We start from the raw sequence: 72,089 nt of genomic DNA on the forward strand, positions 1-72,089 counted from the left end.
GGAGTAGCCCCATCCTCTGAACTTGAAGTTAAGAAGACAAGGGGAGCTGGGGAAGCTAAAAATCCATTTTGGTTGGTTTTGGTGGATTTCTTTTTCTGCTTATTTCCCTTTGCTTTCCCAGCCTCCCTTCAGTTAGCAGGACTCATGACTGAGTTCTAGCCATTCTTTTCTTTTCTTTTTAATCCCATTATCCACTCATCTTTAAACAAAACAAAACATCAGTTCAGTTCAGTCGCTCAGTCGTGTTCGACTCTTTGCGACCCCATGAATCACAGCATACCAGGCCTCCCTGTCTATCACCAACTCCCGGAGTTCACCCAAACTCATGTCCATTGAGTCAGTGATGCCATCCAGCCATCTCATACTCAGTCGTCCCCTTCTCCTCCCACCCCCAATCCCTTCCAGCATCAGAGTCTTTTCCAGTGAGTCAACTCTTCGCGTCAGGTGGCAAAAGTATTGGAGTTTCAGCTTTAGCATTAGTCCTTCCAATGAACACCCAGGATTGATCTCCTCTAGAATGGACTGGTTGGATCTCCTTGCAGTCCAAGGGACTCTCAAGAGTCTTCTCCAGCACCACAGTTCAAAAGCATCAATTCTTTGGTGATCAGCCTTCTTCACAGTCCAACTCTCACATCCATACATGACCACGGGAAAAACCATAGCCTTGACTAGATGGACCTTTGTTGGCAAAGTAATATCTCTGCTTTTTAATGTACTATCCAGGTTGGTCATAACTTTCCTTCCAAGGAGCAAGCGTCTTTTAATTTCATGGCTGCAATCAGCATCCGCAGTGATTTTGAAGCCCAAAATATTAAAGTCTGACACTGTTTCCACTGTTTCCCCATCTATTTCCCATGAAGTGATGGGACCAGATGCCATGATCTTCGTTTTCTGAATGTTGAGCTTCAAGCCAACCTTTTCACTCTCCTCTTTCACTTTCATCAAGAAGCTTTTGAGTTCCTCTTCACTTTCTGCCATAAGGGTTGTGTCATCTGCATATCTGAGGTTATTGATATTTCTCCCGGCAATCTTGATTCCAGCTTGTGCTTCTTCCAGCCCAGCGTTCCTCATGATGTACTCTGCATGTAAGTTAAATAATCAGGGTGACAATATACAACCTTAACGTACTCCTTTTCCTATTTGGAACCAGTCTGTTGTTCCATGTCCAGTTCTAACTGTTGTTTCCTGACCTTCATACAGATTTCTCAAGAGGCAGGTCAGGTGGTCTGGTATTCCCATCTCTTTCAGAATTTTCCACAGTTTATTGTGATCCACACAACAAAACATATGAAAGTAAATTCTAGATACCTTATCACTTCACCCTCAGATAAGGACTTTTGGAAAACATTACCACAGGGACTTCCCTGGTGGTCCAGTGGCTAAGACTCAGCTCCCAGTGCAGGGGGCCCAGGTTCAACCCCTGGTCAGGGAGCTATATCCCACGTGCTACAGCTGAGACCCAGAGCAGCCAAATAAATAAAGAAAATTTAAAAAAAGAAGAAGAAGAAAGAAAACATTACCACAGTACCATTATCACACCCAACAAAATTATGATAATCTCTTAAAATCATCTGATACCCAATCCATGTTCATGTTTCCCCAACTGTGTTAGGATTGCGGGCAGGAGGAAAAGGGGTTGATAGAGGATGAGATGGTTGGATGGCATCACTGACTCAGTGGACATGAGTTTGAGCAAGCTCGGGGAGACGGTGAAGGACAGGGAAGCCTGGAGAGCTACAGTCCACGGGGTTGAAAAGAATAAGACACAACTTAGTGACTGAACAATAGCTGTGTTAAAATGTCTTTTTGCAATTGGTTTGTCCAAGTTGGAATCCAATTATATTCCTTTTGCGTACAGTTTATGTGTTTTAATATCTTTTAAATTTATTTTCATCTATAATAATAGCCTTTTTTGGACTTCCCTGGAGGTACAGTGGATAAGAATTTGGCTGCCAATACAGGGGACATGGGTTTGATCCCTGGTCCAGAAAGATTCCCCATGCCTCAGGAAAACTAAGCCCACGCTCTAGAGCCTGTACGCTGCAACAAGAGAAGTCACCACAATGAGAAGCCTGAGAACCGCAACTAGAGAGTAGCCCACACTCGCTGCAAGTACAGAAAGCCCGAGGGTAGCAATGAACACCCAGTGCAGCCAAAAAAAGAGAAACAAAGTCATTTATCCAACAGAATTTCTGACATTCTGGCCTTTGAAGATCATATCCTTCCGGTGCTTTTTAATACATTCTTCCATCTTTTGTAGTTTTGGTAGGAAGATATAGAATTGTTGTCCAATTTGGAGTCAGTTGGGGGGTAAGGATGCTGTATAGTAGTGCTATGTATTTTCTATGGCACATCACATCTGGGTGCTATACTTTTGATGATGTTACAATGGATCAGGAGGCTAACTATACATCATAAATCCCCCTTACATTTTACTGCATAGTTTTAGCAGCAATGATGACCTTGGCTCAAATATAATATTTCAATAGGGGTTGGAAAAATATTTGGTTTTCTAGTCAAGTCATGTTTCTTGATTTTATTCACCATTATTCATCTATAAAGGTAAACTTTTACCCATCAACTCTTTGATTACTCTGAAATATATTCTATCCAGTAAAGACAGGATGAATGTTTGATTCTTTTATTTTACCTGTTTTCAAAATAATAACTCATTCCCTTCCAAACTTAAACAAACAAAACCCCACAATATATTTTTCTTAAGTATCATTTTAAAAGGATTGAAAGGATATATGATATTTCAATAAATTACAATCATTATTCATTGTGATACTCCAACCGTCTCATCTATGGCCACAGACAGCCCCTTCAAGTGGATCCTACATCTTTTCCATAGGATCTGGGGTCCTGAGAGCTTCCTTGTTTTCTGGCACAAGATGTCCCAGGGCTTATCATGTCCACATCCTGCCCTAGCCCTGGAGTCAGTCATTTTTCCAAGGTGCCCTGGTTCCTATTGGTGCTGAAGGGAACACAATCATTTCAAAAGCCTTTCTCCTCTGGAAGTGAAGCAGACAAGGAGTTCCCACAGTCGCTGGTCAGATCTTTTCTGGTGCAGCCAGGAGAGACAGATGCTGCAAAGAAACCTCACTGCTTTCAAGATTTTGGCCTCTGGCTGGCCCTGCCGGAAAGGACCATGGAGAAAAGCCCAGAAAAACCAAGCCCAGCTGTCTTCGCATCCTTCCCGCTGAGCAACTGGCCAAGAACTGACAGGTGTGAGGCGGGGGTTTTCCTGGAGCCCTGCTTCCTCTCCACACTGAGCTGAGCTGATATCTCTAACAAGGAATGCCAGGCTTCCTCATGAAGCACCCAATGGTGTTATTCCTAAGTGTGTAATTGTGTCTGTGTGGAAGAGGAGAGGTGGACGTTTCTAAGTGCTTTTGCTAAGGCCTTTTCAAGCAATTTAAAATTCACATTCACCCTAGGAGCTAAGTACCATTTCTCCTCCCATTGTACAGATAAGGAAAATGAGGCTCAAAGAGGTTAAGTCATGTGGTTAAGGTCATCACATAATAAGTAAGTGGATGGGCTACAGTGTGACCCAGGTCTCTTAGGCTTCATAAAAATTAAGCCCCTTAACACATGGGGAGGGAGATGCTTTAACAATATCAAAAACACTAGCAGGAGCAACTGAAATTGCTACCTGCCACTCCAATAGCCATTTTCCCTTTCTTTCTTCTTATCTGAACTCTACTTTTATTCTGGAAAACAATGTACACAATTGAAAGACTACATTTCCCAGCACCCCTTGCAGTTAGAGGCAGCCAATGAGACGTAGGCAGAAGTTGTTGACTGGGACTTCTGGGTACCGGCTTGTAAGGGAACAGACAGTTGTTGCCCTTCCCTTTCCTAGCTTCCTGCTTACGTTGTGGCCAAGGTGACTGGAGCTCCACTGTCATTTAAAACAGTATTGAGAATGGAAGCCTGTCCCTGAGGGTAAGGGAACAGAAAGATAAAAGAAACCCGGGACCCCGATGATGAGGAATTGCAGTACTAAGTGGGACTGCCTATAACCAAGATTCTCTACTTGATCAAATTCTAATCTGATTTCCCTGGACTCTCTTCTCAATTAGACCCTGATTTTTGAGCTTTTGTGTTCATCTCTGCATTGTCCAGTTTTAGCAGGAATCCTGCAAAACTACTTTAGCCAGAAACCCCTCCACCCCCAGTCAATATTTGAACACTTGATATCAGATCAGCTTCCTTATCCTCCATCATCCTCCAGGTGATGTCTGATTGCTGTGGCCTTGCTTCTTCAGCAGGAATACAATTGGCCACTTTAGGCAGCTCCTTCACCCCTGACGTTCGCTTTCAGTAGTTTTCCATGCATTTACCCCCTACCCTGCTCCTTGGCTATAAATCTTTACTTGTCTTTGTTGTATTCAGACTTTAGCCTGATCTCAGCCCCTTGCTAAAAACCCCATTGTATTGGATCCCTTCCAATAGTGTCTTCCCTTATTGTCTTGAACAATTTTCATGAATCATTTGTTCTTTGACACTTATCTTTGGACTTCATTTATGGGAGAGAAAAACCGAACTCTGTCTTGTTTAAGCCATGTATTTGGGTGTTTTGTTCGGGGCAGATGAGCTTAATCCAAATAGATACAAGCAACAACGTCAGATGCAGAAGCACTGCAGAATTCTGGATCTTCAGTGATGTTCTGCTTCACAGGCTACCAGATTTCCTGAGAAAACTTTTCTTTTATATGACAACTATTTTGCAAAGTTCCCTTTATCATCTTGAAATAAAAATCAATCACATGTAATATATCCAAATCAATGTAATGTCCCAATTCTAATGTTATATTCAGTTCAGTTCAGTTCAGTCGCTCAGTCGTGTCCGACTCTCCGTGACCCCATGAATCACAGCACGCCAGGCCTCCCTGTCCATCACCAACTCCCGAGTTCACTCAAACTCATGTCCACAGAGTCGGTGATGCCATCCAGCCATCTCATTCTCCGTCGTCCCCTTCTCCTCCCACCCCCAACCTTTCCCAGCATCAGAGTCTTTTCCAGTGAGTCAACTCGCCGCATGAGGTGGCCAAAGTATTGCAGTTTCAGCTTTAGCATCAGTCCTTCCAATGAACATCCAGGATTGATCTCCTTTAGAATGGACTGGTTGGATCTCCTTGCAGTATAAGGGACTCTCAAGAGTCTTCTCCAACACCACAGTTCAAAAGCATCGATTCTTCAGCGATCAGCTTTATATTAGAAGAAAGAAAAATAATTTGTAAAAATATGTATTTCAATATATAAAAGCTTGGATGCAATTACACCTGCAGATACAATGAAGTAGCTAGATGCCCATTTTTTGGTTGTTTTGTCTAGTTGCTCTAGACAAAAAGCTCTAAAGACACTGATGCTGGGAAAGACTGAAGGCAGGAGAAGGGGACGACTGAGGACGAGATGGTTGGATGACATCACTAACTCAATGGACATGAGTTTGAGCAAGCTCCAGAAGATGGTGAAGGACAGGGAGGAGTGGTGTGCTGCAGTCCATGGGGTCACAAAGAGTCGGACACGACTGAGCAACAGCCGCTCTGTCGTGTCCGACTCTTTGTGACCCTGTTGAGTGTAGCCTGCCTGGCTCCTCTGTCCATGGGATTTCCCAAGCAAGAATATTGGAGTGGGTTACTATGGCCTTCTTCAGGGAATCTTCCTGACTCATGGATGGAACTGGGAGCTCCTGTGTCTCCTGCATTGTAGGCGGCTTCTTTACCTGCTTAACTATTAGGGAAGCCCTGGTTAGATGCCCATACCTATATATAAAAGCACTGTGCATATGGCAGGCTAACAGGGGTGTTTTCTTTCTTAGTGACTCAAATACAGGAGTAGTTTCAACTTTCTAAAATGGCAAAACTCTCACTAAAGTTTCAATCTTAATGAAATAAAGCACAATCTTATCTCGATTTACACAGTTGGATGCATTTCTAGAACACACCACCACACAGTAATGTTATGTGTTTATATGAAAAACAAAGTTCCAGGATGAGCTAATCAGGAACAGGCTTTTCATATACAGGAGTTTCTGGTAGGACTCAGAGAATTTGTTTGGGGTGCAGGACAGCTTTGTTGTTTGGGACTGCCCCACACAACCCAGGGGATGGTACACCCTTCCAGTGGATATGGGGGACTAGGAGCACTTCCAAAGAGACCCCTAGTGTGTGGTACTGTCCTTGATGAGGTCTGCTAGCAGAGCAAAACTGCAAATATTGCCTCTGTAGCCCCACAACGGGAGCAGATTCCCCACAATGAGAACTGTGTTTTCTACTTTATGCTTCTCCTGGATCCCAAGAGTGACTCTGGGGATAGGGATCACTGTCCTCATTTGCCAGATAAAAAAGCAGCAGACACTGGGAAATTGCTAGTGCTAAAAGAGCTGAGCCTTAAGCCCTTCAGTGACTCAGAGCTAAAAAAGAATAAGGAAGTGTAACCATCAATACAACTCTGTTTTATACACAAACACCTAGCCAAGCCAGCATTGCACATTTTTTTTATTAGACACTTGCCAGTTAAAGGTTGGCTAATTAATCCTTGGATGATACAAAATTATCATCTAACCATGCTTTGCATGTATTGTAAGAATAGAGAGGAAATGTGTTTGTGGCAGACTTCTGGTAACAACTTCTCAGCCTGGAATGAGACAAGGATGAGCAGGAATTCTCTTCAGAGTCACAATTCTAAGCCAGCCCTTGACTGGTAGTCACAAGAAGGAACTTATTATAGGAGTTCCTGAGAACAGTGACTCAGGAGGAATGAATATGAAATAAACCAAAATTCATATTTCTTCTACCAAAATTCTAACCAACTTTTTAATCTTCTAATAACAGCTTGGTTTCACAGAACTTTGGACCTGGCAAATTTATGATTTCTCTCCTTCCCTCTGTAAGCACTGGGTAGTCAACTTACTGACATAGTCCCTCTCACTATTTTATTTTTTTAATTTTTATTTGTTTATTTGGCTGCACTGGGTCTTCATGAAGGCGTGCAGGCTTCTCTTGTTGTGACTCTTGGGCTTAGTCGCCCTGAGACATACGGTATCTTAGTTCCCCGGCCAGGTATCGAGCCCTTGTGTCCTGCATTGCAAGGTGAATGCTTAACCATAGGACCACTAGGGAAGTACTCCGCTATCACTGTTTCAATGTATGCTTTCATTTTAAAATGGAGAAAAATGCTTTCTTTACCCAATTCTCTCCTTTGCACACAAGTTTCTGCTTTTTTTCTTGAAACAGCAAAGATGGATGCTGGCAGAAATTTCTCGAAGCACAGATCAGGCTTTCAGTGAAGGCACAATTGACTGATTTCCTTGGACTGGGCAAAAAGAAGGACCCAGAAAGATGCTGCGTGCATCGGCTTTCTACTAGGTAGCAGGCCTTCTCACAGGTGTATCTCATCTTTAATGCCCAGATCAGCCTTGTTGGGGCAGGTGTCACAGTTCTTATTATATAGGTGGGAGAAATCAGAGAAAATGACATGCTCAAGTTCCCAGAGCAGGTGCCAGACGCAGGATTTGAACCTGGATCTGTCTGAGCTAGGAAACCATGGCGAGTCTATCACTCCCTTTGAGAGTTATCTGAACAAACAGGTTGTTTGAACAGGTTTAAGTGCGTGCGTGCTAAGTCCCTTGTCGTGTCCGATCCTGTGTGACCCTGTGGACTGTAGCCCACCAGACTCCTCTGTCCATGGGATTTCCCAGGCAAAATTACTGGAGTGGGTTACCATTTCCTCCTCCAGGGGATCTTCTGGACCCAGGCGGTTTCTTCACCACTAGAGCCATCTGGGAGCAGATTTGCCTGTCTCCATCTCCTCACCCGGGGCAGGGTGTTCGCTGCCCATTAGGCACACTTTTGTGTGCGGCACATCAAGCTGGGCTTCCTGCTCTGGGACTCTGTCTCCACCTCCAAGTGGGAAACTCCAGAGGCACGACTGTAAACGCAGATCCCCCCTACCAAGTCCTTCAGAAAGCAAGTCTCTTCTAGCTCCGTCTCCCACAGATACCACCGGGGACAATTATACTGGCCTTTCATCATTAGTGATGAACTGTGGGAGGAAGTTCTAAATTCTAGCAAGCTCTGCCAGGATTTCTTTGTCGCTCAGTAAACACTGCTGAATATGAATAAACGAGAAACCTGACGAGTGTGTGTTCTGTGCTTCCACAGACTGAGAACGCACTCTCAACGATGCGGGCCGAGGGAGCAGCCAGGACAGGCCGACGGCAGGCATTGGCTCTTCTCCTTGTCCCACCTGCTTTAAAGGGGAAACCCTTCGGGAACGAAGAGGAAATTACACCAATAAACACAATATTACTTTACCTCCTTGATTTCCTGAATGACATTGCAATGTATTTAATGCCCCCTCAAGTCAGCATGAAATCCCATGCCCCAAAAGGAGAAGGGCTAGATTGAGATTAAAAGAGGGCATTTATCAACTCTGCAATTAGAATCAGAATCAAATTGTTTTAAAGATATAACATCAATATTTTTCAGACTATTCCCCTACGGGTAGAGATTCTAGGAGAACCCAGCTGCTATTTTCAACTTCATAATTGCATTCTGGCTAAATTATACTGTTAAATTATAAAATTATTAATACGCAGCCCACAGTTGGACATATATAACCAGTCCCAAATTGTATTTTTCTTAGAGGACAAACACCTAATGGTGAATATATTTATTCAAACCACATTTAATTTGTTCCCTAGCATCACAGAAGACTATAAAATCGTTCTTCATTTCCCTCCATGTTTAATGTTTGTAATTTACCAGGCCCTTAGGCGTATCCCAGATTTTCCTAAAATGTTAATGTCATAAATTTTCAGGGGTGCTCCTCTGTGGGTGCGTGCTGTTTCTAGGCTCTGTGGGTTCTGGGTGCCAGCCACTGGGCTCAGAGGGGAAGAGCCCTCTGCAAAACCCAGGAAACAAACCTGTGAGCCCCACAGCAGCTGCTGGGCGCCCCCTAGAGCTTCTGATGGGGCAAGACTCCTTATTTCTATGTCTTGAACTCATTCTATTCCTGAAGACTTTTCAATTAGGAACAGGTTCGAATTGAGAGAAACATTGGGGTAGATCTTTTTCCTAAGCTGTTTTTCACATAAATTAAAAATTAGTAATCATTTTCTAGTGGTTTCGGAAATAGAATTATCAGCTTTTTATATGTCTTTTTAGGTGTTCACTCAGTCAGGTCCCACTCTTTGTGACCCCATGGACTGTAGACCACCAGACTCCTCTGTCCATAGGATTTCCCAGGCTAGAAAACTGGAGTGGGTTGCCATTTCCTCCTTCAGAGGATCTTCCCAACTCAGGGATCGAATCTGCATCTCCTGCATTTCCTGCATTGGCAGGCAGAGTCTATCACTGAGCCACCTGGGAAGCCACCCTCTTCTCTTGCCAGACATAACCATCATCCAGCATTTTTGTTTCTCATTCTCTTGCTTTTAAAAAAACACATACATGTGTTTGCCTAAACACATTTTATTGCGTTTAGCAGGTTTTTTAACTTCAGTTCAGTTCAGTTCAGTTCATTTCAGTCGCTCAGTCGTGTCTGACTCTCTGCGACCCCATGAATCACAGCACGCCAGGCCTCCCTGTCCATCACCAACTCCCGGAGTTCACTCAAACTCATGTCCACAGAGTCGGTGATGCCATCCAGCCATCTCATTCTCCGTCGTCCCGTTCTCCTCCCACCCCCAACCTTTCCCAGCATCAGAGTCTTTTCCAGTGAGTCAACTCGTCGCATGAGGTGGCCAAAGTATTGCAGTTTCAGCTTTAGCAATCTTACATAAATCATGTTATATATATATGCTTCTGTGATTTGCATTTCTTTTTCAAAATTAAGTTCCTGAGATTGAACCATGCTTGCTGATCATGTGGTTCATTCATTTTCACTGATGTGAATTTCTCCACTCTTTTATTCTTGGATAGTTGGAATGTTTTCAGTGATTTTCTGTTGCACGCAGGCTGTTGTGAACATTCTTGGGCATGATTCCTGGAACGTACAAACCCGGGTTTTTCTGATGTATATACCTGGGAGTGGAAGAGCCAGCTTATAGGTATAAGCATCTTCAACTTTATAATGCAAAATTCTTTCCAAAGTGATGATACCACTCTACACTCCCAACTGGAGCACATAAGAATCCCTTTGTTCTATATCATTTTTGATGCTTATAAAATAGCCTCTCATGATTTTAATTTTCAATTCCCTAATTTCTAAGGTGAACATTTTTTCACATGGTTATTGCATTTCATGTTTTATTCTCCTATGCAGTGTTTGTTTATGACCTTTGCCCAGGTTTTTATTGGGTTGTCTTTAACTGATAGATTCACAGTTTTTTATATATTCTGATACTCTACTTTGTCAGTTGGGCTTCCCTGGTGGCACTGGTGGTAAAGAACCTGCCTGCCAATGCAGGAGGCATAAAAGATGTGGGTTCGATACTTGGATCAGGAAGATTCCCTTGGAGGAGGGAATGGCAACCCACTCCAGTATTCTCGCCTGGAGAATCCCATAGACAGAGGAGCCGGGTGGGATATAGTCCATAGGGTTACAAAGAATCGGACATGACTGAAGCAATTTGGGATGAATGCACACACTTTTCAGTTACATGTGTTACAAATATAATCTAGTTTGGGGATTAGTTTCAATATTTTTGAAGTATTTTGAGAAAAAGTATTTATAAAGTTTAATGTAGTTCAGTTTATCAATCGTTTCCTGTGTGATGTGTCAACTAAAAAAGATACACAATTTGAGAGTTGCGAGTTCAGTTTTATTTGGGGCAAAATGAGGGCTGCAGCCTGGGAGACAGCACCTCAGAGAACTCTGAGAGACTGCTCCAAATAGGCTGTCGGGGGTAGGTCAATGTATAAGGTTTTGGTGAAGGGGGAGTTCAGTGAAATCAAGCGCTTACTTTACAAAAGATTTCTGCTAGTCATGAGGAGCTGATGTTACTATGAAGGAATTTAGTGCTTTTCTAGATATGAAGAGATACAAGGATTGGGATCATGAAATCAGTTCCTGAAAATAGCTAACAAACTAAAGACCCGTTCCACCAGTTTCTCTGAAGCACAGAGTCTGGTACTCCCATCTCTAAGAATTTTCCACAGTTTGTTGTGATTCACATAGTCAAGGGCTTTAGCATAGTCAGTGAGGCAAAAGTAGATATTTTTCTGGAATTCTCTTGCCTTTTCTATGATCCAGTGGATGTCGGCAATTTGATCTCTGGTTCCTCTGCCTTTTCAAAATCCAGCTTGTACATCTGGAAATTCTTGGTTCATGTACTGTTGAAGCCTAACTTGGAAGATTTTACCTTGCTAGCTTGTGAAATGAGTGCAATTTGTGTGGTAGTTTGAACATTCTTTGACATTGCCCTTCTTTGGGATTAGTATGAAAACGGACCTTTTCCAGTTCTGTGACCACTGTTGAGTTTTCCAAATTTGCTGGCATAGTGAGTTCAGCACTTTATCAGCATCATCTTTTAGGATTTGAAATAGCTCAACTGGAATTCTGTCACCTCTACTAACTTTGATTGTAGTGATGCCTTCCTAAGGCCCACTTGACTTCCCATTCCAGGATGTCTGGCTCTAGGTGAGTGATCACAGCATTGTGGTTATCTGGGTCATTATGATCTTTTCTGTATAGTTCTTCTGTGTATTCTTGCCACCTCTTCTTAATATCTTCTGCTTCTGTTAGGTCCATACCGTTTCTGTCCTTAATTGTGCCCATCTTTGCATGAAATGTTCCTTTGGTATCTCTAATTTTCTTGAAGGGATCTCTAGTCTTTCCCATTCTATTGCCTTCCTCTGTTTTTTTATTTGTTCACTTAGGAAGGCCTTCTTATCTCTCCTTGCTATTCTTTGGAACTCTGCATTCAAATGGATTTATCTTTCCTTTTCTCCTTTGCCTTTAGCTTCTCTTCTTTTCTCAGATATTTGTAAGGCCTCCTCAGACAACCATTTTGCCTCTTTGCATTTCTTTTACTTGGGGATGGTTTTGATCACTGCCTCCTGTACAATGTTATGAACCTCTGTCTGTAGTTCTTCAGGCATTCTATCAGATCTAATCCCTTGAATCTATTTGTCACTTCCACTGTATAATCATAAGGGATTTGATTTAGGTCATACCTGAATGACCTTTAGTGGTTCTCCCTACTTTCTTTAATATAAGTCTGAATTTTGCAATAAAGAGTTCTTGATCTGAGCCACAGTCAACTCCTGTCTTGTTTTTGATGACTGTATAGAGCATCTCCATCTTTGGCTGAAAAGAATAGAATCAATCTGATTTCTTTATTGACTGTCTAGTGATGTCTATGTGTAGAGTCATCTCTTGTGTTGTTGGAAGAGGCTGTTTGCTATGACCAGTGTGTTATCTTGGCAAAATTCTGTTAGCTTCTGCTCTGCTTCATTTTGTACTCCAAGGCCAAATTTGCCTGTTACTCCAGGTATCTCTTGACTTCCTACTTTTGCATTCTAGTCACCCATAATGAAAAGGACGTCTTTTTTTGGGTGTTAGTTCTAGAAGGTCTTATGATTATACAGTGGAAGTGAGAAATAGATTTAAGGGACTAGATCTGATAGAGTGCCTGATGAACTCTGGACGGAAGTTTGTGACATTGCACAGGAGGCAGGGACCAAGACAATCCCCATGGAAATGAAATGCAAAAAAGCAAAATGGCTGTCTGAGGAGGCCTTACAAATAGTTGTGAATAGAAGAGAAGCAAAAAGCAAAGGAGAAAAGGAAAGATACAAGCATCTGAATACAGAGTTCCAAAGAATAGCAAGGAGAGATAAGAAAGCCTTCCTCAGCGATCAATGCAAAGAAATAGAGGAAAACAACAGAATAGGAAAGACTAGAGATCTCTTCAAGAAAATTAGAGATACCAAAGGAACATTTCATGCAAAGGTGGTCTCGATAAAGGACAGAAATGGTATGGACCTAACAGAAGCAGAAGATATTAAGAAGAGGTGGCAAGAATACACAGAAGACCTGTACAAAAAAGATCTTCATGACCCAGATAATCACTGGTGTGATCACTCACCTAGAGCCAGACATCCTGGAATGGGAAGTCAAGTGGGCCTTAGAAAAAATCACTAAGAACAAAGCTAGTGGAGGTGATGCAATTCCAGTTGAGCTATTTCAAATCCTGAAAGATGATGCTGTGAAAGTGCTGCACTCAATATACCAGCAAATTTGGAAAACTCAGCAGTGGCCACAGGACTGGAAAAGGTCAGTTTTCATTCTAATTACCAAGGAAGGCAATGCCAAAGAATGCTCAAACTACCACACAATTGCTCTCATCTCACATGCTAGTAAAGTCATGCTCAAAATTCTCCAAGCCAGGCTTCAGCAATATGTGAACCGTGAACTTCCAGATGTTCAAGCTGGTTTTAGAAAAGGCAGAAGAACCAGAGATCAAATTGCCAACATCCGCTGGATCATGGAGAAAGCAAGAGAGTTTCAGAAAAACATCTATTTCTACTTCATTGACTATGCCAAAGCCTTTGACTGTGTGGATCACAATAAACTGTGGAACATTCTGAAAGAGATGGGAATCCCAGACCACCTGACCTGCCTCTTGAGAAACCTGTATGCAGGTCAGGAAGCAACAGTTAGAACTGGACATGGAACAACAGACTGGTTCCAAATAGGAAAAGGAATATGTCAAGGTTGTATATTGTCACCCTGCTTATTTAACTTCTATGCAGAGTACATCATGAGGAACGCTGGGCTGGAAGAAGCACAAGCTGGAATCAAGATTGCCGGGAGAAATATCAATAACCTCAGATATGCAGATGACACCACCCTTATGGCAGAAAGTGAAGAGGAACTCAAAAGCCTCTTGATGAAAGTGAAAGAGGAGAGTGAAAAGGTTGGCTTGAAGCTCAACATTCAGAAAACGAAGATCATGGCATCTGGTCCCATCACTTCATGGGAAATAGATGGGGAAACAGTGGAAACAGTCTCAGACTTTATATTTTTGGGTTCCAAAATCACTGCGGATGCTGATTGCAGCCGTGAAATTAAAAGATTCTTATCCTTGAGAGGAAAGTTATGACCAACCTAGATAGCATATTAAAAAACAGAGACATTACTTTGCTAACAAAGGTCTGTGTGGTCAAGGCTATGGTTTTTCCAGTGGTCATGTATGGATATGAGAGTTGGGTTGTGAAGAACGCTGAGCACCGAAGAATTGATGCTTTTGAACTGTGGTGTTGGAGAAGACTCTTGAGAGTCCCTTGGACTGCATGGAGATCCAACCACTCCATTCTAAAGGAGATCAATCCTGGGTGTTCATTGGAAAGACTGAAGCTAAAGCTGAAACTCCAATACTTTGGCCACCTCATGCGAAGAGTTGACTCACTGGAAAAGACTCTGATGCTGGGAGGGATTGGGGGCAGGAGGAGAAGGGGACGACAGAGGATGAGATGACTGGATGGCATCACCGACTCAATGGACATGAGTTTGAGTGAACTCTGGGAGTTGGTGATGGACAGGGAGGCCTGGCGTGCTGCGATTCATGGGGTCGTGAAGAGTCGGACACGATTGAGTGACTGAATATTTTTTATTATATTAATATTTTCTAGAAGGTCTTGTAGGTCCTCATAGAACTGTTCAGCTTCTTCAACATTACTGGTTGGAGCATAGACTTGGATTACTGTAATATTGAATGGTTTGCCCTGGAAATGAAAAGAGATCATTCTGTTGTTTATACGATTGCATACAAGTACTGCATTTCGAAGTCTTCTGTTGACTATGATGGCTCTGCATTTCTTATAAGGGATTCTTGCCCATGGTAGTAGATATAATGGTTATCTGAGTTAAATTCACCCATTCCAGTCCATTTTAGTTCACTGATTCCTAAAATGTCATTTTAGTTCACTGATTCCTAAAATATCTATGTTCACTCTTGCTATCCAGTTTGACCACTTCCAATTGACTTTGATTCATGGACCTAACATTCCAGGTTCCTGTGCAATATTGTTCTTTACAGCATCGGACTTTCCTTTCACCACCAGACACATCCACAACTGGGCGTTGTTTCTGTTTGGTTCAGCCTCTTCATTCCTTCTGGAGCTATTTCTCCACTCCTCTTCAGTAGCATATTGGGCACCTACTGACTTGGTGAGTTCATCTTTCAGTGTCATATCTTTTTGCCTTTTCATATTGTTCACAGTGTTCTCAAGGTAAGAATGCTGAAGTGGGAGATCTTGGTCAAAATGAAACTGTTTCCCTCAGATTAAGACTTGAACTGACGTGTTAGGACTCAAACTTGCTCCAAACCCATGGTCTTCCAACTGAGACCATATACCTGTTTCAGGATCTAATGAAGGTCAAGGTCTTAATGTCTCATTGCAGACAGAATTCAGTGAGAGACAAAGTGATAGGCAAGAAGTGGATTTATTTAGAAAGAAACACACTCGACAGGCAAGACTGTGGACCGTCACACACGGTAAGTGTGGCCTCAAAATGTGGTGTGGTTAGCTTATATGGTCTCTGTAATTTCATAGGATAATGAGTAGTAACGTTATTCCAATTATTTAGGGGAAGGGGTGGATATTTCTTGGAATTGGGCCACTGCCCAGTTTTTGATCTCTGAGGTTGGCCTTGGAACTGTCATGGCACTTCTGGGTGTGTCATTTAGCTTGCTGATGTGTTACAATGAGCATATACTGAGACTCAAGGTCTAATGGAAGTGACTTGTCTGCCATTTAGTTCTAATCAGTTTATGTCATGTCCTTAGGCTATGTCATTCTTTCTAAGTTTATTCCCTTGCCCCCTTTCCTCCTTTTTCTTTGACAATATTTACAATAGTGTATTACATACCTGAAAGTTGCTAAGAGATCTGATTTTAAATGTTTTACCACACAGACACATAAATGGTAATTATGTGAGGGGATGGAGGTGGTAACTAACTTTATTGTGGTAAACCTTTGGTACACAAAATTGTACTATCAAATCATCACATTTACATCTTAAAGGTATACAAGATTATATGTCAACTATATCTCAGTAAGGCTAGGGGGAAGGAAAATATTTTTGTAATAGTATGGGGAAAATAAATTTAAAATGAAATCTAAAATTCTATTCTCTGAATGATTTTCCCAAATAGTGGAATTTTGGAATTCCAAATTTGGAACTACACGACTGAAGTGACTTAGCAGCAGCATATCCTATAGTAAGATAGTTAACATTTATTTTTTATTTTAAACAACAGTGACATCAGCAGAAAAACAAAAAACCCTCTGCATGATTTGGATACATGCTGAAGTATAAGACGAGCTTCCCTGATAGCTCAGTGGGTAAAGAATCTGCCTACAATGCAGGAGCTGCAGGTTTGATCCCTGGGTTGGGAAGATCCCCTGGAGGAGGAAATGGGAACCCACTCCAGTATTCTCCTGGAAAATTCCATGGACAGAGGCACCTAGTGAACTATAGTCCCTGGGGTTGCAAAGAGTTGGACATGACTGAGTACATGACACATGAAGTAAGAGAACCACAGCCCCAGTGTGGTCTTAGAAGGAAAGTTTTGAGAATCGCAGAGCCTCAGTCTACTGAAGAATCGTTACAGCAAAACCAACCTGCTCTCAGTCCAAGATACTTAAATGCACAAACAATGATTGTCTATTAGGTTGAGCCATTATGCATTTGAGTCGGTAAACTACTGTGCACTAGCCAACCCTAACTAATACAAATGCTTGCCTCATTATTAGCCTTTTTCCTTTTCAAATGTATGGACTTAAAATGAAATTTTTTCTTAGGACTGCTTAAAAATTCATCAGTTTTAACATTTAGACTCTTTATTATCATTCAGCTTAAGATATTTTGTCCATTTGATTGAGGAGAATTGTGGGTTCTCTAGAAGCATGTGTCTCAACTTCCATGCTTATGAAGTTCTTCAGTCTTCTTGTTGATTTCCAGTTTAATTGTTTTGTGGTCCGAAAAACTCAAGAAACTCCTCTGTATGACTTCAATATTTTGAAGTTGGATGAAATTGCTTGGGCTCATTTTTGTCAACATTCCGTGTATTCTCAAAAAATCGTGTATATTCTATAGATGCTGAATGCAGGATTCCATGCATTTCTATTGGGTCAGCATTGTTAATTATCTTTTTGAAATCTATATGCTGTTTCTTTTTAATTTTTAAAATTTTATTTAGTTTTGGCTGTACTGGATTTTCATTGCTGTTCATGGGTCTTCTCCAGTTGTGGCTTGTGTGGGCTACTCTCTTGTTGCAGTGCACAAGCTTCTCATGGCGGTGGCTTTTCTTGTTGTGGTGCTGGGGCTCAGTAGTTGTGGCACACAGGTTTAGTTGGCCCTTGGCATGTGGAATCTTCTCCTGCATTGGCAGGTGAATTCTTAAGCAGTAGACCATCAGGGAAGTCCTATGGTTTCTGTTTTTACTTGCCTGTTCGATCAATTTCTGAGTGAAGTTTGTCAAATACCCTCACTACTGCGGTGGGTTTGTCTGTTTCTGCTTGTGATTCTTTCTGTTTTGGCTCTACACAATGAACAAATTTAATTAGATGCATGAAAAATTTATATCATCGTGTCTTTGGTGAAACAAACCTTCTTGAATTCTAGGAATGTTTACTTGCCTGAAAGTGTGTTTTCTCTGGGGCTTCCCTGGTGGCTTAGCAGGCAGGAAACAAGGGTTCAGTCCCTGGGTTGGGAAGATCCCCTGGAGGAGGAAATGGCAATCCACTTCAGTATTCTTGTCTGAGAAATCTCATGAACGGAGGAGCCTGGAGAACTACAGTCCATGGGGTCACAGAGAGTTGGACACGACTTAGCGACTAAACAACAATATAGTTATACTTGTTTTCCTTTGGGTAGCATTTCCTTTTTTATTCTTTTACTTTCAACCTTAACATGTTCTTATGGTTTAGCTATGTCTCTCACAAGGTTGTTATTTTAAAATCCAGTCTGAAAATCTTTGATCTTGAACATTTGATCCCATTCCACTTACTGTAACTACTGATATGTTTGGTCAACGTATATCATTTCATGCTTTCTGTCTCTCCTTTCTGGCTTTCTTTTTTAAAACTGAATTTCAAGTTTTCCCCTTCTACTAGTATGGGGAAGTGGTACTATTTCTGTCCCTTCAGTGGTTATCCAACATTTTATGATGTATATTGAAAACTTTAAATGAATCAAAATCTTTATTTTTCTCTTGGATAATACAAGGTTCACAGAACATTTAAACTCCTTCCTCTTTCCAAAAATTGTAATGTGTTATATTTTTCTGTCATTTAAAAAAATGTCACAATTATCTCTTTCATGTAAATACATTCTGCATTTGCCTGCCTTACTGCTTTTTGGCTTACCATTTTTTTGTTGCATCTTAGGTCTTCCTAAGATTTGATCTCACATTCTTCTGCCTAAATCTTTTAGGATTTCCTTTGGTGAGCTTCTGCTGAGAGCAAACTCCCAGTTTTAATTTTTCAGAAATTTCATTTCACCTTCATTTTGGAAAGATTGTATAAAATCCTAGTTTGGCAATACCTTGAAAGGAATTGTTCCATTATGAACATTGAGTTAGTCATCAGGCTGTCATTGCTTTGAGGAATCTGTCAAAGAAAAAATTCTGCTTTTATCTCAAATTTTTCTCTTGGTCTTTGGTTATCTAATTTCATGACTTTGTGTCTTGATATGGGCTCATTTTTATTTATTCTGTTTGAGATTACCTGGGACTTTGAGTACCTGGGAGCACTGTTCAACAGTTGGAGAAAATTCTCAGCCTTTGTAGTTTCAGATATCTATGATCCATTTTCTCTCTGCTTCTCTGGGACACTAATTAAACATCTACTGGACTTGCTTTGTATCGTCCCTGTATCTTACTCTCTCTTCTGTAATTTGTTCTCCCTCTTTGCTACATCCTGTATTTTTTCTGCTCCATCTCCAGTTAATTAAGTAATTCTCTTTCAGCTTTGTCCAACTGCAGTTTCTTTTTTTCATTTCTGGAAGTTATATTTGGTTTTCAAATCTGGTCTACCATTTTTAAGTGGCCCATTCTCCTGTTTTCAAGTATGCCTTGTGTTTTAAAAATGTACTAATTTGCATTTTACAATCTACATTTGATAACTCCGGAATCTGTTTTCTTCTGGAGGGTGTGGAGCATAGGTTGCTTTTGTTTCTATTTTGAGAGTTGTCCCCAGCGATGTGGTCTCCTGATATGCGTATTATTCACTGTGTGCTGCTCATGCTGCTGCTGCTGTCACTTCAGTTGTGTCCGACTCTGTGCGACCCTATGGACAGCAGCCCACCAGGCCCCTCTGTCTACAGGATTCTCCAGGCAAGACACTGGAGTGGGTTGCCATTTCCTTCTCCAATGCAAGAAAGTGAAAAGTGAGAGTGAAGTCGCTCAGTTGTGCCCGACTCCTAGCGACCCCATGGACTGCAGCCCAGCAGGCTCCCCTGCCCCTGGGATTCTCCAGGCCAGAGTACTGGAGTGGGGTGCCATTGCCTTCTCCGTGCTGCTCAATAGTCCTTGAAAAAACAAGTTTTTTTCCCATGATGTGGTTTTACCATGACCTGGGAGGAGGGATGAGGATTGGTTTTTGCAGAAATGAATGGGACTTGCTTCTATTATGCACTTGGGATTTGTTTCTGGAACCACGTTAATTCATGACCTGAGTGTTCCTCTCCCAGTCCCTCTCCCCATTCTAGTAATGCAGATTTGGGCTTTAATTCTGCTCAAGGGTCAGTACTTGATCTACAGTCTCAGGAACAGTTTTTCCTCTCTCATTTTTCCCCCCTCATTTCTGTTCAGTACCAAGGAAACTTCGTCTGTTGAGTCAGTCAGGCAGTTCAGTTGCTCAGTCGTGTCCTACTTTGTGACCCATGAACCGCAGCACACCAGGTCTCCCTGTCCATCACCAACTCCCGGAGTTTACCCAAACTCATGTCCATTGAGTCGGTGATGCCATCTAACCATCTCATCCTCTGTTGTCCCCTTCTTTCCTGCCTTCAGTCTTTCCCAGCATCAGGGTCTTTTCAAATGAGTCAGCTCTTCGCATCAGGTGGCCAAGTAGTGGAGTTGCAGCTTTAGCATCAGTCCTCCCAATGAATATTCAGGACTGATCTTTAGAATGGACTGGTTGGATCCAAGGGACTCTCAAGAGTTCTCCAGCACCACAGTTCAAAAGCATTCTTCGGCGATCAGCTTTCTTCACAGTCCAACTCTCACATCCATACATGACCACTGGAAAAACCATAGCCTTGACTAGATGGACCTTGGTTAGCAAAATAATGTCTCTGCTTTTTAATATGCTATCTAGCTTGGTCATAACTTTCAAGGATAAGAATCTTTTAATTTCATGGCTGCAATCAGCATCCGCAGTGATTTTGGAGCCCAAAAAATTTGGGAAAATCTAAAAAAAACCAAGAGACAAAATATAAAGTGGGTAGGCACTACAGACACTTACAACGTGTCACATGTATTTCAAACTACCACACGTGGACTTACTCAGCTATTCTAACAAGTTTCCAACTCTTTTCCAGTTTAATTTTTAATACTCAGTTTTCTCAAAGGATGAAACTAGAAATTTCTTCCTGAACTAGGACAGAGTGGAATTACTTGACCTTTTAATTGCTATCACTAAGTCTAGCAGGTAGGACACTAACACTTGAAAAAAAATGGCAATGCACTTTTGCTCTACACATAATCGTAAGAAAGTATGATTGTAGTCTTACCATACCAGAATATTAGGATACATTATATAAAAACTAAACAATGAGACACTGGATTTTCATAAGTATATTTTAATTTTTGAATTTTAACAATTCAAAATTCAGCTAGTTAACATAAATAAACGCACATAATTTACAGCCACATACAGGAATGCAAGAATAGCAAACCTCACATAAATGGTCAAAGAATATCAACTCTTTGAAGTTGATTATTTAGCTACAACTGACAGGTCATAATTTAAATGTTCACATATGCAGGGGTACACATTCAAAATGTTTATTAACACAAAAACCGAGTAAAAGCAGAATCTTCAGTTTCTAAAAGGAGTAGCATAAAAAGCAGAGTATAGATCGAGAAATATAAGGGCACAATGGAGAAGAGATTTGTGTAAGCTGAAAGTCTGTACACTGTATTAAATACTTTTAATTAAAATCCCCTTTCAATTTAGATCATTTAGAAATATCTGTACTCTTAGGAATGTTGAAGTCATGATCAATACTAGAGAAAAAGGCTGAACTATTACATCCACCAGCCCCAAAGGGGTCCTGACAGTACTAACAGTCTGGGCAGAAGAGCATGTAAACAGCAAAAGACTGCACGGACAATGCTGGAAGATTAAAGGATAAACTGATTCCTAGCACTTAATTCTTTCAAGGTCAAGTCAGTATTTTTAGTTATCTAAAACAAATCTTAAAAATGCTGACATATTTATACTCCAGTGAAAGAGTCAACATTCACTATTCTTAATAAGCCAAACTCAGCTAGTCCTAATCTGACAATGCTATTCCATAGTCAGCACTTGGTTTTGTGAGACAGCTGCTGCTGCTGCTGCTGCTAAGTCACTTCAGTCGTGTCCGACTCTGTGTGACCCCATAGACGGAAGCCCACCAGGCTCCCCCATTCCTGGGATTCTCCAGGCAAGAACACTAGAGTGGGTTGCCATTTCCTTCTCCAATGTGTGAAAGTGAAAAGTGAAAGTGAAGTTGCTCAGTCGTGTCCGACCCTTAGCGACCCCACGGACTGCAGCCTACCAGGCTCCTCCGTCCACGGGATTTTCTAGGCAAGAGTACTGGAGTGGCTTGCCATTGCCTTCTCCGTTTGTGAGACAGAGACATGGTTAAATAATGTAAATGATATTCTCTTGCTGTCAGTTTAAAACAATCAATTACTCGCAGGTCCCATCTAGTAAGACTGGTTCTGCAAAGTAACACACATAAGGAAAACCGAGACAAAAGCTTTGGTGACAGTTTTTTCCCTGGATTTAAAAGCACTGTGTGGTACCCCACAATCACAGGTTGGTGATTCTCAGATGTGCACTTTGAAGTCGGGTAAACCGTTTCTGTGAGCCAGAAGTACCAGAGTTCTTATCTGCTGCTCTATGAATATGCTCTTCAGTATTTACCCCTTTAAACTGAAAGGATCAATTCTTTTTCTGAGAAGATTCTCAAATAAAAGTACATACCAATTTGAAGAGTGCTGACTACCTCTATACAGTAATAAAGTTATCTGACAGATGAAAACACAGAATAAAAAAAAATTTCAATGTTTTATGTTTTTCTTTTTAAATGTTTGCACCAAAAAAAAAAAACTACCTCCCAAGAAATGTTTCAGACAGACTTTATATAGAGTTTATATATATATATATATATATATATACATATTTTGTTAAATTATTTCTGTCGTAAACTGCAGCAGATTGTACTTTTGGGGGGACAAAACAATTAAACATCATCGCTCCTTTCCAGCTGTCGCACAAAGAAACAAAGTCTGAGACTCTAAGATCCTTTTCTTCCAGCAAAGAAATATACTCATTTTTAAAAGCTGAATACAATGCACTAAAAGGTCAATACAAACAGGAACAGAATATGAGTTCATCCTTGAAGGACACTTGTTATGAATTTGCTACAACTAAGTAAGATGTTCCTTAGCTGCTGGTTTTCATCTCATTCTTAACCATTTGTGGGTATTCAGATCACTAAGATTACAGTCTCTTGTACATTCGATACAACTGATGTTTACAGATCTTCACAAGGCAAATGGCACTGTATTAGGCAGTATAAGCGGCACCTGAAAATCAAAACACTATAGGTTGTCACTTTCTCTACAGATTTAAGTTATAAACCCTATTACTGTTTTCTTTTTTATGGCATGTTTCTCACAATAAATGTCAAAGCTGAAATTCACCATAAAAGATATGAATAATCCCAAAGGTAATGAAATTGAATTTGCCTTTGGTCTCCAAATAGACTGGAATACTAATTCCAATCGAAGCACCTTAAAAACATCCAGTTACTGTTGACTACAAGGAAGTTAAGAAGGTGGAGTAATTTAACAGGGCACTGTGTTTCACTGGTGACAGCAGAGAAAGCTTGCAATGACATGCTATGTTTTTTATGTTAGGGGTACTGCAATACACATAAGAATAAGTAAAACATTTATATTAAAGACCCCCCAAACAATATACCTAAATCCCAGAAAAAAATGTTATGAATACTGTTTCTGCCTAATATATTAATCAATGTTTTAAAAAAATAATCTAACATGGGAATTCTCTCCTACTCACACCCCTGCCCTCAACCTCCCAAAAGGCCACAAAGTGCATTCACAAAGAGTCATTCTTAAGATAAAGCCATTGCACACAATGTACAGTTCATGTATACCGAAATGAGTACCACACTGGAGTTTAATGGTATAAGCTTCATACACCAGTATAGCAACAACCATAAGCAAAAGTCTTTAATATTATAGACTTACAGCAAATATCTTCACAAGGGCCATACATATAATACACTTACAGTATTAAAAAGTGCAGTTGATCTCAACAGCAAAATGTAAAAGCTATCTCTTGTTAACACACTTAATCTGAATTAACTTGCATTTTTTTTAAATGATTTACCATTCAAGAAATTAGGATGGAATAAATTTCTTATGCAAAGTAGTTTGTTCACTTATAAAACTATAAGTCAACTAGGATCACTATCCACTCAGATAACAGAGGCCCTTCTTCAATAAATGTTTATGCTGCACTGGATACTTATAATCTTGCCTTAAAAAGAAAAACACCTTTTAAAGGCAAAGTTGAAAATTACCATTTTCTCTACTAAATAATGCAATGTATGAAGATCTTCCAGAAATAATCCAAAGGTTCAAATTCTTAATGTGAAACCAGAGAAAGATCCAGAAGCAGTACATTTTTTTTTCACTTTAAGAAAATGATACCTAGGTATGATGGGTGATAATTCAAGGTCATAATTAGTAAGTCACTGAAGAGACATTGCATTCATTCATGTAGGTTAGACAAGATAAGAGAACATGCTCAAGTTGTCGACATGGCCAAGAATCAACATTTTACTGGCTTATTTTGTCCCAAACTATTACCATGAGTTGATACATTGAGCAATTTTAGTGTTCACACTGGGCTAAACATAACACACCTGTGAGCAGTAGAAACCAACACATTTTAAAACTAAAAGAAAGCACAATATTTAGACACTACTTCATTTGTTGAAAACAGTGACTACTAATACCAAACAATTAACTTTAAAATACAGTGCCAAATCCTCTCAAGGAAATGTAAATACTAGTATTGTTACTTTCCAATTTCATAGGAACTATACAGAAGCCGGATGTTAGAAATTTATGATTGTTAACACTTTCTTTGGATAGTTCTAGTATATAGTTATGGATGGCTTTGTTTAGAAAACTGGAAAAGTGCTCATGGAATAAACACCGTACTCTGGTTGCCATAAATCAACAAAATGCCAACAGTATCCTGTGGATGTGATAGAGAAAATGGCAATTTTGAGGAAGGAGTGCTTCTAAAGGCTTTTTCTTGGAGGCAGCCATGTTTTTTTTTTTTCACATTACTAAAAAGACTAAGTAATGTGGTTATAATTACTTTAATTCCTACATCCAAACTTCCACTTAGGCATAGTTCCATGTTCCCACACTATTTTCCTTCTGTCCACCATGCTGGCTTTGGTACTCCATGGTCCAATTTCTATTTTGGTCTTCCCTCTTTACAGCATAGCAGTTTGGCGATGCTATCCATTGAGCAGGTAGACCACCAACTCATAGGTGGCCATCATAATGGCTGTGTTTGGAATCTGTCTCACCAGATGAGTTGTCAGACCACGGTAAAGAGATCCATAGCCTTCTTCTTGAACAAGCAAAGATAATGTCTGAAAAAAGGATCTATATTTTGTTCCCTCTTCACGCAGTCTTGTTCTTACAACTTCTGTATAGGAAAAAAAAAAGTCATTTTATTTAAATGTTAACAATATTTTTATACCCTCCTAATATTGAGCACATTCCATTCATCAGACTGTAAGTGTGAGCTCAAAATAAGTGAGGAATTCTTTTTTTTAAATGTAACTTACTGACACTAGTTATTTTAACAACACCAAACTCCTAAGTTAGCTAGCTAAAATTCTGCATATTAATTATAAAATTTCATAGGTTCCTGAATGGTAGAAGACAGAATAAACAAAAGTATCTTTGGATACTTTGGAGAAGACTCTTGAGAGTCCCTTGAACTGCAAGGAGATCCAACCAGTCCATCCTAAAGGAGATCAGTCCTGGGTATTCATTGGAAGGACTGACGCTGAGGCTGAAACTCCAATACTTTGGCCACCTCATGCGAAGAGTTGACTCACTGGAAAAGACTGATGCTGGGAGGGATTGGGGGCAGGAGGAGAAGGGGACGACAGAGGATGAGATGGCTGGATGGCATCACCGACTCAATGGACATGAGTTTGAGTGAACTCTGGGAGTTGGTGATGGACTGGGAAGCCTGGCATGCTGCGATTCATGGGGTCGCAAAGAGTCGGACGTGACTAAGTGACTGAACTGACTGACTCATACATATTAAATCCCATTATGATGAACTGTATTTTGTTGTAATTCATTAAAATGATAAAATGTTCTAATAAATGGGCAACTGGCTGAAATGGGAAAATATTTCAGAATTAATGGATTACTCATACACATTCAGGGTTTCCCTGGTGGCTCAATGTGAAGAATTCTCCTGCCAATGCAGGAGATGCGGGTTCAATCCCTGGGTCGGGAAGATCCCCTAGAGAAGGAAATCGCAACCCACTCCAGTATTCTTGCCTGGGACATCCCATGGAAAGCAGTGCCTGGAAGGCTACAGTCTCTTGGGTTGCAAGGAGCTGGACATGACTGAGTGACTGAGTAACAATATACACTGTCACGTCCTCTTACCATGTGGATATGCTATGCTTGTGGCACACGTTTTTGAGGTGGCGGCAGCTAGCATCATTCCCACAAAATCCGACACTTCTTTTACAGATTCTTCTTCATTTTCCATTGTAGAAGCAATCTTATATTCCAGTAGTTTTTGCTTAATACTTTCATATATAACAAAATGGATGACAGTCTCTGATATGCCAGCATATGAAGCAGACATGCCCCTATAAAATCCTTTAAGTCCATCTGTCTGATACACTTTACGGATACACTCGAAAGCACCCATTCGCTTTTCCCCACGGTTCCTGTAAAGCAAAAAGGAAAAAAATCTTATTAACATAAATAAAGTAGTACAGGTTTTTAAATAAAGTAAATACAATATATAGGAAGAGGCCACTCTACTAAAGAATAACCCTGTTTAATTCATGAGGAAGTACAAATGAGAATTTAAAAACATTCAGAGTTCCTACTCTTTGTCTCAAATCTGTCATATCATACAGATAACTTAGAAGGTAGTTTATTTTACTGAATGCAAAACACACCACATTGAACCTCGAGTTTCACTGAAGTTTGCAGTGTAGGAATAAGCAACAAAATCCACTGTGACAGCAGCTCAAGAGAAAAACAAAAAATAAAACCCCCTCATATTATATTAAATGCAGTTCTAAGTTGAGAAGATTTCTTTAGCATTTGATAACACATAAAAAGAATGACTGAGACACAAATGACAATAGAATATTAAGAAGTACAGTTAAGGTAATTTCAATGCACCTGAGGGATTCTTCCAAGTCCACCCAATTTCTCCCCAAAAGTGACTGGGTGAATTTAAGTCAAATTTTCTATGATCCTTTGAAGGTAATCTTGAAGGTAAAAGGCTGTCTCTTTTATCTCAGTAAATAGTGAATGAGCACTTCTACAGTTATCAAGTATTTATTGAACACTGTGCCCAAAACAACTTTCTTAGTGCTGCTTAAGGGTGCAACATCTACTCTTGGATATAATTTTGAGTTCATAAAAATATTTATTACCTTCACTATGATTCCCTCAATAGAATTTTATCTGTAAGAAATGGGTTTAAATTCTACCCACAGGGAAAGAAATAGAAAAGTTAACTATTTATAAATTATATACAACCTGCTTATGATGTAACAAAATAAAATCACAACCAAGACACCTACCCGATAACCTACTGATCCCTCTAACTTTATAAACTAGTAACTGTCTTGAATAACCATCCTCAACTAATGGTACCGAATAAATACCTTCTTAGTTGAGAGATCCATGCAACCAACTGTAATTAGTTTCGGCTGTCAGATTCTTTCTTACAAGAAAGTTAAGAGAGCTCTGAGTCCTAAAGGATAACATGCAAACACATCCGCCCTATTCTCGGTCTCAGTGTTGTAAGGCAGCACACCTTCAAATCAACCTTTCACTACTACCCCAACCCTACTCCTAAGCCTAAAAAATTGTGCTGGCTTTACTATTATTTTTCACCTAAATCCATCCTCTAAATACTGAAGCATACATACCCCTGGTAGTTTATAATAGTACAATACAGACTGGCATCTCACACATTTTAACCTTTGGGTTGTCTTATCTACCACTACCTTTCAGTTCTCTGACTTCGAAATAAACTGAGTTTTGCCATAACACTGTACTTAAGGTTTCAGTAAAAATTATTCCAGATGAAACAAAGACTAGACATTTCATGTCTCCAAGTGACATACAATTGCACATGACAAAATGTGGAAAACAGATCTGTAAGCAGGCATAATTTTTAATGATTTCTTAGATCAGTTTTATTTATTATCTACAAGATATAACACCAGGCTTCCCAAACCCAGGGATCAAACCCGGGTCTCCCGCATTGGAGGCAGAAGCTTTAACCTCTGAGCCACCAGGGAAGCCCTTTATTTATAATCTACAAGATATAACACCAGGCTTCCCAAACCCTAAAATATAAGAAACAGTGAAAATCTTTTATACATAGCCTACTACAGACTGAAGAGTTAAATTAGTTTCAAAACTATTAATTGATTATTATTATTACAACACACCAGACAGGATCACCTCTCCACTTAAAAAAGTGTTACCGTCTCCATCCTTCATTCTGAAGGCCAATGGGAGCTGAAATGGCAGGACTCTAAGCTACACCACTTCTGGCCTTTCTCTCAGTTCCCAGAACTTGCCAGACACTAAACTTAAAGATATGTGAGGTGTGCACTGACTAGTGCCTCTGCTTAAAATGGGTTCAAAAACCATTCATTGACTATTCCATTAAAATTGGTCCCCACTGTTTCCAGAGATATCTCTAGACCTTACCAGTACCTATTCCATTAAAATTGGTCCCCACTGTTTCCAAAGATATCTCTAGACCCTACCAGTACCTATTCATTACAGATGTATTGAATGAATGAATCTTGCTGCCATAAAGTGACTGAGGGTAACAGATGAAGTTGCATGAATACATGAGAGCTAAATTCCATGCCAGAACACTCCGCTGTACAAGGTTCTTGAGTTTGAGCAATGATCCTCAAAGACTCAGTCTAGACTCACTGATCATGTAGTTAGTTTATTTAGGTATTTACAAGGGTTGATTATAATCACACATGGGGTGAAGTATCATTGCTCGAGCTAGATCAACAGAGGTCCTTTTTCTTCTTCTTTTACTGAAAAACACAATGCATAATATACTTTCTTTCCTAGAAATTCTCATACCTGTAAATTATTAACATCACTTTTGCATCTTACGGTACACCTAAGTTTCAAAACTAAATAAAACAAATCCAGCAGCAAATGAGGGCAAAAACATGGTTAGATACCTGGCACTGAAATCTCACTGATATAAATTTATAGAAAAAATTTAGTTGAAGTCAACTTTAATGAATTAACATACCTCGCATCGAGCTGTAATCGAGTCTTTATAAGCCAAATGGGGTTGGTCGCTGTGATTGCGGTAAAACCTAAACAAACATGTTTAAAATGAACTTTGGTAAAAATGAAGAACACACTATTAACCTCAAGGTTTTTTAAAACTTTATGTAAGTCTATATTTTAAAAAATGCATATATTTACCTATAAACTGATGTATGCTTTACACTTTTGTTTTACAAATCCATTCACAACCATGAACATTTGTACTTTATTTTCAATTTAGTCTCAAATTCTGACTCATAACTAAAAAAATTTTTAAGAGCAAAATCTGATTATATATAATTCCTCTTCCAATACATTCAGAATACCTTCTGGGCACCCTCTACTCTCTAAATTTAGAAACCCATTTTTGCAGACACACAGAAATTGTGTGTATTCTAGGGCTTTTTTAGCATGCAAACTCTACAACAGCTACTTGGGGTCCAACTAACATCACAAATCACTATGTACAAAATGGAGTCTACATAAACGTCAGCATTTACCAATATTTGATCTTAAGTTGACTATATGACAGAAAGAATTATTGTTTGGTCTTATGAATACTTTATGTTACCATACACTTATTAATACTGTTAAAATAATGGTATCACAGAGATATGGTTTCTGTTAAAGAATTAAAAAGGGCAGATCTATTTTTTCATCCACTTAAAAACATAAAAAACTTAAAAGTACAAAAAGTTACAAATCAGAACTTCCCTTTCACTTTTAGACACTGAAGAGAGAAACTGAAGGTAGAAGGTAGCTTTATTATACTTTAAAACTAAAGAACTATGTATTAACTATCAGTGTGGAAGGGTGGTCCCCTAAGGTGGCTCTCTTATGTTTCTAGGCTAGTGCGTATCTTTTACTTGCTACCTTCCTAGAGCTACAGAAAAATAGCACATGAAATGCAATCTTGATGATGGAAATTTATGAAGATTGCTTCATCTATATAAAACAGGGTTTTCATAATATAATGCTTATGAAATATTTAAGATTAGCTGCTACACAAATTTCATAGAATTACCTTTCATCAACCTACATTTATTCAATTGGCCTTTAAATTCAGTGAAAACTTACATGCAAAAATGTCTAAGGATCTTAACTGTTAATACTTTTTATCAAATAGCAGCAGGTCAAGTATTTTTAGAAAGACTTTGAAATATAATCAGCACACTAATATTAGTAAAGTACTTTCAGGAACAAAAATGCTGTGGTACTACATTGTTTACTAATTGGAATTTAGTTTCACAGGTTCTTTCCCCTTCTATAATGTCAGATCATTAGCTAACTCAAACTTTACTCCTTTAATCCACTATATTAATACTGCAGAAATAGCCAGATGTTTCACAAAGAGATGCTCAAATTGAATCTATTATCAACTAAGATAAATGAAACAAAAGTTTGGTTTAATAACTCCTTTAACAATTTGTTAATGATTATATAGTCTCCATTTCTTTTAAGTGCTTTTAATGCTACGTACATACATATGAAACTAGAAAGGGATCAACAACTTTCTAAGGATCAGCCAGTACCAAAACAGTAAAAATTGAATGTGCTGAACAGGGTGTCAGGAAGATGTTTTAAAAGGTTCTTTTCATGCATATATTCTTGATGAAAGAGAGGCAAACTATGAAACCAGATCAGTTTAAATATTTTATCTGGAATAGATTTGTGCATGGCCTGGCTTAATTGAGAATAAAGTTACAGACTTTATTAGAATAAAGTCTCCTGAATCTCATTTTTCTAAGTGAAAAAGTCAAACTAAAGATATTTAAATTACACTGTATATTTAAATTACATTCTAAAGCAAATGTGGACCTGACATCAGAATTCTGATCATACCCCTAATAATTCTTTATTTTAAACCTAAATATCTGTATTAGCTAAATGTCTGTACAGTAATATTAGTTTATCAACAAAAGGCCACTAAGCAGCACAAATCAACAAAATACTCTTCATTACTCAAAATAGTTTTTATTATTCTGTGGAAATTTTAAGAAAAAAACTTGCTCTTTATTAAACTTTGAAAGCCTAAAACTTTAAAAGGTATCAAACTTAAGCATCAAAGCTTTCTAAAAAAATTAAGTTCTATGTCTAAAAATATAAACTGAGTACCTAAGTTTATGAACACTGTTCCAAGTCTCAAATTTCTCAATTAGAGGCTGAAAAAACCCCATATATGAAAACTTAAAATATTATAATACATATTTGCAATTATTACTAGGGATAAATTTTTAATTGCCCATAATTAAGTTTTAATTATGCTCCATACATGCTAATAAACAATGATAGGAGGCAAACAACAGGTATTTCTCACTTAACTAAAATTCATTTCCAGATACAGACTGACCTATGGAACCTGACACACTAAAATTTAAGTGAAAGAATGACATCATCTTGTCCCTATAGAGCCTGAGCTTACTACAGCTGGGACTCACTTTCCCAGTAAAAAGCTAGTTCAATAAACACACTGCCTCACTGTCAGCACACCACTAAGTTAAAGAAAAGAATCGATATATAATCCACAGGTTTTTTAGCTATTGTTCCTTTATCAGCTCTGGTCCTATTACATTCTTTTGACTGAAAACATTCTAATAAATTACATAGACAGTATTAGGCTAATGAAATCTAGAGAACATAATCTATTAGTTAAAAAAAAGAAATCAAACAAGCAGGAAGAAACAAATTTATTACCAACTTTGAATTATATACGGTAAGATGATTTGAAGCTGACAAACAGCTTAAATTAAACACCTTCCTACTTCTTTCAAGACAAACATACACAAAGATACTGGGAATGGTTCCCCTGAAATTTAGATATTTCCTATTACTTTTATTTTGGCATTTAAATTGTGACATTTTGATAATATGCTATTTCATATTAATATTCTGAGTACCCTGTTAAATATTAAAACTTACTTATCTATTTGTAGGTTAAAAAGAATCAATATTGCTCCAGTCAATAAAAGCAAAATGGCAATATACCAGCTATACTATTAGTAATATGGTTAATATTTTATTAGAAAGCTTAAAATACCTTTTAAATGTAATTTTTAAAGTTTTGTTTTATTTAAGATTTTATTTGATAATGTAAACCAATTAAAAACCAGAACAACAGAAATCCACATAATAAACTTGCTGAAAATGTCTATTTCATTAAGTGAGTGATACCTGTAGTATTGCATTTTCAGTACTTTTTATTAACTTCTGTAAGAACAAAGCCCACCTAACCTTTGAAGAGAAATATATTAAAAACAAAACAAAACACGAAAAACTAATTAAAACTAAAATAAGATCCCATATATTCTTATCCCGTATTTGGAAAGTAATGGTAGGTCAATGTTTTTGCAAGAAAGTAGAAAGCCAAGTTTCAACAGACAAGAATGGAAAGCACTGTATTAGGCTTTTAAAACATGTTATACTAAACAAAGAGAACTACTATTTTCTAAAAGTTGTCAGATGGTATGATACCATTTACAGCTATGTAAATCTTAAATACTATTAAGGAATTCTTTGGAGGTCAAGGCTATTATGGCCAAGCTAAAGACCCCAGGCTTCTATTAACTGTAATTGAAAAGTTACTCCATTCTTCCTTCTAGAAGGAGTATTATCAAGGAATCAGAATTAAAGTTTCATGAAATACTCAGATAATGCACACACAAATTCAGGAAATAAAAATTCATTTCCCGCTTTCTATTCAACAGCTATTATAAATTCCCAGGGTGTGTTTCTTATAACTAGAGGCTGCAAGAGATGCTCAGATCAGTACTCACGAGGTTTAAGTTAGTCCATATTTCTACAGGAAGTGACCTGCGGATGGGGAGCATGAGATGACACGATCTCACTCTTTTCTCGGGAGAAATGTACAGTAAATGCCTAAAATAGACACAGGCTTTTCTGTATCATAACAACAAGCAGTGACCTCATCAGAAACACGTGTACAAAATGAATCCCATTGGAAGGATTTGAGAAATATTTACTGTGAGATCTAACTTTTGAAAATTTTAAGTTAAAAAAGAAAAAGGAATATCAGAATGGGCCATAATTTTTTTTTTAAAGTACCGAGTACTGAAAATTCTGCCATCTGTAGCAGTTTCGAGAGTCTAAATACTTACCCAAAAGAAGATCAATTTTGCCTTAATGAAAAAATGCTAACCTTGTCAAAGCGGAAATCTAAGAAAATATTCAGAGCAGACTGTCATATCCCATTTTCCTATCATTATTATTTACCATGCTCAGAGCTGAAATCACAAAATTTTCTGTTCTTTAACAATCAGCTTATTGGTAAATCTAAAAAACAACAACAACAAAAAACCCAGAGGAGTGAGTTCCCTGGCAGTCCAGTGGTTAGGACTTGGCACTTTCACTGCTATGGGCCCAGCTCTGATCCCTGGTCAGGGAATCAAGATTCTGTAAGCCACACAGCATGGCCAAAAAATAATTTAAATTAAATTAAAAAAAAAAAAAGTAAAAAATAAAAAAATAGAAAATTCAAGGAACTTCATTTTATAACTATTATTTTTTAAAAATGTATAGGTGGCTACAATAGTACCTTTCACTTTCTGTACTATGATCAGTAATACTGCACATCCATTTTTATGAAATATTTTGTATTCAGTTTCTTGTGCTCTACGAAACAAAAAACAGGAAGAATGTTTACATGAAAACACACAAAACATCTAACCATCCACCTAGCTGAATAAACTGCCAGGGATAAATCATTTTAAAAAATATTTTATAATGCAAAACAAAATTTCTATTTAATGAGTAAAAATTTAACCTTAAGCTTTAAGTCAAATAGAAAATGTACCTTGAATGCTATTAACACAAACAAATAAAACCCACTAATATCTAGGAAATGTTAAGTGATTACATTATTGGTATTAAAAAAAATTAAGCAATCATTGTGTAAATATATTATCCAATAAAAATCAGAATTCATTTCTGTTAAATCTATACTGTTGTATACAAAAGTATATATAACTCAGATAAGAACTTTGGAAGACTGGGAGTTACTATAGAAAAAAAAATTTTGATACTATTCTTTCTGTATACACACCTTTGCGCAGGTGTATACAGAGGGATATGCAAACTCATTTAAACAAAAACACACAAAAACCCGCAAGAAAATAAATACCCTCAATGATTAAGATATATTTAGTTTGCCAAAGGTCATATGTGGGGTGAGGGGGGAAGGTAATAAAACAAAGTCACTATTACTTAACCTGATTAAGTAGCCTCACAACTAGAAAAAAAATTTTTAATGCATGAAAATTTATAGCTCAAGTTGAGAGTTTACAAATTCTTACATTATTTCCTTGAAACACTAAAACAAATGAAAATAAGACAGCCTTTAAATAAACTGTCCTTTAAATAGGTTTAGTATTCAATTTCATATGAATAGAATGCAAAAGGCAACTGAACCAAGAGGTTACTTGGAATAAAAATTATGTACATGGTTACTAAACCCTTAATGCATGTGCTATTTAATGTGGCAAAATCTTGCAGGCATTATTAACAGTGGCACATTTTTGATACTGAAGTGACAAGGTTAGCATTTTTTTGAATAGTAAGAAAACAAATTCTCACATGACTGCCTCTAAGCACTTTGCACCCCCACTTCATATTTTGAAGACCTCTAAAAATGATCCTGAAGAAAAACCAGTCCAGATTATTACAAGAGTGAAGGGGTCCAAAGGCTACCTTAACAAGTCTGCATGGGACCATTCAGTTTCACCAACCATGTAGCTATGTATAAAAACTGTAAAGCTAAATATTATTGCTCATGAACAGTTGCAAAGAAGCTCTGAAAGTGTAATTCTCAGAAAAAATCTAACTGCAAACAAATGGAAGAAGTATTTTCAAATTACACAAGTGTATAGTACAATACTCTCTGAACAATGTAAGTCTTTCAATTTACCAAAATTCAATAAATTCAAGTTGGGAAATAGTATCAACGCATAGATAAAAACAGAACTACAAGTTAACATTTGTACACATTTGAGAAAAAAGTACAAGATGACAATTCCACTGAAAATCTTTGCAATATGATACAAATATAGTATTAAATTTTGATGAGATAGTCTAGTGAAAGATGTTCCAGTGGGAATTGGTTTTCTGAAACCCTAAATTTGCAATACTGAATATATTAACAACTATCCTCAACTTAAAATAATTGCTTACCTACTTTCTTGGCATCAAGTCTTTCAAAAAAGAAAGATTTAACATTTCTTTACAATTTTCTGGGGTTAAAAAAACAAAAACATGAACACTGATAATCCAGAAATTTATTCTTAGAGACCCTAACATAGTGCTCATATAGTTTGAAATTAGCCACTAACTTTATAGACTCAAATTTGGAGAGAAAAATCATATATATTCATATCCAACATTTATCAAAATATATTAAAAATTTAACTGTAACTAGATGATCTCTGTGGTATTAAAGAACTGATTCTCAAAATATAACCTATTGGTTATTATAATATTATATATATATAACACATATATAATATTATATTGGTTGTAGAGCAACCCACTCATTCTAAGAATAAGGTAATGGGGTCACATAAACTACCTAACTTGCCTAAGATCTCTTTTCTTTGGTAAAGAGTATTTCACCACCTTGATCTTTAAAGCTTTACTTTCCAGTTTTAAAACTTTGTGAGTCAGTCAACAATAACTAAATATAAAAAGCCATAAAAATAATTTGCAAGGTATGTACTAGATTATATGGCTATTGACCTCTCAGAAATTAGTATTTCAAACTTACACTTAGTTCATTAATTATATGGTTGAAATTGATCCAATTTATTTCTAAACAGAAAATAGTTACCTCATTATCAAGCACCTGACATTCAATTTCTCGATCAACGGTTGATAAAGGTAGTTATAATTTGCTTTATAAAGTCACATCATAATTTAGAAATGCGAGGCATGATTAAATATGCAGCAAATCTCAGAACTATAGAGAATTTTCTGATGAGAAATAAAGGTCATGGCTTTGTCTAACATGCATGGCAGCAAGTGATTCCAGAACCACATTGGTCAAACCAATCTCCCAGCTTATCTTTAAGGCAGTGCAGAGGTCCAGGACTAGCTGTTTTAATTCACAATATATATTCTCATGAATGATGATGAAAGAGTTCCTGGAAACATTTCTAGAGCAAGCTTGTACACATATCTGGTACACAGCTACATTTTCAGTGCTATCTTAGTGTGATTTATGTGGCATGCTAAACATATTTTTCAATACATACATTATAATAACTGAGTTATCAGTAATACACCACTCGCAAAAATTTTAGCATTTGAGCACAGGACAAAATGAATACTTTACCAAGAACTGCCGGCACATTTCAGACAGAAGCCAAAACATGCAGCAAAAAAGGAAAAGGCACTAACAGAAATTGAGGAGAAAAGAGTAAATTACAGCTCTGTAATTTTAAGTGTAATTATGGTTGGATTCTTAAAACAGTTAAAAATGATCACAAAATATTCAGTGGACTACACAAGACAATGTAAATATTATATTACCTGCATGTATCACAAACTTCTAAATACATAAATGCCAACTGACAACAGATTTTACATATACTATTTAATCAAATTTATGGTATACTAAAAAACGTAAAAACATGCTTGCAGATGTGAATCAATGAAAAGCACATTGCCTTAACTTTACAAGGTTAAATTCATTAAAAAGCAATATTAAGTCTCTAGATGTCAGAAAATTTTGTTTTTTAATATCATGTATTCATACCTGCCATTGCAGCTGAAATCATGTGTACCTGGGTAGAATCAGGGTCAAATAAACCATTCAACTTTTCCTTGCAGTTTGAATAGGCAGCAAAGTATATGGCTCTAAAATAAAGATTAAAGTTTTGTCAATAAGCATGTTGCTTAATTCATAAGATTTAAATGGCATATAAATTGACCTTTATTATTTCAGAGTCCAGAAATCTAAAAACATAAAGTATTTTTTGTATTGACTCGTTAAAGATAAATGTAAAGCATTCTCAAACAGATGCTCATATCCCAATATTTTAATAGCAACTGACTGAAACAAAGTGTTTGTATAAGACTTTGACGATCAGAAAACACATAAATAAGGCTGAAAGGCCTGTATAGCACTAAGGGAAAGTTAAATACACAAAAGTAGATGTGATATGGGTATTTTATGTTGTTTTTTGAAGAGAGGAAGGTAGAACTGACAAATAATTAAAGTGAATGTTCAACAATTTTGACACACTTGTGCTATATATCAATCTATACTACACAGAGTGTTTACAGTATCCCTAGACAGAACAACTGCAAAAGAAATCAGTCACATTGGGTCATATCAGGTATTCTAACATTTGTAAACACTGCATTAAATTTGTAAATATTTTTCCTAACTTACTGTGACTTTATGCATTCAACTACCTCCTCACTGTTTATAGCTTTCTGGGCATTGAGTTACTTGCTGCTGTATCAAATATCTTGTTATTTTCCAACAATCCTGATTCTCTGTCTAAGAAGGAAAAGAGTAAACAAGTAAAAATGGGGCAAATCTCACTATTGTGTTTTTTTAATGTGCTTAAGAAAAAATGGCAATCAATAAAACTGAAAATGAAATATTCTATTTCATGATAAAAAGGATACACTGAATGATATCAAAGTAGGAAGAGGAATAAACACTGCATTACTAGATATGAATAAGAAAAAAGGCACTCTCATGAGAAAATGGGCAAGGAATATGCATATGTAATTCACAGAAGAGAGATACAAATGAAAAACAGTTACAAGGAGGAGGACACGAAAGCACCAAAATAAGACAAATATATATTAGAACAGTGAAAATCATGGCTAGTCTATTTGGCAAGAATTTAACTACATGGAGAGTTGCCAACATTTGTAATATGTGGATAAAGAGCGACTAATTCCCTACTTGAGAATAAAAGGATGGCATGCCTTTTCAGAAGGGATTTGAGCAATATTCACTAACTTTAAATGTTCATATGCCCTTCTGTCCAGAAATTCTACTTTTAGGTAACTATCCTAAAGAAAAATTCTTGCTTAAGTACTCACAGATAAAGGCACAGCTATGTTTCCAAAACCATTGTTTTTAACAGCAAAAATCTGGAAATAAATCTAAAGGTTCACAAATAAGGGGGGGTCAATCATACTATACAAGTTTTAAAACACTCAGCTATTTTCATGGAAAAAGCTTCAAGACAAATTTGGTGAAATAGTTCAATACGATTCAATTTATATAAATGATAATAACACATATATTGTGTTTTTCATGTACATAATTAGCCAGAAAAAAATAAAGGAAGCCTTTTAAGCCAAACTTTTGTCATAGCTATCTGTCTATGGGGAGGGCAGAGAGTAACCGTGTGTAGAAAGGTACACTGGGTGAGAGGGGACATGTTTAAGGGGACATGTCAAGCTTTACGCTACACATTTTTTTAGACCTCACAATAAGAATGAATTTTGAATCAGGTTTTAAAAAGAAAGAGCCCACAAAAAGTTGAAATCCCATAAATAATGGGATCTGGTTCTGCTACACTGGATACAGAGACCTGGGTACACGTTTTCTGAATGTGAACTCTGCTGTGTTCTATCACGGAAAAAGTCAATCTAAGATAAAAAGATACCAGAAAAAATGACAAAATATTAAGGCCTTTTTGAACTTGGTGCAAAGACTGCTTCATGACGATCTCATACATGACAATGACAACTGAGGTCCTTCACACCTCCACATGATACAATCTGCCCATCCTTTTGGATGGTTACTGATATCCTGCTGTCACAGTGCTTCATCCTTATCATCTTGACTTTCGTCAGCATCTCCTCTCATTAAACTTGAAACAAGAAAGACTGCCACAACTGAATTAACTTAAATGTACTTTTTTACCTGGAAGGGGCCACCCCCACCAAATTGGGGCCTAATCCTCTAAACAGGGAACGAGGCCCTTCTTTTTCCAAGATCACCCTGAAAGAGAAAAATATTATTTAGAAAGGAATGTCCTTCAAAGTGTGGTACTTTATTTATACAGAAAATATAAAAGTCTGAATCTCCTATGTTTGTACTATGTTATAAATGATCTTGTCAGCGTTCCTCACCTCACCTATGAAAACCTGCTTTCCTTGACAAAGCATATAATAAGGAATGACAACAGATTTACTAGTGAAACTCCATTCAGATTCTTTCCTGGAAGTTTCAGAGACATAATCATCAATATAGATTTCTACATTTCCATATGATCATGCTACTCTTTTCTTTAATCTCCTCCATTTTAGTATCTTTACCAGCAACTTCAATTCCCAATTAGAAATGCAGTTGCTTCTTAGTACTGGAGATCCCTTCCTTGATAATGAACAACGCTATCCCATTGCAGCAGTACCTTATCCAACCATTTTAGTGAAACGCTATGGCAAAAATCTATCTACTAATGTTAGTACTAATCTACTAGTAATTTACTAATTAATCTACTCACGTGAGTACCCTTACATTCTTCAGGGTACTAAAATGGTTGGTCTGCTGCTGTTTCTCCCTCTACTTATTTAACATTTACTATACTGAATAGTTATTGTGTAAAAACTAAACACAGTAAGGAGACAGAAAAGATGGTAAGGACCCTGTCACTGAGAAATCTGCTGTCCATCTGTGCAAAAAAGAATTAGGCTGAAGTAAGTAATTTAACAGACCATATTAATGAGTAAATACTAAACACAGGCTCAGCAGGGAGAGGAACAGAGGGGCATGTCCAAGTCACAGAAGGGTTTCTGAAGGTGAGTTATTAAATGAGATTTGGGGGTAAGAAACATAGATTGATGAAGTGTAGGTATTTTAACTCAGAGTTAACAGACTAGGCCAGTGGTTCTGAAGCATCTATATGCTTAAGAGTGATTGCTTGAAAGGCAAAGTTGAGCATAATGCTTAATTAAGGGCCTGAATTGTGGGGCCAGACTTCTTAATATAAGGCCCAATTCTGGTAACTGACTAGTTGTGAAACAAAGGAATGACCTTTCTCTTATCCTTACTTTTCATCAACAGTAAACAGAAAAACAATATTTTTAGGGGGGAGGTAGGGTGGTGGTTACTATGAGGAATGTGTGCTTTGTGCTAAGTTGCTTCAGTTCTGTCCGACTCTGTGCGATGCTATGAACTGTAGCCTGCCAGGCTCGTCTGTTCACAGGATTCTCCGGGCAAGAATACTGGAGTGGGTTGCCATGCCCTTCTCCAGGAGACCTTCCCATCCCGAGATCAAACCCAGCTCTCTTATGTCTCCTGCACTGGCAGGCAGCTTCTTTACTGCTAGCACCACCTGGGAAGCCCAAGTTAATTAAAAAAAAAAAAAGAGCTTAAAAGAGTACCAGGCTTACAGTAAACACTTGATAAATCTTAATATCATTATTATTGGAGCATTTGTTCAAAATGAAAATTTCTTAAGATTATACCCTCAAAGTATTCTGATTCAATAGGTATAGGACAGTGTTTAGCAACTTGCATTTTTACCATGCTGGTGATACAGAACACTTTAGATAAAACTACCTTAGACAGAAACAGAATTAAGAATGACAAACTGTAGAACACATTTAATAAGTTTCAGTGTTTGCTACTCTCTTCTGTGATAAATTCTTTTGAGAAGTTAAGAAAGGTAACTGTCCTTTAAAATAAACAAACATTTGCAAACACTCACAATACTACACACAATTTCAACCTAATTTATAGATCTCTGGAAGCTCATCCATGAGTCCCTAAGAAACTAACAGAACCTAAGGGGGAATTCCCAAAATTCCTGGTTAAGAAGCCATGAAACACTTCATACCCACTAGGATGGTTACATAAAAAAAGATAGACGGAGTAAAACAAAGGCTGGTGAGGATTTTTATTTTTTGGCAAGGAATTAGAAACCTCAATTCATTGGTGGTGGGAATATAAAATGATACATCCATTCTGGAAAATGGTTTGGTAGTTCCCCAAAGTGTTAAAATGACTCAGCAATTCTACTCCTAATACAATATATATTCCCCTCAAAAAGAAACCATGAGCAAGAAAATAGGTTTCTATAGTGGCATTATTCACAATACTCCAAAAGGGGAGACAATGCAAATGTTCATCAACCAATGGGCGGATAAACACATGTGGTACATACCTGCACAATGGAATATCTGGCAATAAAAAGATGCTTGCTACAGTACAGATGAACCTTGAAAACAGTCTGAGTGAAGGACATCATTCACAAAAGACCACATATTACATAATCTCATTTACAGAAAATTCCCTGAATATGCAAGTCCTTAATGACAGAAAATAGATTAGTAGTTGTTGCCTAGAGTGGGGGGCGGGGTGTGTGTGTGGTGTGTGTGTGTACAGTGAGGAAACAGAGAAAATAGGAGTGACTGCTAACAGGAAAGGGTTTCTTTTTGTGGTGATGATGAGCATGTTCTAAATTTAGAGTGTGGTGATGTGAATATACAACTCTGAATGCAATAAACTAAGAACAACTGAACTATATACCTGAAATGGGTGAATTTTATAGTATGTAAATTATCTCTGAATAGAGATGACAGGAAAAAAGAAAGAAGCCATAAAACAGATCGACTAGGGGAAAAAATGGGACTATGAAGAGAGGTTAAGGCAAGAAAATGCGGACTTGGAAGTCGTTTGGGTACTGAAGATAGGTGAAACATTAAACGGACTTCTTACGTGGGGGAGTCCTAGGTGGCACTACGGTAAAGAATCCACCTGCCAATGCAGATGATGCAAGAGACTTGGCCTTGATCCCTGGGTTGGAGAGATCCCCTGGAGAAGGAAATGGCAACCCACTCTAGTATTCTTGCCTGGGAAATGCCATGGACAGAGGAGCGTGGTGGGTTACAGTTCCTGAAAAACTGAGAAATTAAAACAGAAACCAGAGGGATTCCTATTAGTTCCTCTGAGGAAAGTCAGAGAAGGCAAAACCACTGAAAAATGAAATAAAAAAATACAGTACTGTCAAAAAGGTCAAAGAGAGAATGTTAAGAAGAGGAAGTCAGTGGTAATGTCAAAATCATTGTATTAAAAGATTATCATTAACCACATAGAAGTATTTATCTGTAACTATGGCATGTTAACCCAGAATTGTTAACAATTTTATTCTGCCTACTCAACTACTTAGGTAAGTTTGAAAAAAGTGATGAAACCTTTTACTATTGAAAGTAAACACAAAGTATGAGTTTACTTGCTACCACAAAATAAACACTACTGAACTAAGTTCAAATAGATCATGTCCCAGGTGAGCTGATAAGACAGACACACAGGCCTTGAGTTACCTGCTTCCTCATGCTTGTGCTCGGTCGCTAAGCTGAGTCCAACTCTTTGCAACCCCATGGACTGTAGCCCACCATACTCCTTTGTCCATGGAATTTCTCAGGCAAGAATATGGGAATGGACTGCTATTTCCTTCTCCAAGGGATCTTCCCAACCCAGGGATCAAACCCATGTCTCCTGCATTGGCAGGTGGATTCTTTACCACTGAGCCACCATGGAAGCCCATTCAGTTAAATACTTAAGTTTAAACATGTAAAACCCAATTTCAATAGTTTTTTAAAAAAAATATTTACTTATTTGGCTGAACTGGGTTTTAGTTGTGGCATGTGAGATCTAGTTCCCTGACCAGGGATCAAACCCGGGGCTTGTGCTTTGGGTGCATGGAATCTTAGCCACTGGACCACCAGGCAAGTCCCCCATTTTCAACAGTTTTGAAATTTCAAATCTAATTTGTAATATAATGAAGTATGACAGAATGTAAAAACACATCTTTTTCAAAATACCAAGAAATGCCAAACATTAAATTACATTTTAAAATCTGCTTTAAATCTTGGTTATATTTAGGCTGTATAAAAATCAGACTGTCATTAATTGGATGTACTTATGTGTGAGTACTTCGAAAATTAAAAATACACACACAAGAATTAGTATTTAACATTGTCACATTTCAAAAACTAAATTGTTTTAGAATTCATAATCCAAAACAAAATAAACACAAAGTATGAGTTTATTTTGATATCTTTCTGAAATATATCTTTAGAAAATAAATTGAATGGATAAATGTAGAAAAATATTTTAAATGCACATGATTTGGAAATAATATTACATTTTATATGATGCAACTTACTTTTTCTCTCCATTAGGGATTACTGTTTCTACTGAACAGGTGAGAGTAATTCTGTCATTAAGTCTGTAAAACCTTTTCAAATATGGCAGAATATAAATAAGTCAACATGGCCACCATTAAGGTAAATCAACAACCACAAACATTAATGAATATTGTGCTCTCACTTTAGACAATGGAGAGGTCCAGGAGACACTACTCGGTTGACGCTGGCTCCAGCCATGGTGCTCAGCTGAACTTCAGAGATATAAAGTGTCACAGAAGATGACTGCAGCCGTGTTTTCACAACTTCCAGTGGACATGTCAGAATAGCTCCCACTGTACCACCACATCTACAAGAAAGTACAGAGAGCAAAACTCTACTTAATTCATAAATCAGTACACATGCACAGAGCTGTGAAATAAAATGAGCAACTGGGACTTTGAGAAGGTACTACAATTTCTGTATTTAGGAGACTAAATAATTTTTTACATGTTTCATGTGTTTGATTGCGTATTAGAAGCTAAAAGTAACAGTTCAGTATATCCACCTAGCAGGAAAAATTAGCTGAAGTGTCCAAACAGTGGGTGCTGTTAAAATGTAAATTGTTAAAATGTAAATTGTTAAAATGTATTGGTACATCACATCACAGCTTTAAATACTGTTACAAGGGTTTATTTAGTACTCCTTGCCAAGATATTACTTGTGCTGAAACTGAGACAATTATGTGAGATATATCCTATTTCTCAAACTCCTACCCTATCTTTCAATACTCAAGAAATAGTCTTGACAACCTGAGGATCTACTGGGCCGCACTGAATGCAAGATCTTGGCTTAATTCTTATGATTTTAATAATATTGCTAGCTATTTTAAAAGATTATTGTTTCCTGCATTACCAGATGTGTGACTGAGTATCTGACAAAAATATAATTTTATGAGTTACGATCCTAACTCGAGATATAGGAAGATAAATAAGAGGACATTTTCCCTGGATCATAACAGATTAGTAAGACAGGTGGTACAGAGTCCTTTGGTTACTGTTGAAAAGACCCAGTCAAGTAACAGCACACCGAGGGCCCTGTGAGTGAAATCCCTGCCAGATCTAGGAATGCCTTCCTAGCAACGGACAAAATGGTCATAAAATGCCTCCTAAGCAGCAGCAGCAGCAAAGTGTGGTTGAATTTATGACCATGAGGGGACCCTGTAAACTACAATCGGCACTTGCCATCTACCTCTACAAGGATTAAATCATGTGCTGCTGCAGCTGCTGATTTTCAACACCCCCTGAAAGGAGATCAGGGTGGAGAGCAGAAATGAGGCACTCTGTGTTTGGGGAAAAACTGGCAGAACAGGTCTTCAGATAGATATTTCTAGGAGCTGATTGTATGAACCCAATTCTTGTGTGTCCTTATATCTAGAAAAGCACTAAAATCCTTTATGGTGATGACTGCTCCTTGTGACTAGCAGAAACCTTCTGCACCATCATCTTTTAGGATTCGAAATAGCTCAACTGGAATTCCATCACTTCTATGAGCTTTGTAGTGATGCTTCCTAAAGCCCACTTGACTTCACATTCCAGGATGTGTGGCTCTAGGTGAGTGATCACACCATCGTGATTATCTGGGTCATGAAGATCTTTTTTGTAGAGTTCTTCTGTGTATTCTTGCCACCTCTTCTTAATATCTTCTGCTTCTGTTAGGTCCCTACCATTTCTGTTCTTTATCGAGCCCATCTTTGCAAGAAGTGTTCCCATGGTATCTCTAATTTTCTTGAAGAGATCTCTACTCTTTCCCATTCTATTGATTTCCTCTATTTCTTTGCACTGATTACTGAGGAAGGCCTTCTTATGTCTCCTTGAGATGGATGCTGAGTTGTCAAATCAAAGGAAGCAGCATTATTCTAAGAGCATCCATTCTTATTTAAGCCTTCCACGATTAAAAAGATTTGAGGTTACATAATATACTTTATGTTCATAACTGATGTGGCTGGAAAACTAGTATTGAATTTATAGCATCAGTAGAACAGAAAATGCAATGCTATTTTATGCATGTCGACAAAGGAATGACCTGCTCTTCTACAGAGAAAGGAAACCGGGAGTCAAACAGCCTCTTGTGCTCCAGAGAAAAGTGAAGTCAAAGTGCTGGCTGCTCAGTCATGTCCGACTCTTCCAAAATAGGGTCTCAAACGTTTTGTAACCTTATTTTAAGTTGTTAGGAGGCGTGGAGATAATTAGTAGACTAATCTATCTTCCAATACAGTTTAATAAAGCACTGAATAAATGATGCAATGGATTAATGGATGAATGATCAACTAATAGTTCTGCTAGTATCTGATTTTTTCCCAATAAAGTTAACATAAAAAAAAAAAGTTGTCAGTGTCAATTACTGATAATAGCAACTAAAATTTTTTCAACGGAACTATCAGTAATGGGCCAGATCATAAACTAGACATATACAGTATGATTCCTTAAAAAAAAAAACCTCAATAAATAAAATACATGAGGATCTAAACTGCACAGAGCTGGGGGTAAGTAAGTGGGTAAACACACAAACACTTACACTGTCCTGAAGGAGTTTCACATTATAAAATGCAATAGGTAAGCAGTGCAAGAGTAATACTCCAGTGTTTCTCATGCTGCTTTATTTTAAAGTAATTATTTTGTACATCATTAATCGATGTAGAGAACAAAACTACTGCTGTTGATAAACATTTAAAATCCCTAATTCTGTGAAAATAGGAATAACTACACTAGATTTAGCTCCTCTCCACTGTCTAAGGGAAAACGCCACAAGGATAAAGAGAGGAGAAAGGTTTTAAGCAATGAAGCAAATGGGAAGGATTAACTGTCTTGGCAAAGAAGAAGAAAGGCTTGTAGAAAGAAATACCAAAGAATAGTTAACAGTCGTGCCCTGCTGAAACCCCTCAGAGGTCTAAAGACCAAGAGCACCAAGTACTCAGGATGGAGACAAGGCAAAGACTGAACTCTGACAGGTAATGAAGCAAAATGGGATACCCAGGCTGTATTCTCTCCCCCCCGCACCTACAGCGGGTAAAACTATTTCCAGGGGGCAGAAGCCTAATTCTCTGAAGAACATGAACTCAAACTCTGAGTTCAGGTTTAAGAGGTACAATGGATCCAAGAAACTCACGTCAAGTTACAATACTGCAATTCCACAAAATACTGAGTATACATTGGAGGGAGTGGGGCAAGGGTAGAAGCAGACTTCTAGAAAGAACAAAAGATCACATACATAAAGAAGCCATAATAGCATCAGATTTCTCAACAACTGCAGAAGATAAGTTATTCTAGAATTCTAAACCTAACGATTAAACAGATAAAATAAGAAGTTCCCACTGGGAAGGAGACATGGGGTAAGGCGGCAGGGAAATGTTGGTTTTCATGATCTTTCAGCAGCTTTTTTACAAACCTCATGTACACATCTTTATTTTCAAATAACTTTTTGATCAAAATTTTAGCAGTAAGTGTCCTTTAAAAACAGCAAGGGTTTTTAACTGGAGAATGTGGTTGACATTTCTGGGACTCAATGGACTCCATGAAAAATGGTGTGTTTCTGCAAATGTCTTTGACTCAGAACTGCACAATAAATTTTGAATCGTGACCTACCTCTCACCATTTCCACTCTGGTCTAAGCCCCAATATTGTATTGAGGTTACTGGAGCAACCTTCTAATTAGTGTTTCTCTGCTTCTACCCTTGCCCCACTCCTCCGATGTATACTCGTGACTGCTCCGTGTATACTCCGTTCAGTCGCTCAGTCGTGTCCAACTCTTTGCGACCCCGTGGACTGTAGCCTACCAGGCATCTCCGTCCATGGGATTCTCCAGGCAAGAATACTGGAGTGGGTTACCATTTCCTTCTCCAGGGGATCTTCCCAACCCAGGGATCGAACCCGGGTCTCCCGCATTGGAGGCAGACGCTTTAACCTCTGAGCCACAAATCTTAGGTCAGATCAAGTCTTTTTAAAGACTTCCTATGTCAGTCAGACAAAAAGCCAAAGTCCTCACAATGGTCTATAAGACCTTACACAATCTCATCTATTTCCCTTTTCACTCTGCTCCAACCACACTGACCTCTGCTCTAATTCTTAGAATTTAACACACCAAGCATGCTCCTGTGGTTTTGGAGGACAAGCATCAGTTCAAAGGGAGTTAAAGGGACACAGAAGCTTTCTGATAACTGACTATCTTCACGTCTCACATGCTCTATATTCTCAACTTCCTCTTGTATTTCCCCTGACCATCTCCACTGGAGGGCCTTAAAGCAGAGCTTCATTTCATGTCTAACCTTCTAACTGGTCTTGAGTCCCTGTGATTCAGTGATGTGGCCGCTAAGATTGCAAGGTGTCACCAATGTAATTTGCTACTAATGAAAGTTCTAAGTTGGATGCTTTACTGTTAAAAGCTATAATTCAAAGTGTCTCAAACATTTGCTTTAAAAGGTTTGATTAGCAAACAATTCCAAACTTCGACAGCAAAAGAGCACAGTTAATCTGCAACATCAAAAATCTAAAAAGGGTGGTTTCTAATCAAGTAAAACTTAAATGTAACTATACCTTTGTTATATCCAGGTTAAAAAACTTCAACTACATTCCCTTAGTAGAACTATGAATACTTGGATCAATGCACATTTTAAAGTTTCAAAGGCAAATGTCACACCTTTTAAAGATATGAGGCCAAGGCTGCTTGGTGAGAGCTTACCATGTAACTATGAACTGATTTTAGAGAATATTTAAAAACTGTTTAACTTGGTTATCAATAAACATCTTTATAAGATGTTTAAAACTATTTTATTTTCATGATGTTTGAGAAATTATACAATAAGTAAATCAAGTCACCCCAGGATTTTACTGGATTGTAGACACATTTTTAGCCTACGGTAATTTGGGAGTGTAAATGTCTCAGATCTTTCCAATGTTGCTTCTACTTGTTTATGTATATAATGAAGATAAAAATTTTGACAAGTCAGACGTTCTAACTACCCAAGGGCCTACAGATCCCTTGAGAGTAAAGCAGAGGCTAAAAGCTGTTTAGAATGGAATTTTTTTCCCCTTGAAGCTAGGCACAATGTGACCAAGAAACTGGTTAAAAAACCAAACACAAAAAAATCTGGGAAAACAGGTCTTTAAGAAAGAGAAAGGCTTCTGAGGGCCCTAAAGTACTGGCTACACCCAAGTTACAGCAACACAGGAATCAGAAACTTGAGAGGCTGGGGGAAGATAGGGAAAGGGAAAAAGAAACTATTCACTAACATGAGTAACAAGCATATCAGTTTCAGCCAAGATGCGAAGAGTCATAAATCTCTAGGGTCCGCCATCATCAGGAAAGCCTCAAGGGCCTGAATCACTAGATTCAGTTTCTCTGGGTTTAGAGACTTTTACTAGACATATTTGTGGAGGAATCTAACTGGTGCCCCAGGTTTCTGCTTAGGAAAGAATGAAAAGTGAAAGTGTTAGTCGCTCAATCGTGTCCGACTCTCTCATGGACTGCAGCCTACCAGGCTCCTCTGTCCATGGAATTCTCCAGGCAAGAATATTGGAGTGGGTTGCCATTCCCTTCTCTAGGGGATCTTTCCAACCCAGGGATCGAACCCAAGTCTCCTGTCCTGCAGGCGGATTCTTTACTGTCTGAGCCACGAGGGAAGCTCCAAGGTCATTAAAAAGCAATGGGATTTAAGACTGTGGTTGTTACACATACATCTTTGATTTTGACCTTTTGAGCCTGTATGGATGAGGACACTTGTTTTTACTAGGCAAGGTAATTCAAGTCTATTCTGCTTGGGTCCACAATATTGATGTGTACACACACACACACACACCTATTTATGTGTGTACCTATATATAATAGGTACTTTAGAAATATATTTGTTAACACTAAGCAAACCTATTTCGTCAAACAACTGCAGTGTTTATTAGCTTTGCAAAGCAAAGTGAATAGGTTAAAATATTTTGTTATCTCTCTGCTGCAGGTAACACTCCCTTGTAATTTCCTAATTAGGACATCAGTCAAATTAAGAAATACCTCTAAGAAAAAGACTCATTAAAATGACAGAATTTTGCAATCACAAATATGTAGCCTGTCTGAAATTCTATAAAAACCATGTTTAGGAAGTCTTACTGAAAATTGTTTTCTCTGATAATATATTTGTAGAGGTACTTACTCTGAAGCTTTCATGTTTGAACAAGATACAAATTCCTGAGGAATGAAAGACATATTCTATATACTTGACAGAATAACTTATGAAAAGTCAGACAGATGTGAGATGTGGTTGAGAATAATGTTACTTGGTGGGGGTGGGTATCTGTCGTGTTTCTCATTCATAAAAAAAATTAACGAGCTAGGCTTTTTCAAAATGCTAAAGCAAAATCAAAGCACTAATAATATTGAAAAAAAAGACGTTAACCAACAACTTAGATACACATGAAAAAACAATGATATCAGGATTAAAATTCACTATAGAAGCAAAATATACTGAGGTTATGAGATAGGTTTAGTAAAAATAAGAACTCCCTTCCCCCATTATTGCTTTGTTTCTTTGCTCCCCCCCAGCAACAAATCTCAAAATTCCATTTACTGTCTAATTTCTCTCCCACTTCCATCAGATTTCCTACCCCCAGCTCTGCCTTGAAAACTGCTAATCACAGTAACCAAAGGTCTCCACAACTGTTAAATTCAATGATTAAGAACTCTCAGATCTCATCTTAATGGACAATGACACTGGACAACTCATCAGCCACTCTTTCCTAATACTTGTGTATTTGTTTCTTCATTTGACTTTCAGAGCACATTTTTGGGGTCGTTTTTCTGGTCTGCTTTGCTGGTTCCTCTTGTTCTGATCTCTTTTGCTGAAATTTCCAGAGGTCCTCTCTTTTGCCCTATGCTTACTCCCTTGGTGACATCATGTAAGCTCATGTCACCATCTATATACCATTAATTACTAAATGTGTGTTTCTAGTCCAGACCTCCTTTCTGGGCTTGCCTAATATATACATCCTGTTCAAACTTACGTCTTAAATGGAACTATATACTTATCTTCCTCCACCCCAGCCCTATTCCATCTGCTGCTGCTACTGCTAAGTCACTTCAGTCGTGTCCGACTCTGTGTGACCCCATAGATGGCCTCCTACCAGGCTCCCCCATCCCTGGGATTCTCCAGGCAAGAACACTGGAGTGGGTTGCCATTTTCTTGCCCATTTCAATTAACAATAATTTCTCCCCCCTTCAGGTGCCCAAACTAAAATTCTTGCAGTTACTAATTTTTCTTTACATGTCACATAGATTACAACCTTCTTTGCAGAACCGTTGCCTCTCATTTTGATTAGTTCAACAGCCGAATCATTTCCTCACCTCTGGCCTTGCCCTATGTACAGTCTACTCTATGCATGGCGTACAGAGTTAGCCTTGAAAACTCCTGTGTGACTCTTCCTGTTTCAGGAAAAAAAGCTAAATGGCCTAATATGGCTCTATTACTTTGGTTATACTTACCCAAGGGTCTTTTCACTGCCTGGTCTACCTAAATAGTTAACTCTCTCCCCTCCAGGTTTTTGTTCAAAAGGCACCTTCTCAGTTAGGACTCCACCAAGACTCCCTATTTGTAACTACAGTGTTCCCCCACCCCCATTATTTCCTTTTATCATGCTCCATTTTTTCCTCAACCATGGCACTGAAACCTTTTAATTAATGATATAATTTACTTAGCATAACAATTCAATCCCCCCTTTTCAGATAATTGTGGGCATTTTTCAATATAACATTAAAACTGGACATGTGGTAGGCTCTTGAAATTAGCTGCAATATGGAATCTGGACTACATCAATAAACTTTCACTTTGTTACATTCAAATCCATTGCTTTATGTTCTGACTCCTTTACCTATGTATTATTCTATAACATCATGCACTGGTCACTTGAAAAATACTGGTTCACTAGATTATATAGGTCTTTCAAATGCTGATACATTTTATTAAACAATATCTTAAAAATTATATTCCCTATATATTCAAGATTTCAAAAGTTCCAGTTAGTGTTTGAAATCTCAGATTTTATCACATGGCAACAAATGCTACCAGTGGTTTGCCTCGAAGCAACAGGCCCACTTCTTTCATTTTTTTTTGAGAAAGTATTTGCCAAATATTCAAGTCTGAATAGTCACAGTCGAGTGGTTCTCATGAAAAAGGGGCTAGTTCAGTTTGAGGCTGCAACAATTGCAGAAGTACTTTATTCATGTTTCCCATTTTCTCACGCAGGATATAAAATGAAGTTGTACACACAAGCGTCAAGATTTAAAACTAATTTTTACTGTTTCAAAAACATTCTTAAGTGAATCTGTATTTTTAAAGTGCAAAGTGCTAGTGACTGTCGCCACAGTCTGGGGATGCTGCCTTGACGCATGCTCAGGCATCATTGCTTTTGCACCAGCGGTCCAAACATCAACAGTGAAAAGGCAATAATGTGTTAATATTTTTACGAGAAGAGCTTTAACATCTCAGACCACCAAAAGTTCTTGGGAACTCCCAGGGATTCCTGACCCACAATGCTATACCACAATAATCTCCTTACAGGAATATAAGTTTCTTTGAGAATATTCTACATCAGGATAAGCAACTTACCTTAGTCTTACAATCTATTAGGCAGAATTAAATAATGTATTTTTAAGGAGAAAAAGTTGTAAAAATCATGAAAATAAGGCTAAGCAAAAATGTAGACAAAGTAAACTACATAAACCACATTAATTGTACTTTTAAGTATTCTACTTTTGCCCAGATCTTACAAGGAAACAGGTGAAATCATTTAACACAAATTATGACAAAATTTCTGCAGAAATCAAGATATCTGACACCCACTGGAGATTCTTCCTGAATAAATGAAAAATAAATGGTTTAATAAATGACTGGGTTAATTCAAGGATATAGAAATAAACAATCTTAGATAGCCTGAGATTGCCCACTGTATGTTTTCAGCTCTCACTGTCACAGGAGCTACACAGGAAAAAAATGCATCCACCTAAGTTGGAGATTTATTCCTCCCATTTGAGGCAATCCCTCTCTCAAATAGAAAAAAAACCCGAACTGCTTCTTGGTGGACATATGCAACTGACACACAAGTAAACAATATAGATCTATCAAAGAATGTAAAAACATACTGCTTAAATCTTCATACACAAACACTGTTATTAAAAGTATAGCTAAAATAAAACTGTATTTACATCCTTTTTGCAGGCTGTCATGAGTGGCCTCTGCTAATACAATCAACCTAACCGATGATCTTACTCTGAATATTAACCCTGACAAAAACTTAATGGGACCAAAGGGTGTGTTAAAGAAAGCACGAGTTACACATGTGAGGCTGTCACTCAGACCCAAAGTCCAGTACTAGAATGTTTCAAAATTTTCTGATTTAATAATATCACTACAAGGCTCCTAAAAATCTGAGATGCAAACACATATTTGAATAAATATGATTATAATCAAGAAAATTCAAAGGCTCTATCTTAAAATGCTTTTTGTCTAATGATTAAATGTGACTGTGAAAGGTTTTTGGTTCTTGCACAACAGCTAATAAAAAGAATTCCTTTTCTCTATCTGGTTATTATTAAAGAAAAAAATAAGTCTCCCTAACTCTTAATTTACATAATTCTATCCTGATAAAAAAATGAAATCTAGTTTTCTATAAAGAACATCCAAGAAATGATTGCCTAAATACACAACTTGAGATATACTGTGTGTGTGCATGCTCAGTTGTGTCCAACTCTTTGCCACCCTAGGGACTGTAAACCACTAGGCTCCTCTGTTCATGGGATTCTCCAGGTAAGAATACTGGAGAAGGTAGACATTTCCTTCTCCAGGGGATCTTCCTGGCCCAGGGATGGAACATGTTTCCTGCAATGGCAGGCAGATTATTTACCAGGTGAACCACCCAGACATCTTCTACCAAGAACAATGTTACCCACAAGTCAATTTGCATTTCCACAATGTTTAGCATACAGATTTTCAGAACATTCCACAGCACTGATTTCATTTAAGATAGAGCTGGAAGGTTCCTTAGAGATTATTTACCTCGCACTCAACATGTGTATGAAAAGTTGTTTGATGTTGGATAAGTACATTTTATTTTGGGGGGGCTTCCCTGGTGGCTCAGAGGTTAACGTGTCTGCCTCCAGTACGGGAGACCCGGGTTCGATCCCTGGGTCGGGAAGATCCCCTGGAGAAGGAAATGGTAACCCACTCCAGTATTCTTGCCTGGAGAATCCCATGGATGGAGAAGCCTGGTAGGCTACAGTCCAGGGGGTCGCAAAGAGTCGGACACGACTGAGCGACTGAACAGAACAGAAGTACATTTTTTATACCTTGCGGGAGGAGAAGGGACGAGGGAGAATGAGATGGCTGGATGGCATCACCGACTCTGTGGACATGAGTTTGAGTGTACTCCGGGAGTTGGTGATGGACAGGGAGGCCTGGCGTGCTGTGATACATGGGGTCGCGGAGAGTCGGACACGACTGAGCGACTGAACTGAACTGAACTGATTTCCCCATATTTTGAAGGAGCTAAGCCAGATGATCTTTAGCATTCTTCCTAGTTTTAATGTTTCTCTAAGAAAGATAAGCCAAATTTTACCGAAATAACTTATGCAACTACATATAAACATATAACGGAGACAGGATGCAAAGGAAGAATTTATAAGGCTGAACATCTATCTTACGTCAGGTCCTATAAACAAGTACTTCACTTAAAATTCTAAATAACCCGCACATGCTAAGTTCTTTTTTGGGGGCTAGTGAAAAGTCAAAGTTGCTTAGTTGTGTCTGACTCTTTGTGACCCCCATGGACTAAACAGACCATGGAATTCTCCAGGCCAAAATGGTGGAGTATGGAGGCGTAGAGGGACTCCCAAACTGGGAAGTTAATGCAATCAAGCTAACATTGCAAATAAATCTGCCCTATTTTTAACAAGGCTTCCCAGGTGACTCGGTGGTTAAGAATCTGCCTGACAAGGCAGGAGATGAAGGGTCAATCCCTGGGTGGGGAAGATTCCCTAGAGGAAGAAATGGCAGCCCACTCCAGTATTCTTGCCTGGAAAATCCCATGGACAGAAGAGCCTGGAGGACTATAGTCCACAGATTCACAAAGAGTCTGATGTAACTGAGCATATTTTAACCAAAACTTGACAGTATGTAGAGCAATAAAAATTTTAGGACCTAGAACAGGGCCTTAGAAACCGTCTCAACGTCCTCATTTTAGAGATGAAGCAACTGGGATCGAAGAGTTTGTCCATTTCTCACTCAGATTAAAATAGTGGCCAGAAGTAGATGTGTGTCTAACTTTCAAGAATTACCTTATGATCTAATTACAAAAGGGAACCCAATTATTTGCACAACAAGACATCTTTACAAGAATACCTACATGGCGAACGGGTTTAAAAATGATTGAATTTGCCAAGATTATTGGTAAACAGATAATAAAGCAAACCCTGCCAAAACCGAGTCTCACAAACTAAATAAAAAGTACTTTAATGTCAGAACAGTGTCTGGTCCACAACTGGCTTACAGTGTTTGTTGAGTCAATGTGCCAACCTAAGGAAAGCCTGGTCATCACTGGCAATAGAGTCCACACGTCTAACTCCAACGAAGCCACTGTGAACAGAACCGTGTATGTAGTAGTTTAATATTCTTAAGGTAGCTGATTTAGAAACAAACTGTATGCTTTGAGGGAATGCGACTTAATATGGTCACAAAGGAAGAAAAGAACCTCAGCATAATTCGTCGTATCCATTTTTGATAAACTCTTTATGACCCTGCAAAAAAGAAGTAACTCCTAAATTTAAAATTGCTATGCCTCTCCAAATTTGGAAAGAACAACCTAAAAAAGGAGACTAAATTGGCTGAACAAAAGATCTGCAGCACTCAGGCTGGCAAACAGGGAACTAAGACTTTTAGTCTTATCCTTGCACAAACAGTAACTACTGTCAAAGCTTCTGACCTCTTCTCTACCCCCAATTCTCTTCTTTGAGCGGACGAAAAGCAGCGGATGTGCAAAAGGGTTGATTTTCAGAAAAAGAATCTGACCCCGGACGCACTGTCGCTTTGAGACAGCACCTCGCAACCTGGAAAAGCGAAGGAAATTTTCTGAGCTAGAAACATACAGCTACTCCGAGCAACCGAACCCCAGAGCCTTCCCGCTGGAGCCGGAAGGCCCAGGACGACTCACCGGGACCGACTAGGGCCCGGAAATCAGCCGCGCGAGGTCCGACCAGGGGCGTGAGCTACGTGAGGCCCCGCCGCAGCCCGCGCGCCAGGGAGGGAAGGAGGAGGCGGTGCGGCGCCCATTTTGTCCTCGGCCTCCGCACTTTCCGCCCCCGACCAGGCCGGGCAACCGACGTGGGGCCTGCAGCTACCGTCCTCCCGCGGCCGCGCAGCCCCGACGCCCGCCAGGCCGCGACGCGCGGACTGGGCCTGCGTGGACCCCAGCGCCGCCAGCCACTCCCCAGGCCTCGCTCTGGCTGCGCGGGCCCAAAGCCTGACGTCCAGCCGGCGTCGCCCTCCCACCTCCCCGCCCGGGCCTCAGCCCTCTGGGCTCCTTCGGCTCCCAACTCCAGTCCCCTCTCGCCTGCGCTTCCGGGCCGCATCCCCCTCACCCTCCGAGCCTCGGCCTCAGCCCGGAGCCCTCAGCCGCCGTCCGCAAGCCCCGGCTGCAGCGTACCCTCCGGCAAACAGATGCACCAGCGTGTCCCTCTGGCTCATTCTCTCTCCCGCATGTCCTCCGGGCGCTGAGGCGGGACGCGGATCCGGCCGGCCGCCCGCGAAGGCCGCAGCTTCCGCCCCGGCCTGGAGCAGCACGGCGCCCCAGCGACGGCGAGGGGAGCTGACGGAGACGCGGCTGCAGAAGGAGCCGGCGCGGCCCGCCCCGTAGCGCTGCAGCCGGGCCGCCTCCCGCTCCGGCTCGGCGCTCACCACCCGCGCTAGAGGGCAGCGCGGCGGCGGCGAAGCGGGGGTGAATATTCCGACCGCCACCCCACCCCCGACATAAACAGAAGCTACCATTGGCCCGCGCTGCGTGACGTCACGCAGCCGGCATGCCTCTTTCACGTGATCGCTAAGGCGTTTCTCAATGAAAGGGGCCGGGAGGCGGGGCCAGAGCGCATGCACGGAGGGTAGTAGGTCACGGTGTCCTCGCACCTCGAGCGTTTTGGAGGGCTGCGCCCGGCGCTGACTCGACCCGAGCAGCCTAGCGGGTTCGAGCTCCTCGATCCCCCGGCTCCCGGTCTGGGTTCCAGGTGTGCAAGCGGAGTGGGGGTGCTAGCCGGCCCAATCTCTGATTTGATTTAAGGACTGCTTTTATATATATATATATATATATATTTAGAGCTGTTTTACATACACAACAAAATTGAAACGAAGGTACAAAAAATTTCCATTTGCCTCCTGCTTGATTCGCGTTTTAAAAATTGGATCTATGACCCAGCATTTCCGCTTCCTGTTATCTGTTGATATCTCAGTCGTGGCATCATGCTTGGAATCAGTCCTGTCCGACTCTTTACAACCTCAGGGACTGTAGCCTGCCAGGCTTCTCTGTCCTTGGAATCTTTTTTCGGTCAGGAATACTGAAGACGGTTGCCTTTTCCTACTCCAACTGATACCTCAGAGTAGCACTCAAAACAATCCAAGAGCAAAACAACAAACAAAAACAAAAGGAAACAATCCAAGAAAAGGCTCGAACAAAGATACTACTACAGGATCACAAACAACAGTACTGTGTTTACAAACAGTGCTTGTGATAGTGGAAAACCGATCAGTAGCAGAATGGAGAAATGAGTGAATGAGAAATTCCTACTGTGGAGTATTAGGCAGTTGTAACAAAGGGTGCGGTAGATCCATGGGGAAAAAATCTCCAAGGTGTGGTAACTAAAACAGGCAAATGGAATTAAAACACTAAGGTTTATTTTGGAAAGAAGAAAGAAAACCGTTATTTACTAATTTTTCTAACTAGCAATTGTTTCTTGTATGTATATGTAAGAAGGTCAAAGACTGAGGGAAAGAAAGTGTTTTATCCCTTTAGAATATGATGATTAAATATTTAAAATTTTTCCTAATTAGTAGTTATTTCTGAGGTGCCGAATATAACATAACACTGAAGCTATTTGTCGCTCACAGTAAATAAATGTTGATCTTTTCCACCTCTTTTCCACCATTTCACCTTCAAGGCCCTCACCACATTTTCCCACCCTGTGTGATTATCCAGGACCTACCTTCCTTTCCTTCCAAGGTCACTTACTTCATGAAGTCCTCCCTGATTACCTCAGCTCTTTTTGCCCTTTCAGTTCAGTTCAGTTCAGTTCAGTCGCTCAGTCGTGTCCGACTCTTTGTGACCCCATGAATCACAGCACGCCAGGCCTCCCTGTCCATCACCAACTCCCGGAGTTCACTCAAACTCATGTCCATCGAGTCGGTGATGCCATCCATCCATCTCATTCTCTGTTGTCCCCTTCTCCTCCTGCCCCCAATCCCTCCCAGCATCAGTCTTTTCCAGTGAGTCAACTCGTCGCATGAGGTAGCCAGAGTATTGGAGTTTCAGTTTTAGCATCAGTCCTTCCAATGAACACCCAGGACTGATCTCCTATGCCCTTTACCTGCTCCTAAATTTCCACAAAATGTATGTGCAGATTGCACGTCACTGTCAAGTGTTCATGCACTTCACAGTAAATGCTCATCTGTAAAATGGGCATAAGAGTACCTATCTCACAAGGCAGTAATGAGGACTAAACACCTTAAGATTCTGTAAAACACTGTAACAGTGCTGTGTAAGTGCTACCTATAATGATAAGTAGTAGTATTTTACTGTGTTGTATTCGTAATAACAAAAATGATGGCAGCTGATGTTTCTTGAATACTTACTAATATGCCAGGCTCTGATCTAAATCCTTTCCAGCATTCTCTTATTAAACTCACAAGTACCCTGCTAGGTCAGGGATCTTACCCCCCACTTTTTCATGAGGAGACTGAGATATAGAATAATTGACTCGCCCAAGATTCTCTCTTTCACCAGAAAGAGTTTGGATTTGAATCATCCAGCAAGGTCTCTCTGATCTCAGTGCTTCAGTTGGTGAAGTAATAGCTGCACATCAGAGAGGGAAATTTTGAAACAAAACAAAACCCCTAGAAAAGTAGAAATAAAAATTGACACCCTGGCCATACTTCCCCCAAACCCTTGTATTAACTTTTGGTGGTGGTGTTGTGGGTGGGTAGATCTTTTTTTTTTTTTTAATATATATACCAGTTTTACTGAGGTATAATAAACATAAGATAAAATCCACCCATTTAAAGTAAGGTGAATGGTTTTTAGTATATTCTGATGGTTGCACAACCATCAGTTCAGTTCAGTTCAGTTGCTCAGTCGTGTCTGACTCCTTGTGACCCAATGAACTGCAGCACGCCAGGCCTCCCTGTCCATCACCAACTCCCGGAGTCCACCCAAATCCATGTCCATTGAGTCTGTGATGCCATCCAACCATCTCATCCTTTGTCGTCCCCTTCTCCTCCTGCCCTCAATCATTCCCAGCATCCATCACCACTACCTAATTCTAGAACATTTTCCTTATGCTGAAAGAACATTTCCTCACTCTTATGTTGCTGCTGCTGCTGCTGCTGCGTCTCTTCAGTCATGTCCAACTCTGTGCGACCCCATTGATGGCAGCCCACCAGGCTCCCCTGTCCCTGGGATTCTCCAGGCAGGAACACTGGAGTGGGTTGCCATTTCCTTCTCCAATGCATGAAAGTGAAAAGTGAAAGTGAAGTCGCTCAGTCGTGTCCATCTCTTAGCGACCCCATGGACTACAGCCTACCAGGCTTCTCCATCCATGGGATTTTCCAGGCAAGAGAACTCTTATACTTGTTATCAATTACTCCCATTCTCCTCTCTTCCTATCCTCTGTCAACCACTAATCTACTTTCTATCTCTCTGGATTTCTCTAATCTGGACTTTTCATATAAATAGAATTATACAGTATGTGTCCTTTTGTGTCTAAGTTCTTTCACTAAGCATAATGTTTTCAAGGTTTATTCACGTTTTAGCACTTATCAGTACTTCATTCCATTTTATGACAGGATAATGGTCCATCGTATGACTATACTACATTTTGTTTATCTATTCTCAATTGACGTCCATTTAGATTGTTTCTACTTATTGGCTGTCATGGATAATCCTGCTATGAATGTTTGTGTAAAAGTTTTGGCATGCATGTATGTTTTCAGTTCTCCTGGGAATATACTTGGGAGTGGCATTGCTGGATCATATGATAGCTTGATGTTTAATGCTTTCAATAACTGCCAGACTGTTTTCCAAAGTGACTGCATCAGTTTATGATGCATTTTCTTTAAGACAGTGACCGTGGCTCCATGTTTTTGGCATAGTGAATACTGTGGTGATTACATTTAATGAAAGTTCTGAAACTGGTAAGGAGGGAGCGCGAATTCTTAGGTGCAGTAAATTATTCCCACAAGAGCAATAGCAGTTTATGTGACTGTTTCCTTTGGATCCTCCTTCAGATGCCATCATGGAAGGAGACTGTCCCCTGAACATTCTGACTAGTGGCCCCGGGGGCCACCCACTGGGGTGTGGTTGCTGAGGCTGTCATTCCTGCAGGGATTCTGGGGTTGCATTGGCTGTCTTGTTTCTTGAGTTGCTACTGCCCTGTGTCATCTGCCAGCTCTTTTCCTTCCTTAGGCCTATTTTCTAATGTCTTCAAGTGCTTCACACAGGACCAGCACAAAGAAGAGGATTCTTGAGCCCTTGCCCCTTAAACAAACAAGTTTCCAGGTACTTTTCCAGAATATTAAAGTAGGGTGGGTGGGGCAGAGACCTTGCTTTGGTGTCAGGTAGACAGAGAATGAGATGGCTGGATGGCATCACCGACTCTGTGGACATGAGTTTGAGTGAACTCCGGGAGTTGGTGATGGATAGGGAGGCCTGGCGTGCTGTGATTCATGGGGTCGCGGAGAGTCGGACACGACTGAGCGACTGAACTGAACTGAACTGATACCTGTACCTCTTTCAGATCCCCATTCCCACCGAGGGGTTTTTCTGGGAGCTGTAGTTTTATACTGAATGTAGGAAGAGACACTGATGGGGACAGCATGGCCACATCTGGCTGCTTGGCTCAAAACGAAGACGCTCACCGTGAAGTGGAGGAGACTGCACTCTGTATTCTGATTGGTACTGAGCTCAAATTTTCATTGCTAAAGGCTGAGAAGTTTCTGAGTACCTATTTGTTGGGAAGTGGAGCACAGGTGGCCAGGGATACCATTTCCCTCCCCCACTTTGCCTCAGTTGGTCTTGTAGATACAGAAAATTCATACAGGTTCCAAACCTTAGATTGGTAACGTTAGTTTTAAATATTTGGGTGGATTTTTTTTTTTAATCTTTGTGTCTTCTTAGCTTTTAATGGGAGGTTTGAAGAGATTGTTTTATATTCTCTTAGCCAGATGCCATTAAAATTGTTTTCCTTATGTTACTTCTAATAAAAAGTATAAATTCAAACAATACAGAGGTGCGTGAGTTAGAAATTAAAATCCTCACCTCAACAACCTCCCTTCCTAAATCCTGCTCCTCAGAAGACGTCATTGGTAAGTGTTGGTTAAGCACCCTTCTGGGTACTTAATGCCATGATAGTAATCATCTCAAAGAGCTTCAGGTGTGTGCAGGGCTCACCATATACCAGGCATTGTTGGAAGCGCTTTTCATGTATTTAACTTCAGAACCTAATGAAGGATGTATTACAGATGAGCAGACTGATTTACAGAGGGGTTAGAGGATTTGTCAAGGTGGCTCAGCTAACACATAGCCGAGCTGGGATGGAAACCTAAGGACTCTGGTTTAAGAGTGTATATGTGTGTGCATGCTTAGTCACTAAGTTGTGTCCAACTCTTTGTGACCCCACAGACTGTAACCTGCCAGGTGGCTCTGTCCATGGGATTCTCCAGGCAAGAATACTGGAGTGGGTAGCCATTCCCTTCTCCATGGGATCTTCCCAACCCGGGGATTGAACCTGGTTCTCCCACATTAAAGGCAGATTCTTTACTGTCTGAGCCATCAGGGAAGCCCCTCACAGTCTGTACTCTCATCTTCTATTTCACACCATCTCAATTGTTCAGTGGTTGATTGCGAATACTAGCAATAGTTTCAAAAAAAGTGGAGGGGGATGACCTTTGAAGGAACTTAAGGAGATGTGATGTCCAGAGGATTAACTGTACACTTATACTGAACCCCAGATGGAGTCATGAGGGCAGCTGCTCATGCAGGTTTCATGTCCCATTGAGCCACCTCTCCCATCAGCAACATCAGTTACTCTGTGTCACATTTCTATTCGGTCAAGGTTAAAGGCTCTCTTTAGTTACACAGGTGATAAGCAGAGCTAGCACTGAAAATAGATAAGGAGGTGGTAGAAATGGACTTCCCCCAGAAGGATTCAGTTCGCTTGTTGGAAACACTGTCCTCCAGGGAGTATTTTAGGAATGTGTCCCAGGAGGCTTGGAGAAAAATCCCGCAAAACAGAAAATGACTTTTTCTATCCTGCAAGACAGGAGATTTAGGAGGGTAGTGAGACCTTGCAGAGAAATCCAGAGATTTTCTTGAGATAAAGGTGTATAATACACTTCATATGGACAATGCCTGGAACCTCAACAGTTTGTAGTAATACAGAAGTTGTGCCCTGCCTCACATTTAAGAAACCATCTAGGGAATTTCCATTGGATGGGAATTCCATTTGGAAATTTTTCATGTCCATTGGGAAATTCCATTAGAATTTCCACTGGATGGATCACCATCCAGTGGTTAAGATTCTGTGCTCTCACTGCTGAGGGCCCAGAGTTGACCCTTGGTCAGGAACTCAGATTCACAAGACAAAAATAAGAAACCATCTAAGCATCCTTGCTTTGAAACCCCACTTAGTTGTTGGCATTTGAATATTGCTTTTAACATTTTCTTGTTGTTTAGTTGCTAAGTTGTGTCCAACTCTTCCCAAACCCATGACTGCAGCATACAAGGCTCCTCTGTTCTTCACTATCTCTGTGCTGTGCAAATCACTTCCATTGTGTCCAACTCTTTGTGACACAGTGGACTGTAGCCCACCAGTCTCTTCTGTCCATGGGATTCTCCAGGCAAGATTACTGGAGTGGGTTGCCATGCCCTCCTCCAGAGGATCTTCTGGACCCAGGGATCGAATCTGCATTTATTATGACTCCTGCATTGGCAGAAGATTCTTTGCACTAGCACCACCTGGGAAGGCCTCTTACCCTCTGCCACCCCGTTCTCCTCCTGCCCTCAATCTTTCCCAGAATCAGGGCCTTTTCTAATGAGTCAGCTCTCCACATCAGGCAGCCAAAGTATTGGAGCTTCGACTTCAGCATCAGTACTTCCAATGAATATTCAGGGTTGATTTCCTTTAGGATAGACTGGTTTGACCTCCTTGCTGTCCAAAGGACTCTCAGGAGTCTTCTCCAGGGCTTCCCTTGTGGCTCAGATGGTAAAGATCTTCTCCAGCACCAAAATTCGTTGCTTTGGTTTTGTCTTAAAGGAAAGATCAGCATGTAATTTTACAATGTCTCGATTCTAATAAAAGTAAAAACACAAGGACATTCTCATAAATAATTAAGTAATCTTTGGTTGAGCCTGTTAGCCACTGAAAGGACATCTTACATCTTTGCCTTATTTTCAAGCTTCAAGTAAATTTTCTTTACCATTGTTTGAGGAATACACCACAATTGTGGAGAATAATTTTGGGTTGTAAGGAAAAAACTGTGTCCTGAATCTGTGTGCTTGAGAATTTCTTAGGTACAGCACACCTGGTGATGCTCCTGCAGGTACAGTTCATCATTGTAAATAAACTACATGTTTTATGCACTATGTGGCCTCAGCTGTTCTACCCAGGGCCAGGGATGAATGGGCAGAAACCCAACAACAAGGAAGGCACCACTTACTCTCCCAGTGTGATGGCTTTTGTGGATTGTCCTCGAATGTGGCAGTCCACAGCTCTGCTGTGCTTCTTGACCTTGGGGCCACCAAGGGTTTTTGAATTCCTACAAATCGGTTGGGATGGGTGGTCAAAGAATTTATGGCCTCATTATGTCTCGTGAGGCATCACCAAGCAAATAATGTGACACCCTGAAACCTTCACAAAGATGCAAATAATCAGAAAGTTTTTTTGTTTCTAATATTACAGTGTCATTTTTGGTTCTATCCTTTCCTATGAGCATAGCATCCCTTGAAGGGGAACAATGGGCACAAGCCAACTAGGAGCCTCCCTCAGGCTATCATGTGCAGGCAAAGTCACATGCACTTAGATTTACTTTGGTGTATGGCTACTATCACTCATATCTCACACATCCAGAACAGATACTTTAAAGGATGCTCGTCTCCAGTACTCTCGCTTGGAAAATCCTATGGACGGAGGAGCCTGGTAGGCTGCAGTCCATGGGGTCGCTACGAGTCGGACACGACTGAGCGACTTCACTTTCACTTTTCTCTTTCATGCATTGGAGAAGGAAATGGCAACCCACGCCAGTGTTCTTGCCTGGAGAATCCCAGGGATGAGGGGGGCCTGGTGGGCTGCCGTCTATGGGGTCACGCAGAGTCAGATATGACTGAAGTGACTTAGCAGCAGCAGCAGACACCTTCAGGAAGAATTCCTGAATCTCTCCAGGCTTTGCTGGAAGCCTCAAGTTTCCTCTCCTCAACATACTGAAGACCAGGGATTGGGACACTTTCTGATGCAAAAGGTCATATAGTAAATACTTTGGAATCTGTGTGTCATGCAATCTCTGTTACAGCTACCTGACTTTGGCATGAATGTAGCAACATAATATGTAAACAAACACCTGTGACTGTGGTCCAGTCAGTTACAAGAACTGATGGCAAGCTGAAATGGGCCCATGATCAATGTTTCCTCAACCCTTGCTCTGGATCATAGTAGGATTCCTATTAGGAAAAACCCTCTTACGTTTGCGTGGCCCTGACACGCCACTTCCTGCACACTGTACCTACAACCTCAAAGTGAAGTAAACCGTTGATTTGCTTTTCCCACCATTTGGGTAGCACCATCATTTACATACAATGAGTACAACCATCCCCTCTTGCAGGCAGCAGCTAGGGGACTGCACAGAAAAATAGCTCCTTAAAAGAGAGCAACGGGAACGTGAAGGCTGGGCGACAGTGTGTTGCTGGAGGAGATAGAGCCTTAGAGCTTTTAGTCATAGGTCAACTCATCAGAAAGCATCAGATACTATAGCTATCAGTCGCCCAGTCGTGTCTGACTCTGCGACCCCACGGACTGCAGCACGCCAGGCTTCCCTGTCCTTCACTACCTTCCAGAGTTTTCTCAAACTCATATCCTCAACTCATTGAGTTGATGATGCCATCCAGCCATCTCATGCTCTATCGCCCCCTTCTCCTTGTGCCCTCAATCTTTCCCAGCATCAGGATCTTTTCCAATGAGTCCGCTGTTAGCATCAGGTGGCCAAAGTTTTGGAGCTTTAACTTCAGCATCAGCCCTTCTAATGAATATTCAGAGCTGTTTCCTTTAGGATTGTCTGGGTTGATCTCCTTGCAGTCCAAGGGACTCTCAAGAGTCTTCTCCAGCACCACAATTTGATGCTTTGTTTCTATCTCAAAGGAATAAAGGCAAACAAAAAACCCAACTCAGAAAAATGGGCAAAGAACTTGAATAGACATTTCTCCAGGGAAAATATACAAATGGCAAATAACACAGGAAAAGATGTCTAACATCACTAATTATTAGAGAAATACAAGTCAAAATTACAATGAAATTCTACTTCACACCAATTAGGATGGCTAGTATAAAAGCAAAACAAAACAGACAAACAAAAATCAGAAAATACCAAGTGTTGGCCAGGACATGGAGAAATTGGAACCCTAGTTTTGCCAGTGGGAATGTAAAGTGGTGCAGCTCCCATGAAAAACCCTATGGCAATTTCTTAAAAACTTAAACAGAGTTATCCTGTGTTCCAGTAATTGCACGTTAAAGTATATACCCAGAAGAATTAAAAGCAGAGACTCAGATACTCACATCAATGTTCATAGAATCACTATTCAAAATAGCTGAAAGGTGGAAACAACCCAAGTGTCCATCATCAGATGAATGGATAAACCAAATATGGTATATACATACAGTGGAATGTTTACTCAGCCTTAAAAAGGAGGGACATGCTGACACATGTTATAACATAGATGAATCTTGAAGACGCTATGCTAAAGTGAAATATGCTGATAAGTAACCAATATTGTCGGAGAAGGCAATGGCAAGCCACTCCAGGACTATTGCCTAGAAAATCCCATGGATGGAGGAGCCTGGTGGGCTGCAGTCCGTGGGGTCGCTGGGGGTCGGATGCGACTGAGCGACTTCACTTTCACTTTCACACATTGGAGAAGGAAATGGCAACCCACTCCAGTGTTCTTGCCTGGAGAATCCCAGGGACGGGGGAGCCTGGTGGGCTGCCGTCTATGGGGTCGCACAGAGTCGGACACGACTGAAGTGACTTAGCAGCAGCAACCAATATTGTAGCATTTCACAAATATGAGTTACATAGAATTGTGAAATTCATAGAGAAACAAAGTAAACCAGTGGTTCCCAAGCATTTGTGGAAGGGAGGATTGAGGAGGTAGTGTTTAGTGGGTGTGAAGTTTCATTTTGGGGTGATGGAAAAGTTCTGGAGATGAACAGTGTATGGTGGCACAATAATATGAATGTACTTAATGCCACTGAATTGTACACTCTGACATGGTTAAAATGGTAAATTTTATGTTATGGAAATTTTTCCAGAATGAAAAAGGACTACAAGCAACGCACATAGTTGTAAAAAAGTAGATACATAGTATTTGAAAAGTTAGTAATTACTTCAGACTTCCTATCTCTTTCCTCACTGTCTTCCTCGTTTTTGCTCCTAGAGGTTACCACTTCCAACTTTTTCTTTAGTTCTAGGTTTCTCAGTTATAGCAATTCATGCTGTTTCTCTTGATTTATTAATTTCAAATGTTATCCATTACCCTTTGGGTAATAAGAGATGCAGATTTAGGGTTCTTATTCCACCCCTAAACTCCTCATTTTTCCTGATTCATCTTCCCAGTAATTGTATCACATTTTTTTAGTTGACAATTATTTATCTTATCTTGACTATGTAGATTTTGTCCACTACAAAGCCAATTGATGGACAAGTTGTACACCATGTGTCTGCATCATATCTATCAATGGCCTAACAAAATTATTTTCCAAATGTTTTAATATCAGTCTGTCAATCCTACTTCTTTTCCCTCACTCTAGAGACCTTCCTCTTGGATTCTTCTATCTTGCGGCTCCAACCTGAATTAGTGATAGGTACTCTCTTGGCTGCATGATTGTCATCCTGGGATTTACATCCTCTTACCTGTATCCTGGACCTCATGTGTTTTTTTTTTCCTTCTTTATTTGCGACTTCATGCTGCTGTACATACTTCAGCAGACGCCAAGGAAAAGTTGCATAGGAGGTATTATTATCATTAGATTTTGTATGCTTTTACTTTATCTTCATATTAGATAATTTGGCTAAGTATGGGATTCTATGAACAAAGCTAGTGGAGGTGATGGAATTCCAGCTGATCTATTTAAAATCCTAAAAGATGATGCTGTTAAAGTGTTGTACTCAATATGCCAGTAGATTTGGAAAACTCAGCAATGGCCACAGGATTGGAAAAGATCAGTTTTCATTCCAATCCCGAAGAAGGGCAATGCCAAAGAAAGTTCAAACTACCACACAACTGCACTCATTTCACATGCTAGCAAGGTAATGCTCAAAATCCTCCAAGCTAGGTTTCAACAGTACATGAACCAAGAACTTCCAGATGTATGAGCTAGATTTAAAAAAGGCAGAGGAATCAGAGACCAAACTGCTAACATCCGTTGGATCACAGAAAAAGTGAAGGCATTCCAGAAAAACATCTACATCTGCTTCATTGACTATGCTAAATCCTTGACTATGTGGATCACAACAAACTGTGGAAAGTTCTTAAAGAGGTGGGAATACCCAAACATCTTACCTGCCTCCTGAGAAACCTGTATGCAGGTCAAGAAGCAACAGTTAGAACTGGACATGGAACAGTGAACTGGTTAAAAATTGGGAAAGGAGTATGTCAAGGCTGTATATTGTCACCCTGCTTGTTTATCTTCTATGCAGAGTACATAAGAGAAATGGTGGGCTGGATGAAGCACAAGCTGGAATTAAGATTGCTGGGAGAAATATCAACAACCTCAGGTATGCAGATGATACCACTCTAATGGCAGAAAGCAAAGAGGAACTAGAGAGCCTTTTGATGAAGGTGAAAGAAGAGATTGAAAAAGCTGACTTAAAATTCAACATTCAAAAAACTAAGATCATGGCATCTGGTCCCATCACTTCATGGCAAATAGATGGGGAAACAGTGGCAGATTTTATTTCCTTGGGCTCTAAAATCACTGTGGACAGTGACTGCAGCCATGAAATTAAAAGACTCTTGATCCTTGAAATGAAAGCTATGACAAACCTGCTGCTGCTGCTAAGTCGTTGCAGTCATGTCCGACTCTGTGCGACCCCATAGACATTAGCCCAACAGGCTCCCCCGTCCCTGGGATTTTCCAGGCAAGAATACAGGAGTGGGTTGCCATTTCCTTCTCCAATGCATGAAAGTGAAAAGTGAAAGTGAAGTCGCTCAGTCATGTCCAACTCTTAGCGACCCCATGGACTGCAGCCCACCAGGCTCTTCCATGGGATTTTCCAGGCAAGAGTACTGGAGTGGGTTGCCATTGCCTTCTCCGATGACAAACCTAGACAGCATATTAAAAAGCAGAGAGATCACTTTGCTGACAAAAATGCCTATAGTCAAATCTACAGTTCTTCCAGTAGCCATGTATGGATGTGAGAGTTGGACGTAAAGAAAGTTGAGCGCCGAAGAATTGATGCTTTCAAACTGTGATGCTGGAGAAGACTCTTGAGAGTGCCTTGGACAGCAAGGAGATCACACCAGTCAATCCTAAAGGAAATCAACCCTAAATATTCATTGGAAGGACTGATGCTGAAGCTGAAGCTCCAATACTTTGGTCATCGGATGGGAAAAGTGGGATTCTGGATTGAAAATAATTTTTCCTTTTTTTTTTTTGGCTGCATCAGGTTTTAGTTGTGGCACAAAGACTCCAGCTGTAGTGCACAAGCTGATTTGCTTTCTGGTATGACATTTGTTGGCAAAGTAATATCTCTGCTTTTTAATATATTATCAAGGTTGGTCATAATTTTCCTTCCAAGGAGTAGTTCAGTTCAGTTCAGTCGCTCAGTTGTGTGCGACTCTCCGCGACCCCATGAATCACAGCACTCCAGGCCTCCCTGTCCATCACCAACTCCCGGAGTTCACTCATCTCATGTCCACGGAGTCAGTGATGCCATCCAGCCATCTCATTCTCTGTCATTCCCTTCTCCTCCCGCCCCCTACCTTTCCCAGAATCAGAGTCTTTTCCAGTGAGTCAACTCATCGCATGAGGTGGCCAAAGTATTGCAGTTTCAGCTTTAGCATCAGTCCTTCCAATGAACACCCAGGATTGATCTCCTCTAGAATGGACTGGTTGGATCTCCTTGCAGTATGAGGGACTCTCAAGAGTCTTCTCCAGCACCACAGTTCAAAAGCATCAATTCTTCGGCGATCAGCTTTCTTCACAGTCTAACTCTCACATCCATACATGACCATGGGAAAAACCATAGCCTTGACTAGACGGACCTTGGTTGGCAAAGTAATGTCTCTGCTTTTTAATATACTATCAAGGTTGGTCATAACTTTCCTTCCAAGGAGTAAGCATCTTTTAATTTCCTGGCTGCAATCAGCATCTGCAGTGATCTTGGAGCCCAAAAAAATAAAGTCTGACACTGTTTCCACTGTTTTTCCATCTATTTCCCATGAAGTGATGGGACCAGATGCCATGATCTTCATTTTCTGAATATTGAGCTTCAAGCCAACCTTTTCACTCTCCTCTTTCACTTTCATCAAGAGGCTTTTGAGTTCCTCTTCACTTTCTGCCATAAGGGTAGTGTCATCTGCATATCTGAGGTTATTGATATTTCTCCCGGCAACCTTGATTCCAGCTTGTGCTTCTTCCAGCCCAGCGTTCCTCATGATGTACTCTGCATGTAAGTTAAATAAGCAGGGTGACAATATACAACCTTGACGTACTCCTTTTCCTATTTGGAACCAGTCTATTGTTCCATGTCCAGTTCTGACTGTTGCTTCCTGACCTGCATACAGGTTTCTCAAGAGGCAGGTCAGGTGGTCTGGGATTCCCATCTCTTTCAGAATGTTCCACAGTTTATTGTGATCCACACAGTCAAAGGCTTTGGCATAGTCAATGAAGCAGAAATAGATGTTTTTCTGGAACTCTCTTGCTTTCTCCATGATCCAGCGGATGTTGGCAGTTTGATCTCTGGTGCCTCTGCCTTTTCTAAAATCTGCTTGAACATCTGGGAGTTCACGGTTCACATATTGCTGAAGCCTGGCTTGGAGAATTCTGAGCATGACTTTACTAGCGTGTGAGATAAGTGCAATTGTGTGGTAGTTTGAGCATTCTTTGGCATTGCCTTTCTTTGGGATTGGAATGAAGACTGACCTCTTCCAGTCCTGTGGCCACTGCTGAGTTTTCCAAATCTGCTGGCATATTGAGTGCAGCACTTTCACAGCATCATCTTTCAAGACTTGAAATAGCTCAACTGGAATTCTATCACCTCCACTAGATTTGTTTGTAGTGATGCTTTCTAAGGCCCACTTGACTTCACATTCCAAGATGTCTGGCTCTAGGTCAGTAATCACACCATCGTGACTATCTTGGTCGTGAAGATCTTTTTTGTACAGTTTTTCTGTGTATTCTTGCCACCTCTTCTTAATATCTTCTGCTTCTGTTAGGTCCATACCATTTCTGTCCTTTATCGAGCCCATCTTTGCATGAAATGTTCCCTTGGAATCTCTAATTTTCTTGAAGAGGTCTCTTGTTTTTCCTATTCTGTTGTTTTCCTCTTTTTCTTTGCATTGATCACTGAGGAAGGCTTTCTTATCTCTCCTTGCTATTCTTTGGAACTCTGCATTCAGATGCTTATATCCTTCCTTTTCTCCTTTGCTTTTCACTTCTCTTCTTTTCACAGCTATTTGTAAGGCCTCCTCAGACAGCCATTTTGCTTTTTTGCATTTCTCTTGTGTCTGTGCCGCCGGGGCCGGCGTCTCTCACGTCTGAGGAGATACCCCTCGTCCAAGGTAAAGTACAGCGGCTGCACTTTCTTGGAGCAGCTGTGAAGAGATATCCCACGCCCAGGGTAAGAGAAACCCAACTAAGAGGGTAGGTATTGCGAGGGGGCATCAGAGGGCAGACACACTGAAATCATAATCACAGGAAACTAGTTGATCTGATCACATGGACCACAGCCGAATGTGGTCCACTGGAGAAGGGAATGGCAAACCACTTCAGTATACTTGCCTTGAGAACCCCATGAACAGTATCAAAGGGCAAAATGATAGGCTATTGAATGAGGAATTCCCCAGGTCGGTAGATGCCCAGTATGCTACTGGAGCTCTGTGGAGAAATAAGTCTAGAAGGAATAAAGGGATGGAGCAAAAGCAAAACCAATACCTAGTTGTGGATGTGACTGGTGAGAGAGGCAAGGTCCGGTAAAGAGCAATATTGCATAGGAACCTGGAATGTTAGGTCTATGAATCAAGGCAAATTGGAAGTGGTCAAACAGGAGATGGCAAGAGTGAACATAGACATTCTAGGAATCAGTGAATTAAAATGGACTGGAATGGGTGAATTTAACTCAGATGACCATTATATCTACTACTGTGGGCAGGAATCCCTTAGAAGAAATGGAGTAGCCATCATGGTCAACAAAAGAGTCCGAAATGCAGTACTTGGATGAAATCTTAAAAACGACAGAATGATTTCTGTTCATTTCCAAGCAAACCATTCAATATTACAGTAATCCAGGCCTATGCCCCAACCAGTAACGCTGAAGAAGCCGAAGTTGAACGGTTCTATGAAGACCTACAAGACCTTTTAGAACTAACACCCAAAAAAGATGTCCTTTTCATTATAGCGGACTGGAATGCAAAAGTAGGAAGTCAAGAAGCACCTGGAGTAACAGGCAAACTTGGCCTTGGAGCACAGAATGAAGCAGGGCAAAGGCTAATAGAGTTTTGTCAAGAGAACGCACTGGTCATAGCAAACACCCTCTTCCAACAACACAAGAGAAGACTCTACACATGGACATCACCAGATGGTCAACACCGAAATCAGATTGATTATATTCTTTGCAGCCAAAGATGGAGAAGCTGTATACAGTTAGTGAAAACAAGGCCAGGAGCTGACTGTGGCTCAGATCATGAACTCCTTATTGCCAAATTCAGACTTAAATCGAAGAAGGTAGGGAAAACCACTAGACCATTCAGATATGACCTAAATCAAATCCCTTATGATTATACAGTGGAAGTGAGAAATAGATTTAAGGGACTAGATCTGATAGATAGAGTGCCTGATGAACTCTGGACGGAGGTTTGTGACATTGTACAGGAGACAGGGACCAAGACCATCTCCAAGGAGTAAGCGTCTTTTAATTTCATGGCTGCAATCAGCATCTGCAGTGATTTTGGAGCCCCCAAAAATAAAGTCTGACACTGTTTCCACTGTTTTTCCATCTATTTCCCATGAAGTGATGGGACCAGATGCCATGATCTTTGTTTTCTGAATGTTGAGCTTAGTATATTAAAAAGCAGAGACATTACTTTGCCAACCAAGGTCTGTCTAGTCAAGGCTATGGTTTTTCCCGTGGTCATGTATGGATGTGAGTTGGACTGTGAAGAAAGCTGCTCGCCGAAGAATTGATGCTTTTGAACTGTGATGTTGGAGAAGACTCTTGAGAGTCCCTTGGACTGCAAGGATATCCAACCAATCCATTCTAAAGGAGATCAATCCTGGGTGTTCATTGGAAGGACTGATGCTAAAGCTGAAACTGCAATACTTTGGCCACCTCATGCGATGAGTTGACTCACTGGAAAAGACTCTGATGCTGGGAAAGGTTGGGGGCGGG

General features: G+C 39.7%; 1 protein-coding gene across 2 annotated transcripts; it reads right to left on the minus strand.

The window, feature by feature from the left end:
* Positions 1 to 22,338: 22,338 nt before the first annotated feature.
* SLC25A36 (solute carrier family 25 member 36) lies at positions 22,339 to 56,018 on the minus strand. 2 transcript variants are annotated; one of them, XM_055412800.2, is made up of 7 exons: positions 55,663 to 55,960; positions 43,137 to 43,301; positions 38,724 to 38,801; positions 36,585 to 36,685; positions 28,803 to 28,869; positions 25,922 to 26,211; positions 22,339 to 24,935 (listed from the first exon to the last, which is right to left on the minus strand). In XM_055412800.2, the coding sequence occupies exons 1-7, from the start codon at positions 55,701 to 55,703 to the stop codon at positions 24,742 to 24,744; spliced, it is 936 nt and encodes a 311-aa protein (XP_055268775.2). In that variant the 5' UTR covers positions 55,704 to 55,960; the 3' UTR covers positions 22,339 to 24,741. The 2 variants fall into 2 exon arrangements, with proteins under 2 accessions (XP_055268775.2, XP_055268764.1); XM_055412789.2 differs by lacking the exon at positions 38,724 to 38,801 and having other exon boundaries at positions 55,663 to 56,018.
* Positions 56,019 to 72,089: the final 16,071 nt, after the last annotated feature.

The sequence above is a fragment of the Moschus berezovskii genome, chromosome 1, assembly GCF_049115385.1.
Source record: "Moschus berezovskii isolate FMDL1 chromosome 1, NW_MosBer_1.0, whole genome shotgun sequence".
Taxonomy (NCBI): Eukaryota; Metazoa; Chordata; class Mammalia; order Artiodactyla; family Moschidae; genus Moschus; species Moschus berezovskii.

What these genes read in the sequence shown, in the direction of transcription:
- SLC25A36 (XM_055412789.2), bottom strand. Translation starts at nt 56,003, where the DNA reads ATGGTAGCTTCTGTTTATGTCGGGGGTGGGGTGGCGGTCGGAATATTC. An exon ending in GTGCATCTGTTTGCCGGAGG is followed by an intron (nt 43,302 to 55,662) that starts GTACGCTGCAGC and finishes ACTTTCTTGTAG; the next exon opens with ATGTGGTGGTACAGTGGGAG. An exon ending in AAGCATAGCATATCCACATG is followed by an intron (nt 24,936 to 25,921) that starts GTAAGAGGACGT and finishes TTTCCTATACAG; the next exon opens with AAGTTGTAAGAACAAGACTG.